General features: G+C 36.9%; 2 protein-coding genes and 1 long non-coding RNA gene across 3 annotated transcripts in view; 1 reads left to right on the top strand and 2 right to left on the bottom strand.

The window, feature by feature from the left end:
* Nucleotides 1–27,608: 27,608 nt before the first annotated feature.
* On the top strand, nt 27,609–32,094 carry LOC108810813 (uncharacterized). Its single transcript, XM_018582895.2, has 7 exons — nt 27,609–28,208; nt 28,302–28,883; nt 28,971–29,329; nt 29,911–30,122; nt 30,437–30,693; nt 31,060–31,238; nt 31,621–32,094. The coding sequence occupies exons 1-7, from the start codon at nt 27,914–27,916 to the stop codon at nt 31,705–31,707; spliced, it is 1,971 nt and encodes a 656-aa protein (XP_018438397.1). The 5' UTR covers nt 27,609–27,913; the 3' UTR covers nt 31,708–32,094.
* A 4,038-nt stretch (nt 32,095–36,132) lies between these two features.
* Nucleotides 36,133–37,461, bottom strand: LOC130502971 (uncharacterized). The gene is made up of 3 exons (XR_008940590.1): nt 37,262–37,461; nt 37,057–37,181; nt 36,133–36,397 (listed from the first exon to the last, which is right to left on the bottom strand). It is a non-coding gene; the product is annotated as an uncharacterized LOC130502971 (long non-coding RNA).
* Nucleotides 37,462–71,420: 33,959 nt separating this feature from the next.
* LOC108846914 (uncharacterized) overlaps nt 71,421–72,089 on the bottom strand; it is a 996-nt gene continuing 327 nt past the window's right edge. The window contains exons 3-5 of the mRNA XM_018620098.1: nt 71,919–72,076; nt 71,723–71,843; nt 71,421–71,654 (exon numbers count right to left, since the gene is read on the bottom strand). Coding sequence (XP_018475600.1) covers nt 71,421–71,654; nt 71,723–71,843; nt 71,919–72,076 — 513 coding nt within the window. The remainder of the gene's footprint in view (nt 71,655–71,722; nt 71,844–71,918; nt 72,077–72,089) is intronic.

Raw genomic sequence — 72,089 nt, 5'->3', positions numbered from 1 at the left:
CATATCACCGGTTAAAATTTTTATTTGAATATACATGCATGTATTCAATAGCTTACAAATTACAAAGTCAATAAAATTAATATTAATAATTTTGGTATGGATATGCATAAATCGATTACACATGTACATGAATTTTACATATTTAATTGGAATATGAATCCTTACGTCGGTGAACTTCCAATATTTCTTTAGAGATTTAAATTTTTCTTTTTTCACGAAAGGAAAAGAATAACTATGGAGAATATATGATTCTCACATGAATTTGATTCTATTATGCTATATATACAATCTTACTTATCTTTTCTGTAAACAAAATATAAATTTTACTATTTTCACTCAATTATTTATTTTGTGTATTTCTCATTAATAGATAAAACACAAAAGGAAAAAGATAACTATGGAGAATATATGATTCTCACGTCAATTTGACCTATTATGCTATATATATATCCCCCTAGACATTATTTGCGAAGTGATTTGCCACATGTCTTCTCTACAATCGTTTTCACAAAAAAAATTGTGACGTGTCTATTAAGATTGATGACATGTCATATGGTTAAATATGACATGGAAAATTACATTTAATGCTGATATATATTTTTTGGAAATCTTTGTAAAATATAGCAATAACTCATATATTACATTTAATATTGATTTATATTTTTTTCAATTTTGTAGAATATGGTAATAACTCATAAATCATCACTAAAATAAATATATTAAAAATATGACATTTAGAATTTCGAAATATTATATAAAGTTTACTTTTTAATTATAAAATTTTTTATTATCTAAAAGTTTCTAAATTTTCTAAATTTAAAAAAAAATTTAAATCGTAATATCATTAGTTTCTTTTTAGATATCTACAAATTATCGTAACTATACAATTTTATATGATTTTTTATTATTTAGTACAAGTTGATTAATACATTTAACCAAATGAAATAAATAATTTTTTATCTAAGATTTTAACTTTATATATACATATATATTCTTAAATATAATTTAAAATAAAAAATATTTTCTCTTAATTTTATGCTTAACTAATGATATTTTATTAATTATTGGAAAATAATAAAATATATAATATTAATAAATTACATTTGAAAATATAAAATTTAACTTTCAAAAATTCATCACTACACATGGTGGCAGGAAAACACCTAATTAATATTTGTGAAATGACTACTAAAATTGATGACATGTTTTAAAGATTAATATGACATGGAAAATTATATTTAATGTTAATTTATATTTTTGGTAAAATTTTAAAATATGGTAATAACTCATATATTACATTTATTGTCTATTTATATTTTTGGACTTTTTTAAAATATGGTAATAACTCATAAATCATCATTAAATAAATATATTCAATTATGGCATTCGGATTATCATTTAAATTAAAAATATTTCAAAAATATATACATTTTTTAGAAAAATTATAAAAAAAAATCATAAAATCAAATTAAATCGTAAATCATTAGTTTCTTATATATATCTACAGATTTTATAAATACTTTTTAATTTTAATTTTTGACAATAAAGTAATTTTACATATTGATTTAATATATTTAATTAAAATAAATAGATAAAATCTACCAAAGATTATAATTTTAAATATATACATGCACATTCTTAAATATAATTCAAAATAAACAAAACTGTTTTTATCTTAATTTTAATGTTCAGTTAAATCAAATTTGTACTCCCTCCGTTTCTTAAGAGTGTCGTTATGATATTTTCACACAGATTAAGAAAATTGTTGAAATATATGTAAGTTGTAATTAATTATACCTTTTTAACCAATAGTATTTTTAGATAAATAAATTATTTATAAAATCAATGCAGTTTGCAATTAATTTTCAGCTAAAAGTTAGTATAATTTACATTGGAATTGTAAAGTGACACTCTTTGTGTAACAAGAAAATGAGCTCAGAGTGACACTTATTATAAAACAGAGGGAGTATTAAACTATTTATAAGAAAAAGAAAATTTATAATATTAATAAAATAATTTAGATATTTTTCTATAAGATAATAATATTTCTAGAATATAAAAGATTGATTATACATAAACATATATAAATTATCTATCAAATTTTAAAAATATACTTATATATTTTATCAAAAACATATATAAATTATACATAATATATTTATGAACCTAAGGTAAACTAAAAATAATGTAATTAGCAAAATCGTTTTATTTTAATCTAATTATAACCAAAACATTATGATTAAAAAATGATATAGCCCAAATGCAAGTAATGATATCATTATCAATCAAAATATGAACAACTAAATCAACCAATTATTATGACGTATCTATTTTGCATATATTCATATACGTGAATAAATTTTCAATATTTTACAAGTTATGTTTAATAATGAATATCTGATTTACTTTTTTCTATTTTTCTAAAATAAGATATATCAAATTATACAAATTTTATGAAATATATTTACAAATATAAGAGGATAAACTGAATTACCTACTATACGATAATTTTAACCTAATGAGAAAAATCATCATTAATTTAACCGTCTATATACAACTCAAAAAAAAAGTTGAAATAATACAAAATATCATACTTAAAACATAAAGATATTTAATACAATTTTTTATACATACAAATAAAAGATTACTTAAAACATATAAACAAATAAAGTAAAGTACTTATTTGTAAATATTTATTCCCGTGCATGAACACGGGAGAATCACCTAGTGAATATGTAAACCAAAAAAAAAACAGAATGCATGAACTATACCTACTAAGGTGTTGTTCGTTTGCTCGTTTGGGTGAAGATGCAAGTTGATGTTCATTTTGTACATTAAAATGCTACATCCAGATGGATCACACAACTGCATTTATGAAAACTCATTTCAAATTCTCATCCATATGAAGGTGTGTTTTCACAGAGCATCTGGGTGAAGGTGAGTCTTCAACAAAAATTTAATAAATTTTTCGTCAAAACAAAAAAAAAATTCCTGCCAAAACCAAAAATGTAATTTTCCGTCAAAATTGGAAAACCACAATTTCTCGTCAGAAACCGGAAAAACAATTTTCCGCCAAAATCGAAAAACGTAATTTCCCGCCAAAACCGAAAACGCAATTTCTCGTGAAAACGGAAAAAACACAATTTCTGGCCAAAACCGGGAAAACACAACATCCCGCCAAAATTGGGAAACACAATTTCTCGTCAAAACCGGAAAATGCAATATCCTGCTAGAACCGAGAAAATGCAATATCCCGCCAAAACTAGAAAAATGCAATAACCCGCCAAAACCGGGAAAACACAACTTCTCGCTAAAACCGGAAAATAAAATTTTCCGCCAAAACCGAGAAAACGCAATATCCTGCCAAAACTTGAAAAATGCAATTTCTCGCCAAAGCTAGAAAACATAACTCTCCTGCCAAAACTGGAAAAAGGCAATTTCTCGTCAAAATCGGAAAAACGTACTTTCTCGCCAGAACCAAAAAAATGCAATTTTCCGCCAAAACGGAAAAGCGCAATTTCCCTCCAAACCGGAAAAGCACAGTTTCCCGAAAAAACTGAAAACGCAATTTCCCGCCAAAATTAAGAAAACATAAATTTTCGCCAAAACCGAGGAAAACACATTTTCCGCCAAAACTTACAAAATGCAATTTTCTGCCAGAAAAATTAAAACAAGTCTATTTTAATTATTTTAGTAACAAGTTCATCTCGATGTAGATGCAAGTTAAAAAATAAACATAGTTGCATTCAGATGATCCATCTGGATGGATAAACGAAATGCGAAAACGAACAACACCCAGATGGATCATTTGGATAAGGCATCCATATAGACCATATGAATGCATCTTTCAGATGTACAAACGAACATGGCATAACTTATGCAAGAGATGACACAAAGTTGATCAAAAGATGCTCTTTCAAAGAAGAAAAAAGCTGATCAAACGATTAGATGATTACCTTCATCTCTTTGGTCGTATCTTTTACTTTTTATTGTCTTCTAATATCTCTTCTTCCTCCTTTTTACTTATTAGCCAAAATTAACCAAAATTACAGTCATAACTAAATTTTACGATAACCTTAAATGATAAAACCTGTATAGAAAATCTGAGCGAGATGACCCAATAAAGAAACCAAAGTCAACATTATACTAATATAGATATATGTTATTATATTATCTTAAACAATTATAATATTAAATAAATTTAATCTAAATATTCATTAAATTTAACGTAGCTTTTAACCGCTTCAATTTTCTTCACAAATAATAATATAGATACCCAACCCAAAAATCATCATAACAAACATTGCTTGACTCGCGGCATTTCTTGGTCAAAGGTGCGGACTCTGATGTAGACTGGTCAAGATTCATCCAAGCGTCCAGGTGCATCCATGATGATCGGGTCCATCGCGGTAAGGAGAAGGACGCACGCAGGCTGGTCGGGCTGGTTGGCCGGGTGATCTTCATGAACGGAATGAGCTGATGGGTTGACATGGTCAGTAGATTCAGCACGATCTGATGGTAAAACCTCGGTTTGGTCGAGCTGGTAAACAAGAACGCCACCTTGGGTCGTGTCCATGAACCAAAAAGGACGGTGCTCGATTTTGTTTCTATCATACTCTCCCTCTTCAAAAGGATTTGTCCTCAAATTCATTTTACCTAAATCAAAAGAAAATGAATGAGATAAAAAGAATTTTAAAAACATGAAAAATTCAACGAAGGAAAAATTTGGAGAGAAACTTCCTTGGAGTTTTGAAGTCATTTTCTTCAAGTACTTTCATCTCCAAAGCCTAGGCTGATAAGCATGGTCACTGCTTTCATTTCTTTGAGACTGAACCTGTTTATCCTGAATACTCAAAGCAAACATTAAAATACCAGGATAATATGTGCAAGACATGTACTTGTTCAAATCACAAATCAAAATTTCTTTCCTTAGAACAAGTAGCACAAGTTTTCAACATTTCAAAGCTCACATCAAAATAAGAATTAATGACCACCAGGGTTTCAAGACACGTGATTACATGGTTCCTAAAGAGCAATTCCAAAACATGCACAAATTTCTCAGATTTAGAACACAAAAGATTAAGCCTAAACTGAGAATTACTTATCCAAGGCTCAACATGTTTATCAAAGAAGGTGTTCTAAATCAGAATGCTTTCAAGGCATGAAACACCATAGAACATTTTCAAAACGTGTCTAACATGATCAGAATCAGAACACACAAGATCAGGCTGCAAACCAGAATCACCAAAATCAAGATCACAAAAATTATTTTCAGTTCCAAGTGATTTATTTTCCAGCAGCTTCTCAATAAAGAATCCGTCCAAGGCACAATAAGATGCAAACAAATCATCAGTGATCAGTGCATGTCTAGAAGAACTGAGAGCAAAACTATTTTCTTTGAAAACAAACAAATCAAAAGATTTTCTAGCACAAAAGTCAGTTTGTTTCAAATCAATCTCAAAAGACTTTTCAAAATGATCAAAGCCTTTGCTATGCTTCAAGAACTGATCAAAGGTCAAAATAATTCCAGCAGTGATGCCATTGACATTTTGAAAACGTGATTGATCAAGAAATTCATCAGGTTCAAAGATTTTAAAAGAATTAATCATGTTTTCAAAAACAGATTTTGAAACATAAAATTCTTTCATCTTGTCAAGACCAAAACAAGTCACATCACGAGAACTGATCTTCACAAACATGTCAGGCAAAAGAATTAATTGAATCTGATTTCTCACAGTGCTTTTGAAGATCAGGAGACAAAAGGGCAGGAGACAAAGGACCGCGATCAAAACAAAGATGGCTCTCCATGGCAATGGAGGTGATGCTTGTTGCTTCCTCATCAAATACTGGACCAGGTTCGTCCTCCTCATCAAAGATAGGATCTGGACAATCATATAATGACATCCTAGTGTCAAGGTGTGGTTCTTGTTGTGGATAGTCCTGTTGGAACTATTTTTTTAGCAATGTATTCATATGCTAAAAATAAAGTTAGTGTGAATGAGAATTGGAGGCTAATGTGTGTGATTTGAGAAACTTGTATAGAGTTACAAATATACACATTAGATATTTGGATTTGGGTTTTGATTTGTTAGTTGGACTTCATGTTCATTAACTTAATCTTTTAAACCAAATATATGTGATCTTTTATATTGATAAAATATAAAAAAAAAATCCATTTAAAATATATTATTTTGTTTGAATGAGTCAAATAATAATAATTATACTCTTTAAAATGTGAAATGAATTCACATAATAATGACAAGAAATAAAGACTCCATTAGTGCACCATGGGAGGTTTCATTTTTATGTTGAAAATGAAACTTGTGTTTCTCATTATTTTTCTATATAAATGGCTTGTTAGCATGATAGAAATATACACACATCAATAGCAAAAGAAAAAACCACATTCTCCCATATTGAAAAGTTATGTTAGTATTTTTTATTTTGTGTCTGAGAGTACAACACAAAACTAGTTTTGCCAGGCTTCTGATAGAGTGACGCAAATTCAGAAGATTGTTTGCAGTTGTATCCTGGGACTCATTACGTTATCAAACCATCGCACTATGGAACGTATTTTGAGTTAAGGAAAGAGATAATATCTCGCCTCTGCAGTTGTATCATCATTTTCTTACTCTTTGGTATAGTTTTATCATTTTTATTATTTACAATATTCAGTAATCCGTAGTATATAAAATACGGTTCTATCAAGTCCAAGGGCTCTTCCTCAAACCTACGAAACTAGAACAAGACTACTCGGATGCTCCGGTTCAAAACAGGTTAGTCCATTAGTCTCTTCATTATCAATATCAAACACAAGATCAGGTTCAAGAGAAGGAAGATCACATTGATCCTCACAAGTGATCAAACCTTTCATCAGCTCTTCATCATACTCATCAAAAATTGGTAGAGAATTTGAAAAATCTTTAAACTCCTCAATATGGGTTTCAAATTTACCTTTGGATTTCTTGCTGATGAATAAGGATGGCTCAGCTACAGGTGCACGTGTGGATGTGCTCTTCTCATGGATCTTGATGACGTCTTTGAGGGCTTTCATCATTCCCTTCTCAAAGTTGTCACAAATCTCTTGGACATCAAACTGAAGGGATCACCTCTTTGGATCAGTCACATTTCTGGTCGTTTTTCTCCTTGTATCTGGCCGTTCCTGCACACTAACAAAATCATAAAATTTATTCAAAGGATATTTAAATGGAGTTTGAGAGACAGAATGTCGTGGGGGCTTCTTCTTGCTCTTCTCTTTTGAAGACCAAACATAATAACCTGAAAATCTTAACACAAAAGTTAGTAGATAAAATTCCTCACTCTTTCAAGTGTTTAATCTTACCCAGTCAATTGTTTTCTCTCAGATTTAAAGTGTTCACTCACAAGATTTATACTCAAAGTTCTAAAAGAACAGATCAAGAAATCACAATGGATAGGTCCAAGCAAGATCAAAGTGTTTAAGATAGAAAGATAAGAGATTTTTGGTTTGAAATATGTTTTAACCATCTCAAAGGCCGTATTTCTCCTCGGCCAACATACTTTCTCTTCCACCACCAATCCACAAAACAAACTTTGAAATCTTTGGAAACTTTGAAACTCTTTTTTTATCGGATCTGATTTTTTTTTTCTGTTTTCTTTTTCTTTTTTATAGAAAGTGGATGGTAATGACGGGCCCGGGTTTAAGAAATGTAAAAGAAGAAGTGTTTAAGAAATGGAAGATGAGAAAATATGGAATGAAATAGAGTTACCGGAAGAGTGGCATTGATACCAAATGATAGACCCAAGGGTTGAGAACTCAGATTCGGAAGGATTGAGAACTGATGGGATGAATGGTGACACAAAGGGTTGCGGAAGGCCCAATGATACTACTAGACTTCGATCGTTTCCGGATGTGACGCACCGGTCCAACAAAAGAAGGATCTAAACTTGGAGATAACCTCAACAAGAAACTAAGAAATGTTCTGACAAAGAACAAAGAGTGCAAACTCATAAAAAGGGGAAAATAATCTGATTTATTTCGCTGCAGAGATTACATATTTATAAGGTTTGTAGTCTAAGAGAAATAAAAGAATATGCGGAAAAGAATAGATAGAAAAAGATAACAATTGACTAGAAAATTATTAATGAGGCAGTTGTGCGGAAATTGATGGAAGACCAGTCAAAGTGGCGAATTTGAGACAGTCTTGATCAAGGGTGCAAACTCTGATGTAGACTGGTCAAGATTCATCCAAGCGTCCAGGTACATCCATGATGATCGGGTCCATCGCGGTAAGGAGAAGGACGCACGCGGGCTGGTCGGGTGATCTTCATGCACGGAAGGAGCTGATGGGTTGACATGGTCAGTAGATTCAGCATGATCTGATGGTAAAACCTTGGTTTGGTCGAGCTGGTAAACAAGAACGCCACCTTGGGCCGTGTCCATGAACCAAAAAGGACGGTGCTCGATTTTGGTTCTATCACGGGGTTACAGAGCTGGAGTTATGGACACATGTCTACTCATTTTAGACAACCCACAGTGTCCCGTTACTGGTCATAAGAGTCGCGGACACATAACCTTCTGTGAAATACCATCTCACCCCTATCCATATACTTCTACTTACAGTGGTGCGCACATGGGAATTGAAAGGGAGGGCCTGAGTAAATGGGTTACTCAGTGAAGTGACTCTAGATCAGCCTGCCCGCATGACACTCTACACTACTCTATGCGGGAACCAGGACTGACTATACACTACAATCAATCAAATGCAACTTAACATTTCATAACATCATCATTTCCAATCAACAACATTTATATACATTTTAACAACCTAACGATCACACAATACAATGAATTCAGTCATTGCTACACATCAACACAATAGACTCGACCGACTCCACAAACAAGACATACTCGACTCCAAGCACCTAGACATATGGACCTAGGGTCGTTTACGGATGTTCCTACGCGTTTCGGCCTAACATGGAAGGGGTCCCTTCGTTGGGCACCTTCCCCTCCAGCTTCCTAAATGGCTATCTGAGTTGCATCATGTTGGCCACACTGCACTGTCTGCTCCCCGGTCATCACTAACCATATTCATGCCACGACTCGGAATGACTAGATCTTAAGGCGTCCTTTCACATTTTATATCCCTCCTCTCGCGGTAGGAACATTTTCTATCCCGCATCTCGCGGTAGAAACATTTTCTATCCCGCGGTAGGAACTTCTTATATCCCGCATATCATGGTCACCGTCCGTTAACGGTCTTTCCACTTAACTCCCTGTGGGTACCTTTTATTAGGCTATTGTCATGTGGGTTCTCATCACAACGCTTCCCAGTGGGTATCTCTTGTTAGGCTATTGTCCCACGGGACATTACATTCTAGACTCTAGACGCCCACCCGTTCTCGGTGGTCCAAACAAGACATCAAACAATCAAACTTATTAACTCATTTTCATTCTCATTCTCAATCACTTTCTCATTCTCATTTCTCATTTACTTTCTCATTTCACAACACATTCTCACTAACTCAAACTTTAACCCTAACACATTCATTAGACGCCACTCGTTCTCGGTATCACACACAAGTCACTTAAAACCCGTACATTCATATTCTCATTCCACATTCATGATACCAATTGTAATGTTCATTTACATTCAACTTTCATTCACATCAGATCCCAATTGCAACTATATCACCTTAAGCATTCACTTCTTTCTAGAACCTAGCTTTCATGCATCATTCATCACAGAGAATCATAACAACCAATCACACAATCATCATTCATCCACATCAAGACAAGGCAGTCCATTAAGTTCTTTTAAATAGTGTGAGGGTTCTTATGCGACATGATCCGTTCATCTAGCAACATTGCAATCAAAATGATCTATCAACCTAACTCACAAACAGAGTCTACTCAATCCTATATCCAACATAAATGAGTATATAGGATCATGAGAACAAGATGGGTCTGAATCACCTCATCTTAGTCTAGATCTGGAAACAAGAGACAAGAGAAACGAGATCTGATCAATACCACACCACACGGCTACACCACCACGACCACTCGGCCGCCGGCAAGGATTGAGAGAGAGAGGAGAGGAGAGAGATGACACATGGAGAAGAGAGAGGCGACGACTAGGGTTTTAGACTTTGGGAATTCTCTCCAGAGCTCAGCTTCAGTTTTGTGATGTGACAAAAGAATGAGGCTGCATCTCTTTTTATAAGAAAAAAGGAGAGGGAACCTAGGTTTTACCCTAATAGGCCGTAGAGAAGTCAATCTCCCTTAAATAAATTTTGGGCCAAGTACCGCGATGTTACACAATAACTAATCCTTCCTCACCTAACTGCCTACAACCTCCAGTGACAGGTTTAGATATCAGTAGCTGTTTGGGCTGGTTACCTTATTCAAAAACTACTCTTTCATTAGTTTAATCACTTGGTAACTGCTCTAGTAATTGTTGGGCCCAAATATGACCCACTAGCTAGTAATAAACAACAAGAAATGATAACGGGCCGCGATAGGCCCATCATGGATTAAATCCTCAGAAGCAGCTAAGGCAGAGCCGGAGGCTGTGAGCTGGAGATGTTCATCAGAGAGGTCAAGGAAAAGAGGCAGCTCGTTGGCAAGTAAACAGGCGCAGGACCCGGTCAAAGAGGTAGCTCGTAGACAAATAAATAGGCGCAGGACCCGGTCAAAGGGGAGCTGTTACAAATCCCTCAAATCACGGAGAGGATCTCGGGAACCTGTTGGTAGCAACCGACGGAGCCTGAGGCTATTTAAAGAAGACATCAAACAATAATCAAAGGATCCGCATTCTCTACGATTCATACACATTAGCTCTTAAATACTATTATCTCTTTGTAAACGTTATAAACGTCTCTTGTAATCAATTCTTACAAATATATCAATAAAATCATTCATTCATTCTACAAGTTCTTACGGGATTCAGCCCACGTTTCCTTTCCTTTTAACCTTAACCTGATCTAAAAACCAGGTAGTGAGTTTAATCCCTCACAATTGGCGCCTCTGTGGAGAAGAAACAATAGAATCCCTTACTCCAACTTAAGGATGAATCCAGTCGATCAGACAACATATTCATCTAACCGATGAACAGTATCCCGATGAACAGTACTCGGATGAACAGTACTGGAAGAACAGTATCTCGATGAACAGTATCTCGGTGAACAGTATCTCGATGAACAGTATCCCGATGAACAGTATCCCGATGAACAGTATCCCGATGAACAGTACTGGAAGAACAGTATTTCGATGAACAGTATCTCGATGAACAGTATCTCGATGAACAGTGCTGGAGCAGCCAACACAAGAACCTCCAGTGGGATCGATCCAGGGCTCCCAGCCCTCGTTACCCCTCAGCACCAACCTGCTCCGAACCAGACGGAGGCTCAGCTCTCTGAGATCCGTCGCATGATGATGCAGCTGGTAGAAAAAGCTCAAGAAGGTGAGCGTACAATGCAACAGCTAGCCGCTCGGCAGCAACGATTCGAAGAGGTCACTAGATCTCTAACCGCAACAGCCCAACCACCGCAACGTCAGGGCTCGGGAGTGACCTTCCGAGATCGAATAACTGACCCCTCGTTCCCTCGAGGACGTCTCGACTTTTCCCTTGATAACACTGGATCGGGAGAACAGGGATCAGCTTTCCAAACGCCTCATGCTAGGACAGCTCCCATGCTCAGTCCACCCCTCACCAGTGCTATCGGAAGCAACATATCATCGACTAGCTCTAATCCCGATCAGGTTACTGTTCAAAGCGCTCGCTTACCTCCTCCACCACCTATTCTTAGGTCAGGAGAAGGAGTATCCGACCCATCCGGGGGCAGAACGTCAGCTCCGGTGTTTCGGGCCAGAAACCTAAACACGAATCCGGGCGAACATCAAAGGACGGATGCTGATCCTACAGCTCGCCCCACTAACCTAACTCGTCAAAATAACCCAATAGCCAGTGAGCAAATCAGCCCACTGAGCACTTGGAAAAATGATCGAACACGATTCCATCAGGGACCTGTTCGCCAGGTACATGTTCGTCAGGTACCTAACGATGACCCGACTGTCCTTCCTCTAGAGGGACCTGAGGCTATTCGTAGATATATGGAGCGGACTCACGCAGCTCTCCAAAAGCTGGGTGCTCAAGTCCACAAGGCAACGAGCTCAGCTCCCGAAATCGAGAGCTTGATCGAAGAGACCTGTGGAACTCCATTCACTGACAGAATTGCCAACTCTTACATAAGAGACACCCGAAAAATTAGGATCCCCGAATACGACGGGACCTCAGATCCAAAGGCTTACCTGAGAGCCTTCCGGTTAGCTATCGTGAAAGCTCACTTTACAAAAGAAGAATGCGAAGCAGGTTACTGCAGGACATTCGCCGAAAATCTAGTCGGAATAGCCCTCGAATGGTTCTCTGGTCTCGAACTAAATTCGATAGATAGCTTCGACCAGTTAAGCAACGCTTTCATGAAGCAATACTCGACTCATATCCTAAAGCAAGCATCCGAGGCTGACCTCTGGAAAATCAGACAGGGAGTGGGAGACTCACTACGAGCCAACATCGAAAAATCCGTTTTACCAGGTCGCCATCGAGGCTCTCAGAATAGGTCTCTGGTATAAATCAGAACTTTGGTCGGAGCTAACGCTCAATCCTCCCCCAACTATCGACGATGCTCTTCATAAAGCGTCTAGATACGTCACCTTGGAAGAGGAAACAACTGCATTGGATAAGCTCCACAAGAAACCCCAGAATCACCCGAAAGGTGAAGCCTCAGAAGCAAAAGAACCTCATAAAAAGGGGAACTCTCGAAACAATCAGACCCAGGGAGAACATTCCTATGCAATCGAGGAAGATAAGGAAGAAAAACCTATCGCCGCAGCAAACAAAACCCCCTGGTCAAAAGGATATGATGAGAACAAACACTGCTCTTATCACGATCGGAAAGGACACTCAACTGAGGAATGTTGGGACCTCCAACGACAACTGGCAGCTAAATTCGCAGCCGAAGAAATAAAGGGAGTGGACCTTAAAAAGCCACCACCTTATCAGAAAAGAGGTCCCAGAGACACCTCTCCAAAGCGCGATAGGTCACCTGAGAAGGAGACCGATTCGCCACCTCCAGCTCCCAAGAAAAGAGTCGATATGATTCTTGGAAAATTCCTCCAAGGAAAAAGTTTACAAGTCGAAGCTCTCTTGAGCAAACCGTCCCCTCAATCGAGCCCCGACTCGAGGGTGAACTGTATCCTTGGAGGATCAGATATATGTCAAGACTCCGTCAACTCCATTAAGAATCACGTACGGAAGGCTGTGTCTAACACTGGACCTAAGCTTCCTAACCCCGAGTCGAACACTAAGATCTCCTTTTGGGAAAGTGAGACGTCAAACCTCGACAGACCTCACGATGATGCGTTGATTGTCACCCTGAACATCGCAGGATACGAGGTCCCTAAACTCATGATAGACACAGGAAGCTCTGTCGACCTTATTTTCTACAACACCCTAAAAGGGATGGAAATAGACAACTACGAAATTATTGGCCAAAAAGCTAACCTCGTAGGCTTCTCCGGAGAAACAGCTACCTCATTGGGGACTATCAAGCTCCCAGTCATAGCTGGCGGAATAATGAAAATGACCAACTTAGTAGTCATCGACAGACCTTCCCAGTTCCATGCGATCCTGGGAAGACCCTGGATTCACAAAATGAAGGCAGTAGCCTCTACGTATCATCAATGTGTAAAATTCCCAACACCTGAAGGGATATCTACCGTGCATGGTAACCAAAAGATCTCCAGGATCTGTTACCTGGGAGGATTCGAAATTCTCAAAGAATCACCCCAATAGCAATTACAGATCCAGGAGGGTCGTGAGATACAACAGAATATTCGAGGTCCTCCTAAGAACCTCACCGAGCAAGTTAGTATCGACGACTCAAATCCTGAAAAGCAAGTGAGTATCAGATCCGAGCTACCTCTCGAGACTAAGAAGGAGCTCATCGACTTTCTAAAAAGCAACGTCGGAACCTTTGCATGGACCACCAGAGACATGAAGGGTATAAACGCCGACGTCACTACTCACAAGCTTAATGTAGACCCTACTTTCAAACCGATCAAACAAAAACGTCGCAGGCTAGGCCTAGAAAAGGCTCAAGCTGTTAACGACGAGGTTGACCGACTTATGAAAGCTGGGTCCATTCGTGAGGTACATTACCCAGACTGGCTAGCTAATCAAGTAGTTGTAAAAAAGAAGAACGGGAAATGGAAAATCTGCGTAGATTTCACCGACCTAAATAAAGCTTGTCCCAAAGACAGCTTCCCGTTACCTCACATCGATCGTTTGGTCGAGGCCACTGCTGGCCACCAGCTCCTGTCCTTCATGGATGCCTTTTCAGGGTACAATCAAATCATGATGGATCCCGACGATCAAGAGAAAACCGCATTCATAACTGAATGAGGGACCTATTGCTATAAGGTCATTCCATTCGGTTTAAAAAATGCAGGAGCTATCTATCAAAGGCTAGTGAATAAAATGTTCGCTATCCAGCTCGGGAAAACCATGGAGGTCTATATTGATGATATGCTAGTCAAATCCTCAATTGGAGAAAACCACATTTCCCACCTAAGGGAATGATTCGATATCCTCAACAAATACGATATGAAGCTCAACCCTGCTAAGTGCATCTTCGGGGTACCTTCAAGCGAGTTCCTTGGCTACCTCGTAACCGAAAGAGGCATCGAAGCCAACCCGAAACAAATAGCTACCTTTCTGGAAATGCCGTCACCTAAGACAACCAGAGAGGTACAGAGATTGACTGGACGAATCGCAGCATTAAATCGATTCATATCCAGGTCCACCGATAAGTGCCTCCCATTCTACAAACTTCTAAAAATAATAAGAAGTTCTTATGGGACGAGAAGTGCGAGGAAGCCTTCAAGCAATTGAAAGCTTACCTCTCCGAACCTCCCATCTTGGCCAAAACCAGTAATGGAAGAACCACTGTATATGTACCTCGCTGTGTCAACCGCTGCAGTAGGTGGTGTGCTGGTACGAGAAGAGAAAAACGAGTAAAGACCTGTCTATTATACCAGCAAGAGTCTGATAGACGCCGAAACTAGATACCCTACTATGGAAAAACTAGCTCTAGCTGTCGTAAAAGCTGCCAGGAAATTGCGACCTTATTTCCAATCGCACTCAATCGTCGTAATAACTTCACAACCATTCCGAACAATTTTGCACAGCCCTAGCTAATCATGACGATTTGCTAAATGGGAAATAGAGCTCAGTAAATACGATATCGAGTATAGACCTCGAGCAGCAGCAAAAGCTCAGGTCCTTGCCGATTTCATAATCGAGCTAGCTTCCGAACAACTAGACTTGGAAACGGAAGCTCCGAAGTGGAGTCTGTACATTGACGAGCCTCGCCAAGACAAGGTTCCGGCATCGGTCTAAGGCTGACCTCCTCAGCTGGAGAAACCATCCAACAATCCTACATGCTCGGATTCAGCGCTTCTAACAACGAGGCTGAATACGAAGCATTAATTGCAGGATTAAAACTCGCCCTAAACCTCGGAATTCGAGAGCTGAACGCTTATAGTGATTCACAGCTAGTAGCTAGCCAGTTCCACGGCGAATATGAAACAAGGGACGAAAGAATGGGGGCATACCTAGAAGTTGTCCGGAACCTCACTAAGCAGTTCAACAGATTTGAACTAACGAGGATCCCACGAGGAGGGAACTCCTCAGCAGACGCGCTGGCTGCTTTAGCGTCAACATCAGACCCCCTCGTAAAACAGATCATACCCGTAAAGAAAATCGAAAAGCCAAGTATCGACATAGCTACCAAAGCTGAGATCGATAGCAAGCCGAAAGAGCAAACAGAAGGTAGCTACCCCCAGACGGTAGCAACCCAAGTTCTTACAACGTACTGGTTCCCAAAAACCAGAATTCGTAGCTTTAAAAAGCATACCTCCGGGGGCAAGATCCAGACCTCGGATTCACCTGTCCACGCAGCCAGGACCAGGAGTCGTTCTGCTTTTGAAAGCGCATCCGAAGAAACGACCCAGACTCCGGAGAACAACACCAGAACTGGAGATATTCCTCAGAATTCAGACTCCTTCGAGCCTAACCCGACTAATATCTCCGGGGGCAATAAAACATCAAGTCACGACACTCAGGGACCTGAACAAGACACATCAGGTCACGACACTCAGGGACCTGAACAAAACCCGCCCTCATCTCTTCATGACAAAATCATTGGGAGAGAGGATTGGAGAATACCGATCATGCAGTACATCTTGGAAGGTAAGACCCCCCCTCCCCAATAAGTGGGAGGCCCGAAAACTCAAAGCATTAAGCGCAAGATACTGCATAATCGAGTCAGCCCTCCATAAACAAAGCATTTCCAGACCTTACCTAAAATGCGTCCATGGCCTCGATGCTATCAATCTTATGAAAGAAATGCACGCATGCTCCTGAGGAAACCACTCTGGGGGCAGAGCTCTACCTATCCGAATCAAAAGACATGGCTATTTCTGGCCCACCATTATCGGTGACTGCGAGGTTTACTCCTCTTCATGTGATAAATGCCAAAAGCATGCACCGATTATACATCAGCATGCGGAAAAATTATCCTCAATATCCGCTCAGTACCCGTTCATGAGGTGGTCCATGGACATCGTAGAACCACTCATAACATCAGGAAGAGGAAGGCAGAAGCTACGCTTCCTCTTGGTCTTGACAGACTGCTTCACGAAGTGGATAGAAGCTGAAGCTTTCCAACAGATAACTAGATTCGAAGTCGAAGATTTGTGTGGAAAGACATTGTCTGCCGCCACGGCGTCCCGTATGAGATCGTAACCGATAATGGAGGACAATTCATTTCTCGCGACTTCAAAGCATTTTGCGACAAGTGGAATATCCGCCTTACCTTCTCAACACCTCGACGACCTCAAGGTAACGGTCAGGCCGAGGCTGTTAATAAGTCAATATTAGCAAACCTCAAGAAACGCCTCGGAACCAACAAGAAAACCTGGTATGAAAAGATACCTGAAGTACTTTGGGCATGACGAACCACCCCGAGAAAGGCTACAGAGGAAACCCTTTTCTCTTTAGCCTACGAAATGGAAGCTGTCGTTCCGGCGGAAACCTCCACTGGGAGCCTCTGTCGAGAGCTCTGTACGTCTGATCCCGAAGCTAACGACCAGCTCTTATCAGACAGCTTCGATTTAATCGAGGAACGACAAGACCAAGTTTTGCTTCAGATTCAAAATTATCAGCAAGCAATGGCCCGACATTACAATTCCAAAGTCAGGCCCCAACAATTCGTTGTAGGTGACCTAGTACTTAGGAAAGTTTTCGAAGGAACCAAGGAACCAGATGCTGGGAAGTTAGGAACCAATTGGGAAGGTCCCTACCGGATTATCCACGTGGTACGACCTGGCGTCTATAAGCTCCTGAAGGTGCGAACTAGAGTACCTGAAATCAGATCGTGGAATGCCACAAATCTGAAGAAATACTATCATTATGTACTTAAATTCCTCGAATTATGTTAGGCTTGACCCCTTGACTGGGTACGTAGGCAATTGTGTTATGAGTGCAACCCCAATCTCATTTTAACACTCTTTCCACCATGACGAAAGGGGGCATATGTTTGAGAACATATAGCCCAAACAGCGATTGTATGATTATTGTGATACCATGTATCCTATTATCAATAAAGCAATTATCTTCGATAACTTGACCTTCGAACAAATTCAGGTCTCTACGAACCTGAACCCAAGGTCTTAAAACCCTTTGAACAAATTCAGGTCTCTACGAACCTGAACCTAAGGTCTTAAAATCCTTCGAACAAACTCAGGTCTCAATGAACCTGAACCTAAGGTAAAATCCTTCGAACAAATTCAAGTCTCAATGAAGCTGAAGCTAAGGTCTTAAAACCCTTCGAACAAATTCAGGTCTCAATGAACCTGAACCTAAGGTCTTAAAATCCTTCGAATAAATTCAGGTCTCCGTGAACCTGAACCTAAGGTCTTAAAATCCTTCGAATAAATTCAGGTCTCCGTGAACCTGAACCTAAGGTCTTAAAACCCTTCGAACAAATTCAGGTCTCCGTCAACCTGAACCTAAGATCCTCAGTAATCTCGAAGGTCTTAAAATCCTTCCAACAAACTCAGGTCTCCACGAACCTGGACCTAAGGTCTTAAAATCCTTAGTAACCTCGAAGGTCTTAAAATCCTTCAGGCGAAATCAAACTTCGACAAACCTAAATCTAAGGTCTTAAAAATCCTTAGAAACCAGTAAAGGTCTTAAAAATCCTTATCAAATTCCAAAAGGTCTTAAAATCCTTATCAAATCTCAAAAGGTCTTAAAATCCTTATCAAATCTCAAAAGGTCTTAAAATCCTAAGCAAACTTCAATGGGTCTTAAAATCCCACAAACGAATTCAGGTTCCCATGAACCTCCTCCTAAGGTCTTCAGGGTAGCTCAGGTTCTTAAAAACCCGGAGCTAATCTCAATATTTCAGGAACTCCTTCTAAGGATCCTCATAATCGAATACACTCGAAATCTTCGAGACCTGATAATTCATTAGACATTGTATATAATAATCACGATACATGTCCTAACCGAAACTTCCACTTGACAAAAGTCAATCTCATCCAAGAAACAATCAAACCAAGTCAAATGACTTAATACGAAAAACAAAACCGAAATTTGAATAAAAGGATTTAAAAGCCTTCCCAGGCTAACGAGGGTTCAGAAGACCCTAAGGTTTAAAAGCCTCCTCAGGCTATAATTCTGAAACGTAAACAAAGCCCATTGGGCAAAAGTCATGAAAAGCAACATTACAATTCAAAAAGAGCCGCAGCTCTTAGACATCATTATCACGGGAGCTCATCCCGACATCCTTGTCTCCCTCGACTGGATCACTTTCTTTGGCTGGATCTCCCTCATCTGCCTCCTTGTCATCGCCCATCTGGGACGTCTCGACTGGAGCTGAATCAGGGCCCACAAAACCTAAGGTAGAACCATACTCTCCGGAAAAGGATATATTAAACATGTTAATCTCGAAAGTACCTGAACTCTCTGAGAATTGAGGAATGGGAAGCTTGCTGGCCGAGAAGTCGGATACTTGCGCCTTTTCATACGCAATCGTAGCCATCAGATTAAGCAAAGGAAATCTTCAATAAAGATAACTGTTGCTCGAGATCTCAACAAAAAGATTGATGCTCGGCGGCTAGGTCTAGCTTCCGAGATAAGGAATCTTATCTCGAAAGCTGGGGGCAACTGTTGGGCCCAAATATGACCCTCTAGCTAGTAATAAACAACAAGAAAGGATAACGGGCCGCGATAGGCCCATCATGGATTAAATCCTCAGAAGCAGCTAAGGCAGAGAGGTCAAGGAAAAGAGGCAGCTCGTTGACAAGTAAACAAGCGCAGGACCCGGTCAAAGAGGTAGCTCGTAGACAAATAAATAGGCGCAGGACCCGGTCAAAGGGGAGCTGTTACGAATCCCTCAAATCACGGAGAGGATCTCGGGAACTTGTTGGTAGCAACCGACGGAGCCTGAGGCTATTTAAAGAAGACATCAAACAATAATCAAATGATCCGCATTCTCTACGATTCATACACATTAGCTCTTAAATACTATTATCTCTTTGTAAACGTTATAAACGTCTCTTGTAATCAATTCTTACAAAAATATCAATAAAATCATTTATTCATTCTACAAGTTTTTACGGGATTCAGCCCACATTTCCTTTCCTTTTAACCTTAACCTGAATTAAAAATCAGGTAGTGAGTTTAATCCCTCACAGTAATTACTCATGTGCCCTTCATAAACACATAACTACCTTCCTTCATTGATATATTACTTGTCTACGTGATATGACTTATTCATTAATTGTATTTCACTAATTTAGAAATCTAATAATCGTCAAGTAACTATTGCTGCTCATTCTCTTTGGCCATTAGTACACATTTGGCCCAGTAAATGTTGCTGCCAAAATACATATTAGTCTTTCCTTGCATTGAACTAGCTGATCGCGAATGACAAGCTCAATTGTCTTTCTTGATTCTGATCAGCATGTTCTGAACCGACAAGCCCAACTGCTACGTTGAATTTGACAATACTTTTTCTGAATTTGACTGTCACTATCCGGTCAACAAATTCAACCGTTCTAACTGAATTGGACAGTTGATGTCTACTTGGCTAGTTGAACTGTAACGACCCGGTATCAGATAAACCAGTATGGTTTAATATTAAATTACTATGTGCGAAAACCAAAGCCAATCTCATGAATAAAAACGTGGAAGTATATATAAGAGTTTGTGTAGCCCTAATACTGTCAAGCCGTCAACCCATTTTTTGATTATTTGTTCTTCTCTCCACCCCCACTCATGTTGTCTTGCGATCAAAGCCACCATTGTTGGTGGTACGCCAGATCTGGGAGCTTAAGAGATGAGTCACTGGATCCATTACCATGCCATCTCATGCGTTGAATACGTGAGAAAAGACGAGAGGGAGTAAGGACGTACAAACGGAGCAGTTGCATATCTTCACCATGTTCACTTGCATCATTGGATCCATGGCTGAGGTGTGGTTTTGGCTGAGGTGTCTAGTACGACTCAAGGGATTCTAGGATGCGAGCCATGGCTCTTTGGATAGATGTCGTTTCAAGGAATCTGTAGCAGCAAACGGAAGCGAGATCGGAGTTGTACAGCAAAAGTTATGGACGTTGCTTCTTGGCCAAGGATAATCTTAAGCTGTAGCGAGACACATACAGTTCCGACCAGTCTCAGAATAAAGATGAAAAGGTCGACCTAAACGAAAGCTTTCAATCTGGAAATTTGTCAGTAAGTAGTTCAGTCTTTTATCTATCGTCTCCAACAAGCGGATCGTCATTTCGAGTTATTTTCTGAGAATTATACTTGTTTTCGTGAGAGGTGTTGGTGCAGTCTGCGTTTGTGACCAGCCTAGGTGTGAAGCCATTTTGGTTGATCAAATCGTGTTCGATCGGAGTAAACTCGGTTGCTACGGACAGAGGACATCCAGGAATACATTCTGATCGGAGGGATTGAAAAGTTAACGGTCGGTTATTGAGATATTCGTCTGTTTTATTTAGAGTTCAGTTCTGCCAGAATCATTACATTCATCTATTTTCAGAGAGCTCCGGAGTTGTTGTTTTAGAACCGACAAAGTCATTTGGTGTTTTCTCAGTCTTCTTCAGAATTTGTGGCAAAGGTGAGGATCTACTCCGTAAATTCCGTACCAGTGTAGAATTCCTTCTATGATAGGTTTAGACTTCGAAACATGAAATGTGTTTGCTTGAGTCCTTGCTTGGTAGTTAGTTTATTTACTGCAAACCGGAATTAGGGGTCTAGAGGATTCAACCATTGATTGGATTGTGTGATGATGAGATATGAGATATATATATATATATGTATATACATAATTATAGTAGGGGCTATGTGCGAGGGCGGGGGTTCAGGGAAGCCTGGACTAGCGACGCCACTGTGGAAGGGCGGGGGCTCAGAGACGTCTGGGCTAGCGAAGCAATTTGTGTGGTGCGTGGTGCAGAGACGTTTGCATCTGACGCAGCGATCGAGGGCGGGGGTACAGAGACAGACTGTACTAGCGACGCCACGTATGTATATCCATATGCGGAGATGCGGGGTGTGTGGTATATCTATGCACTATCAGCGCAGTGTTTGTTGTGTGTGATGCTTTAGGCGTCTTGCTTGTTCATGTTAGAGCTAAACTTCCATAGCGTGAGTTCTGTTTACTTAAATCAGTGGTTTGTGGATTAGCATCCCATACCTCACTGAGTGACTCCCCTGTTACTCACCCTCTTTTTCCCCCTTTCAGGTGAGATAGCCGAGCAGGAGTGATTGCTTTCGGATTGGTGCTTTGGGAGTTTTATTCTTATTTTCAGACTTTGGTTTTATGCTTTTATCGATATTTTCCAGGATTTATTTTATTTATGCTATTATTAGATTATGGTATTGAGTTTGACTTTTGAGAATTAATAAATGGAGACTTTTATGAGATTATTATTTATTATATTATTTTAGAAAATCGGGGTATTACAATTTGGTATCAAAGCGGGGTTCCGTCCCGGCTCTGACCCGGGATGGCGATTTGTGGGACTGGATTTTAATCGGTTTTAGAAGATTTTTGAAACATTTTGGGAATTGGGCGATTTTAAAAATAAAAGTAACTAGCACCTTTTTGTTCGGTAACTTCTAACCCAATTTTCTTTTTATGACGATGAGTTTACTCATCGTTATCCGTTCTCTAGCTAACCGGATTTCAGCCAGATGCTTAATAGTTGGAAGATGTCACAGTTTGTCAGATTGCTCAGTTGTTTATCAGTTTCGTCAACCATGTCCGGAGAGTCCGAATGAATTTGTGATGAATCTGCCACCACCTAACTTTAAGCTGTCACTCTGCGAGTTTTTGGTTAATGGAGCTTATTTGGTCTGAGAAGTGAGCCATTGGTGGGCATGTGTTATTCTTGTGTATGAGTAAATTGACTATTTGGAGGTATGTTCAGTTTGTAAACTCGTGTGGATCGCTTTTGGATTGGGGGTGCAGCATCTTGCATTGTATATACTGGAGTTAGCTTGGTTTGGTTTGCCAGATTTTGGTGGTGTTGACCGTTTCAGATTGTGTTTAAGATATGAAGATTCAGACAACCGGCACAGAGAGATTGGAACCACTGGCGTTAATCGAGATATACCAGTCCTACTTGGAGGGGTCAACTTTATCAGAGACTTAGCGTAGATGGAGCTGTATTACTACGATGTTATGCTTGGGATGGATTGGCTGTCACGTCATTGAGTGGTACAAGATTTCCCAAGAGCAAGATTTCATATCTCTAGAGGAGATGGGAAGATCACATTCCAGTGTATTCAGGCTTACCGAGGAATTTCAGTTATTTCCATGTTCCATGCTTAGGATCTACTTGAGAGAGGAACAGAGAGATTTATGGCGACTATTTTGATGGTTAAGGACGATGGACATATGAGTTGCATGACGTTTCAATGGATGCAAAGTATGAGGATGTATTTGAGGCTTTTTGAAGAATCACCACCGGAAAGAGGAGATGTTTTTGTTATTGATCTGGAACCAAAGACAGCACCGGTTTCACGAGTCCCATACTGATTAGCGCCATCAGATTTAGCCGAGCTGAAAAGCAGATGGAAAATTTATCAGATAAGGGTTTTATGAGGACAAGTACTTCACCTTGAGCATTAGTTTTGCTGCAGCAAAGAAAGATGGGAGTTTCAGACTTTGTTTCGACTACATAGACTTGGACATGGTAACCATCGTATTGATGAGGTTTTTGGATTAACTGCATGGAGGTTCATAGTTATCGAAGATTGACTTGGCATCGGAATACCATTAGAATGCTATAGCTGAGGAGTATTTACAGAATGCGTGGACATTATGAGTTTGTGGTGTATCTTTTTGATTTTTAATGCACTGGTAGCATTCAAGAATCTTATGAATAATGTATTTTGTGAACACTTGGATAAGTGCACAATTGTCTTTATCGACGACATCCTGATTTATTCTTAGAGAGGAGAGGAGCATGTTGAGCAGTTACAATTTGTTATGTGAGTTTGGGGAGCATTTTGATATCTCTGTAGGTAGTTTTTGGAAAGAAAAGAAATGGATTTTTAGGTCAAATGGTTTCAGAATCAGAAATTTTTGAATATTTCAAAAAAAAATAAAGAGAAGAGATTACTACAATTTTAGAGTGGCTGACATCTAAGAGGTACAGAAATCTGAAGTGTTATTAACCTTAGCTTGGTATGAAGAAAGATGTTGCCACAGTTGCGCGAGATTGTCACACATGTCAGATTTGTATTAGCTGTCTCAAGTATTTAGTAGTTATATCAGACACTGATTTTGTCAGAGTGGGAATGGGGCATGAGACTATGAATTCTGTTACTGGACGACCGACCAGCTCAGGTGGGAAGAATGATATATAGGTGATCATGCATAGACTCATCAAGTTTAGTCATATCCTAGAGATTAAGAAAACAGATGGAGCTGATCAGTTGACACAAATTTGCATTAGAGAGATTGTGAGGTTGCATGGAGTTCTCGTCAGTATTGTATCAGATCATGATGCAAAAGTTAACACCGACATTTTGGAGAGCCTTTCAGAAGACACTTGGGACAAAGGTTCACATGAGTACAACTTATCATTCGTAGACCGATGGGCAGTCAGTGAGGACTATTCAGACTTTAGAAGATATCTTCAGGACTTGTGTTTTGAATTGAGAAGGGAGCTACGAGAAGTATTGACCTCTAGCAGAGTTTGCCTACAACAACAGTTATCATTCGAGTATTGGGATGACACCATACGAGGCACTTTATGGTAAGCCTTGTCGTACACCACTTTGTTGGACATAAGTGGGGGAGTGACGAGACTTAGAAGCTACAATTGTTCAGCAGATGGTAGAGAAAGTTGAGACGCTCAAAATTTTGATTTAAGGAAGCCCACGGCCGTCAAAAGAGTTATGCGGATCAGTTCCGTAAAGATTTGGAGTTTCAGGTGGGAGACTTAATATACCTGGAAATGAGGACATCCCAGAGAAGATCTAAAACACGAAAGCTAAAGAAGTTTAAACCTTGATATATGAGACCATACTCCATTGTAGAGCGGATTTGAGCAGTGGCTTATAGTTTAAAGTTATCAGCAGGGTTGTCAGGGTTTCAAGACGTGTGTCAGTTTTGAGAGAGATCAGGAGGAAAAAAAAAACCCATTTTGCAGGAACCACCAAGTGATCATGGTTAAAAAAAATAATAATAATTTGTAACCAGTTTGTCAGCCAGTTGAGATTATAGATCAGCAAGTGAAAGTTGTTCAAGGGATGAGGATCAGTTTGGTTAGGGAGAAATCTGGGAGACCACGACTCAGATAAGAATCGACTATCCAAAGATTTTTCAGTGGTATTGGACAGCTGGTTCATGATTTGAATTCGAGGACGAATTCTTTATTAGTGGGGGAGAATTGTAACGACCCGGTATCAGATAAACCAGTATGGTTTAATATTAAATTACTATGTGCAAAAACCAAAGCCAATCTCATTAATAAAAACGTGGAAGATTATATAAGAGTTTGTGTAGCCCTAATACTGTCAAGCCGTCAACCCACTTTTTGATTATTTGTTCTTCTCTCCACCCCCACTCATGTTGTCTTGCGATCAAAGCCACCATTGTTGGTGGTACGCCAGATCTGGGAGCTTAAGAGATGAGTCACTGGATCCATTACCATGCCATCTCATGCGTTGAATACGTGAGCAAAGACGAGAGGGAGTAAGGACGTACAAACGGAGCAGTTGCATATCTTCACCATGTTCACTTGCATCATTGGATCCATGGCTGAGGTGTGGTTTTGGCTGAGGTGTCTAGTACGACTCAAGGGATTCTAGGATGCGAGCCATGGCTCTTTGGATATATGTCAGTTCAAGGAATCTGTAGCAGCAAACGGAAGCGAGATCGGAGTTGTACAGCAAAAGTTATGGACGTTGCTTCTTGGCCAAGGATAATCTTAAGCTGTAGCGAGACACATACAGTTCCGACCAGTCTCAGAATAAAGATGAAACGGTCGACCTAAACGAAAGCTTTCAATCTGGAAATTTGTCAGTAAGTAGTTCAGTCTTTTATCTATCGTCTCCAACAAGCGGATCGTCATTTCGAGTTATTTTCTGAGAATTATACTTGTTTTCGTGAGAGGTGTTGGTGCAGTCTGCGTTTGTGACCAGCCTAGGTGTGAAGCCATTTTGGTTGATCAAATCGTGTCCGATCGGAGTAAACTCGGTGGCTACGGGCAGAGGACATCCATGAATACATTCGGATCGGAGGGATTGAAAAGTACGGTCAGTTCTTGAGATATTCGTCTGTTTTATTTAGAGTTCAGTTCTGCCAGAATCATCATATTCATCTATTTTCAGAGAGCTCCGGAGTTGTTGTTTTAGAACCGACAAAGTCATGTGGTGTTTTCTCAGTCTTCTTCAGAATTTGTGGCAAAGGTGAGGGTCTACTCCGTAAATTCCGTACCAGTGTAGAATTCCTTCTATGATAGATTTAGACTTCGAAACATGAAATGTGTCTGCTTGAGTCCTTGCTTGGTAGTTAGTTTATTTATTGCAAACCGGAATGAGGGGTCTAGAGGATTCAACCATTGATTGGATTGTGTGATGATGAGATATGAGATATATATATATATATATATGTATATACATAATTATAGTAGGGGCTATGTGCGAGGGCGGGGGTTCATGGATGCCTGGACTAGCGACGCCACTATGGAGGGGCGGGGGCTCAGAGACGTCTGGGCTAGCGACGCAATTTGTGTGGTGCGTGGTGCAGAGACGTTTGCATCTGACGCAGCGATCGAGGGCGGGGGTACAAAGACAGACTGTACTAGCGACGCCACGTATGTATATCCATATGCGGAGATGCGGGGTGTGTGGTATATCTATGCACTATCAGCGCAGTGTTTGTTGTGTGTGATGCTTTAGGCGTCTTGCTTGTTCATGTTAGAGCTAAACTTCCATAGCGTGAGTTCTGTTTACTTAAATCAGTGGTTTGTGGATTAGCATCCCATACCTCACTGAGTGACTCCCCTGTTACTCACCCTCTTTTTCCCCTTTCAGGTGAGGTAGCCGAGCAGGAGTGATTGCTTTCGGATTGGTGCTTTGGGAGTTTTATTCTTATTTTCAGACTTCGGTTTTATGCTTTTATCGATATTTTCCGGGATTTATTTTATTTATGCTATTATTGGATTATGGTATTGAGTTTGACTTTTGAGAATTAATAAATGAAGACTTTTATGAGATTATTATTTATTATATTATTTTAGAAAATCGGGGTATTACATGAACCGTCCTGTTTGAATATGAACACACTTTTTTCTGAATTTGACCATCAATGTCTGAAAATTCCGGATTATCTGAATAACCAAACAAACTCTTTCGAAATTCACAATCTTGACTGATCAAACTTGATATGAGCATAAAATCGATTGACCGAGCTTGTATGGCTCTAAGCCCTTACCTATTCAGAACCATTGGTTCATCTAGGTTGATCCTATCAGACATAGATCCATATCAGTTTTCACTTATGGTCAGTTCATCGAACATTAACCAACTTTTTCAGTATTTTCTAGTACGTACCTACTCGTTTGAATAGTCCAAACCAAACCATCCTTATACTATTCAAGTTCAGTCTGTGGAGCGCAGACACTATTGTACATGTTACAAAGTTTGAGGACTGACATTGAAAAATAGTGTTCATCGCAACAATGATGACGATTTGACAATAACAAAAATAACCGAGTTTGGGTACTCATAATCATTGTTTTTTTTTTTTTTTTCTTTTTTTTTTTCATCTAGGATCTTTTCTGTTTGCTTAAATATACTTTTTCTGTCAATTTTGTCAAATTCTTGGTCTTATTTCAACATTATTTTTTTTTGTACATTTAGTTTTTCTACCACTTTTTTTTTTGTTTTTTTTTAACTGCGTATCATCAGAAAATTATTCAAAATTCACCACCATAGACCCGAATTTTTTTTTTCTTTCTGAAACACCCAAAATCTATGAACCCAAAAGTGGAGAATAGCAAAAATCCACAAATGACCGGGTCGGGGCAGATCTAGCGGCTTGATTCCCCGCATACAGATCTAAAGCACACACCGCATTATATAAATAACTGGGCGGAAGCGCGTCGGCGATCACGCGCAATCATCTGAAACCTGCCAATGTTTCTCCTTTCTCTCTCTCATCTAATAATGTTGTAAATCAATCTTTATTCGTCCGTGAAGTAAGTCAAACCTAAGTTTGCTTCATTCATACTTCAAATCTCCTTCTCAACAACCAAGTCCCCTTTCTCGTCGACAATGCTAGTATGGCTCAATATAGACAATCCGGAACGGAGAGATTCAACGGTCGCAGTTACCCTCACTATGCCAACAACGGCGCATCTTCTTCCGATCACGTAGCGATCGGGATCCGGAACGGCGTCGGAGGAGGAGCGACTCAGCACGGGAAGACTAATCGGTGGAGGCGATCCGTACGACCTGAGAGGATTCGTCGCCTTGGAATCGGCTCCGTTGTCTTTGTTATCTGCCTTGTGCTCGTCCTCACTGTTCTAGCTTACTATTACATCTCTGGCTTTACTAACAAAGGCTACGACGATAAAGGTTCGCTCGCTCGCTCGCTTCCTATTATATATCTATCTCTAAGATTGTTTCTTGTAACCAACCAGCTACGTTTTTTTTTAACTGTGGATTTAGATTCTTACGACGGTGATTTTCTGGCGAATGTGACGAGAATCGACCCTGAGAAGGTGCTTGAGTTTGGTCACGGCTCAGTGGTTCATGGACGAGACTCGAGGTATTGGGATAAGGATGACAGACGACGAGATGATGACTATAATGAAGGTGAAGTAGAGCATCAATCTGAAGATAATAAATCTGTTGAAGTGAAAAAGGTTCCTCCTGTGAAAGGTTTAGATTTTAAGGGGAATGGTGGTTTCTACAATGAAGCGGGACGGAACGAATTAAACAAGTATGAAGCTGAGTATCAAGCTTCCCTTGTTAAGGGTGGTGGGGATCACGAGGCTGTTGATGTGGACCCTAATGATGATGATGATGCCATTGATTCTCATGATAGTCAAGGGGATGAATACGTTGATTCTGGCCATGACGAGGATGACAATGAAGATACGCACAAAGAGAAGCCTCTGCGTATTGAGGAAAAGGATACTTCAAAAAGGTCACTTGAGGATTCTTCTCTTGTTAGTAAGGGTGGTGGTAAGTCCGGGAAAAAATCACGATCTGATACAAAAAGAAGAGGTCGAGGCCGCAGATCTTCAGGTGATAACTTTGTAATCAGCTGCCTTGAGAACCTTCAGTTTCTCAGTATTCTCTGCTCATCCTTCTTTTCTTGTTCAAAACTTTCAGGTTCATCTTGTGAGATGAAGCTGTTGAATTCTAGTCAACCAATAGTGGAGCCCTTGAATACTCGAAAATCTGCTAGATTCTCCTTACAGTACATCGAGAATGAAGATAAACCTGATGGAGGAGAAGAACAGTGGGAGCCTAGGTTTGCAGGTCATCAGAGTTTACAGGAGCGGGAAGCTTCCTTTTTGGTTCAAGACAAGAAAATTCATTGTGGTTTTGTCAAAGCTCCCAAAGGATCTCCAACCACTGGGTTTGACTTGACAGAAGATGATACTAATTATATCAGTAGATGCCACATTGCTGTCATCTCATGCATCTTTGGCAATTCTGATCGCTTAAGGCCTCCTGCCAATAAAATGGTATTATTCTGTTCCTCGTTGATATGTGTTTATGTTGTTTGGCCTTCTAATTTTCTGCGTCGAAAATTTGTTAACTGTGAGCAGTGAGTTGTGTTTCATAATAGTATTCTGCCTCGCATCCATTGAGCCTATGTTTTAATGACACATACACAGTCACTGGCAAAGACTTGCGAACCGAGTTATCTTAGAGTTCAAGTGGCAAGTGTTGACCTGTTGGTGCAGTTTAACTAATTGTTGTAGAGTAGTGGCAATAGATGAAAATTAGCGGTTTTTGAGCTAGGTACACAGATAGTGAGTTATGAATGCTTAAATAGCTGGCATCAAGAAGTTGGTTTTGTGAGTGTTTTCATCATCCATGGACAGACATCTGTTAAGATCTCTTCTCATGGCCTTATTAAGGTTTACCAGGACCTGGGAGTAGCTCCTCTAGCAAAACTATCTTGCTTTAAGGAGCAACCTCGTTTTCCCTCAAGAATCTTAGCAAACATATTGGCTCCCTTTTGTTCCTTATTTCCTTTTTTTATTGGTTTTTGTAGTTTGTTACTTGTGCTAACCTGAGTTTTTTCTTTCTATTCATTTAGATAGGTCGGTTGTCAAGAAAAAATGTCTGCTTCATTGTGTTCGTGGACGAGATTACCATGCAAACGCTTTCTGCTGAAGGCAATGCTCCAGACCGAGCAGGATTCATTGGTTTGTGGAAGTTGGTTGTTGTGAAGAATCTTCCTTTCTCAGATATGCGGAGGGTAGGAAAAATACCAAAACTGTTGCCACACCGACTTTTTCCATCAGCAAGGTAAGTCCTATGTCATAACGATAACTCTCATTTTTTATGGGTGATGGGTCTGACTAGCACATATCTTTCCAGCAGTTGCAGTTAGAAAACAGATAAGTGACCCATGGTTGAGTAGGTTTAAGGAACCTAAAAGAACATGAGTTATAATTTGTAAAGCATATGCATAATTGTCATTCTGAGCCACAAAGACAAAAGCCATGTGTAGAATACGCATGATTCTGGATGCAATATGCAATACCGACCAAAAAGCTTCTCAAGTCAGACCAAATCTACATTAGTACACAAAGAAACTCATCAGCTGTTTATTCTTCCAGGTACTCAATCTGGTTAGACAGCAAGTTGCGACTTCAGCTGGATCCCCTACTCATTCTGGAGTACTTCCTGTGGCGTAAAGGTCACGAGTATGCTATATCCAATCACTATGACCGCCATTGTTTATGGGAAGAGGTTGCACAAAACAAGAAGCTGAACAAGTACAACCATACTGTTATCGATCAACAGTTTGAGTTTTACAAGGCTGACGGGGTGACCAGATTCAATGCTTCAGATCCCTTCAAGCTTCTTCCAAGCAGTAAGATTTTGTTGGATAACTGATACAAACCAAAATTTGAAACTTTTTTTTGGGGTGGGGGAAGCGTTTTGCACTAGTAGTTAGTGGCCATAACTGGGTAGATGCACACTGAGTGTTTAAATTTCCTTAGTAATTATTATTGTTCATGATCAATCGAGGTTTTAGATTTTTCGCATGCTACAACTACATCCTTGGTCGTGGTATGCTGCAGCCAGCCATTACTCCAACATTTAGGCTGTATGCTCTTTGATGGTCAAACCCTTATTGCCATCATGCAAGGGTCAATCAATACCTGGCATTGGTCATATGTACAATACATTTGTGCGTTTTGCTTTCTTACAATCCTCTTGTTTATCTTGTTCGCAGATGTTCCAGAGGGGTCTTTCATTGTACGTGCCCATACTCCCATGTCGAACCTATTTTCTTGTCTTTGGTTCAACGAAGTGGAACGCTTCACTCCCCGTGACCAGCTGAGTTTTGCCTATACTTACCAGAAACTAAGAAGGATGAATCCTGACAAACCATTTAATCTTCACATGTTCAAGGTAAAGATCTTGGTTTGAAAAAGTATATAATAACAATAAGCTGTTTGATGCTCATCTAAAGCATTGGATTGCATTGCCTCCATTTGTAAGCTGGGTTTAGGGTTATAAACTCGAAAGTGCTTTCGACACGAGGTTGAGTAAAGTCCTATGAACTAGGAGTATCAGAGCCAAACCCTAAATGCAGTGGCTTGTCTAATCGTGGAAGCCATAGCCCATAGGGTAGTATGTAAAGGTGTCCCATTTTATGGATGTTTTTATTTTGGTGTCCGTAAAACGATTGAATTGTGGATTAGGTTTCATACCATAAGTCTGCGTACCAAAGAGTGTCTAGAACTAAATTTCTAAGTTTCCACGTGTTTTGCTCCCTCGTCTGAATTTTCAGGACTGCGAGAGAAGAAAGATTGCAAAGTTGTTCCGACACAGATCAGAGGAGAAGCGAAACCTTATACAAGCAGCACTGCAACAATAAACGACCTGAACAACTCTTTTCTTTAATCTGTCCTGTAGATTACTTGTTGGTTCTGTACTTCTATATTTCACAGTGTCACTTGGAGAAAAGCCACGTTCCTTTGCTCCTGAAGACTTCAAAACTGCTTACGTTGGATCGAGTATGTTGCTTGTAGGAGAGAACCAGATGAGGTATACGAAAACAATGTGAGGTGATTTGTAGATGTAGCGCGACGCTTTAAGAGTTGAAACTTTGAAAGAAGAAGAAGAAGCTTTGATTAGATTCGATTTCATGAGAAGAGGGCCCTCGATTTTTATTCAATTCATTGCTTTGTTTTTTTTCTGTATCACTATCATGCAACCAATTTATCCTTTAAAAAAAATATCAATTCTATTAAAACTAATATCATACCGGTTTATAGAAGTTTAGTCCAACTATTTATTTATTGTTATAAATATATTGTATGGTTGAAGTCCATCTTGTTCAAGATGTGATCCAGCCCATCAACTGATCCAGCTCATATCCATTGGCGTTCCACTTCTTATTTATATTAGTAATAGTTATGGCTAGGGATGTTGTATAGGGTAACCCAACCCAATCCAACCCTATTTAGCTTAAACCCAATCCTAAATGATTCTAACCCTTTTAAACCCATTAAACTATGTAAAATAGAGCTGAACTAGTATTGACCCCATGCTCCGCATGGGAACATTTTTTCTTGCAAATAAACACATTTCAGTTACTATTTTTTTTACTACTTAATGTATAGTACTATAACTTTTGAGTATATATATGACACAAATTATAAGTTCATTTCAGAAATAACTAAACCATCGACAAAAAAACCTAACTATGGAAAGTGGATTTAATATTTTTATTGACATGTTAGTTTGAAAGTACGGTAAAAAGAATTATAAATATATAAGTGGATAACCATCCATTATTTTGAAGAACACGTAATTATAATGGTTTTTCCAGGTTTCAGTTTCTTTTAACAGTTCTCTAAGACTCTAATGTTATATTATATACGTGTGTGTATATATATAAGTATACACACGAAGAGCATTTACCTTCTTTATAAAAGAGTCGTTCTTCTGAGTTTACAAACAGTTGCATACATTTGGAATGCTTTCAAATTATTTTAGTGGTTGAATGTACATAACTGACGATAAGTATCCAAATTAATTACAGAAACTATTGGAACTTTTAAAACTATTTTAACACATGATGATCTTGGCTAAGACAACCTAAATGATCAAACAATAATTTAGAGCATTGAAGAGTTAAGCACCTAACTATTTCTGTGTAAAAACTAAAAAGCAAACAAAACTATTTTTACCTGAATTCTGACTGGTTAAACGTTTTGCATCTCATTTTATCTAACCCACTCGTCTTCAACCTTCGCCAAATTTACTCTGGAATAGATCTCACCTAATTTTCAACCAGCTTTGATGTCTCATGCATGTCTGCAGCAAATAAAGATAATTAAAAAACTGGACAATACAAAATATTTATGCTTTTCTGTTTACTCAGATTTTAAAGAATTAGTTTCTTATGAATTGGTTATGCATGAATATACCTGCATATTCTGGAAACCATGCAACAAAATCCTTAGGTTAGATGAATCTCTCCATAATCGCCATACCAATCTCTTCTGAGGCGATGATTTAAAACTCGATGCTTTGAAAGAGAACACATTTATCAAAATAGCATGATTTAGATAAACTTGTCCATGATAAAAGATAGAAGTTTCGTATTAAAGGAAGAAGATTTGATGAATAAACCCGTCAATCAATATTGAAAATTTAGGAAAGGTACAGGATAAGTTGTTTCTTTACGCAACTGAAGATAGTAGAAGAACGGTTTTGCCGCAGGTTTTTTTTAATGAAACTTGTAAATAAGTTTGTTGATGATCGAACTGATTTCAAGGTTTATTTATTTATGTTATAAACAGTTTATGTGAAAGAGGTGGGAATCGTGTTTTCGAAACGCAAAACGGTGGAGATGAAACTTGTTGATGAAATAATTTTTAAGTTTTCAAAATTAGTACTAAGCAGTTTACTTGAAAACAGTGAAGATCGTGGCCTGAAAAGTGGCTATGAAATTTTCCTTTCTAATCCGAGGATACCAATGATGCATTTTAATTCTTTTTTTCTCAATTAATCTTGAAACACAAAACATATGTAACGGAAAGTAAAACTGGTCAAGTTTTTTCTCTTTATTTTCTTTATCTATTTTTATTTTTTTTGTTTTTCTTTGCCACGTGTCAAATTTCTATTCGATAGGCGACTTGTGCTTTAGTATATAGAGATCCTTTAAACCCTTTATATTTTTTTTCTTATATAAACACATAGTTTCTGATTGAAATAAACAAGTTGCTCTCTACCTTCATATCAAAGTATAGTTTCTGATTGAAATAAACAAGTACAAAAGATCAACGAATTAAAAATGTCAAGCAAAGTATACTTTTATTACAGTCAAACCGCAAAATAAACAAGATGGTCACTACAATAAAAATTGGTTTTATTAGCGGACGAAAAACGCTATCTAACGATACGGTAGCGGTTTTAGAAACACTGTATCATCGCCTGTCATAATAGGTCAGACACATTAGATAGTGGTTTTTTGTAGTGCTATCGTATTGTTATATATTATAGCGTTTTTGGTATGCAATTAAATGTTCTTTAATAACGTATATTTTCTGTTATTATGCAACAAAAAAAAATTTAAAAAAAATAAATAAAAAATTAAAAAATCAAAAATAAAATAAAATAACATAAAAATTAACAATAAATTTTATTTATAATCAAAATTGGTTTACAAAATAATATTGGTTTAAACTAAAACCGGTTTATATCTAAACCAACCCTAACCTAAAACCTAGAAATAAAAAAACTTGCAGCCGTCATCAACAACATCTAAACCTAATTAAACCACTGTGTCTTCCACAGAGCCGCTGCAGTCTCGTCACCACAGAGCTCCGGCGTCACCGTCTTCCTCCAAACTTGACGCTTCAGCCACGCCCTAAGCCATAATCTCCGTTGTCCTCGTTCTCTGTCAATTATCAACAGCTTCCAAATCATTATATTACAACAAACGAAACTAAATCTGAGTGACAGACATACCTTTGGAGTGACCCAATCTCAGATTTTTCTTGGAGACCTTACTTGCTGTTACAAACAATCTGAGAGAGAGACAAAACGAATCTGTCAGTAGAGATAGACAAAGAGATTCAACGGACAAAGAGAGATCAAAATAAAAAGGAATCACCTTTGGTAAAGCCATAGACTTTTTGGTTCTTCTTTGCCAAACCTTGGATCTGCTCGCGCCGTCGTCATCGTCTTCCAGATCCGCCATTGATGTGCACCTCCGGTGTTCCGGTACTCGTGCAGATAGACCATGACCTTTGCCTCTTCCTTTTCTACTTCATTATCTCACCACAATAACATGAGTCTTTTCCACACCAATCCTCGCCGTTAACAAATTTCGAAGAAGGAGATGGTGTTGGCTTGAGAAGAAGAAAAGAGAGAGAGAGAGAAGGCGTACAGAGTAGAGTACGAGAAGTGAAAAAAGATTGTCCAATAGGAAAGAAGGAGGTGGATAGATCGAAGTGTGATTTTGGACCCTTGATAAAATTCAATCGATGGTTCAAAAAGAACAACACAATTACAATACAAATTGTTTTTTCATTTCTCTATAGGTATTATAAAAATTATCTAACTTTAAATAATTTGATAACATAATTTATAATATAAATTTTATATTCGAATTTTGTGGTTGTGTTTTTCATTAATACATTAGAAAACTGTTTTATATTTTGGTGTCAATGTTTCAAATAATAGAATGAAAATTTTTAAATTATTTGTAAGTTATGATTTACTTTAAATGTAAAATGAAATTAGTTTAAAGGTTTAAAATAGAAGAGTGTAGTAAATGAAATTAGTTTGAAGGTTGGAAATTTGAATATATTAAATTTTTAAAAATGTATGCTTAAAGTTTGGTGTTTAACTTTGAGAATATTAGATTTGTGTTTTATGATTTAGTTTAATAATTAAATGTGTAAATTGAAGGTTTGAGGTTTATTATGATATAAGATTTAAGTATATAAGGTTTAGAGTTCACGGTTAAGATTTTAAGTTAAAATTCGAAAATAAATTTGAATTTATTTGAAGAATTAGATTTAAGTTTGATTTCTTTTTTTGATTTAGATTTTAGATTTAAAGTTATGAGTTTAGAATAAAGGTTTGAGTATAGGGTTTGAGGGTTAAAGGTTTAGGGTATTGGGATTTAAGATTAATTATAGAAAAAACAATAGTTTTTGAGTTTATACTTAATATTTGAGGTTAAATTTAAGATTTGATATTAAAATAGTTAGGTTTTGAAGTTATGTTTACGGTTTAGGGTTTAAACACTTGTTTAGGGTTTAGAGATTTAAAAAGCCAAAGATAGCGTTTTTAATAATGTGCTATTAATAATATGCTACTATAGCGGTTTTAAATATACAATTCTATCATAGCGTTTCTAAATATACAAACGCTATCTAAAACTAACGGGTATATCAACCATAGTAGAAACGCAAAAAACGTTATCCTCCACTGCTATCAAAACCCATTTTTCTTGTAGTGGGATATCATGACGTGGTTGCAGCTTGTAACTGTCTAACAATAGCCTGCAAGACCATCCCCACCACACTTTTCTTCTTCGCCAACACCTGCATTGAATTAAATATTCTCGAAGTTTATAACTAAAAATCTCGGTTAAGACTTAAGCTACAGCTGCAGACAACTAGAAATAGGTTTGCAAACAAAAGGGTATTGAAAAAAAAAATTAGCACTAATGCAGCATTAATGTCAATAATATACTCCACGAAGCTGTGACAAATACAGTGAAGTAATTAAAGACACTACTTTGTGTATATGCATATGCATGGCTCAAATGCAGCGTAAAGCAAAGGGCTTTCTAATTATATATGTCAATTCCCCACTCTTCATCGTGGAAAGCAATGTAACATTGGTCTATTAACATGAAACAAACAACATCAGTCAAATTATAGCAGAGCAAAACGATTCAAGGCGAGATAAAAGTTTAAGGCCTAAGCCTGTTTACAGAGGAAAGTGTAGAGAAATGACAAAAGAAACTAATCCTGTTTTCGTGGTAGCTGTTCAATAGAGATCTACGTGATCACAATTCACAAAACAATAGTCAAGACTTGAGTTCAACATTCAAACACTAACTCCCAAATTCAATACCAAAAATCTTTTTAAAACTAGTCAAAGCTCATAACAAGTAGCTAAAGATGTAAAGATGTAAAGATGAACCCAAAATCCATTCTCAAAAACTTGAAACAAATCAAACACACATGATTGTTACCTCAATCAGAGGAGATAAGAGAGCTCGTGATAACCCAAATCGGATGAAAGAGCTCGAGGTTTGCGTCTCAGATGAGAAAAGGAAGAGATGGGTTTGGCCCGTTTGGAGAAGAGAGCTTTGAGATGCTATGGAGAAACAAATCAAACACACAAACGCCAGTAAGGATCTAAAACAAATCAAACACACATGAATACATGATTGTTACCTCAACAATGCTTGAAACCCAAATCTGAGGAGATAAGAATCAAATCGAAGAGAGAGATCGGAGAGAGAGGCTGAGATGATGAAACCCACGGCGTCGTTGAGATCGGAGAAAGAGGCTGAGATGATGAAACCCAGAAGGGAGAGAGAGATCAGAGATGAAATGTTGATCGAAAATGAAGAAGAAGCTTTGACGTCGAGAAGTTCTCGACGAGAACGAAGAACGAAGAAGAAGCTGAAATCAAAATGGGCTCAACCCTGTTAAAACCCTTTATTTTCGAATACAAACCCAAATAAACCCAATATGATTTAGAGTTACAACTTTTGGGTTAGGGCTTTTAAAATTTTTGATGGGTTGGTACTACCCTAAATATTAGAACCCAATACAACATCCCTAGTTATGGCCCATTTATATATTGGCCCAATCTTATGACGATCTAACCTACTTTTACAACACGTTATAAGCACGAGACTCTGAAATCCCGAGCTACCTCAAAAACCCTAATTGACGGCGCCACTTCAAACAGCTCGTTCTCTCCAACCGTAAGGATACAGACGACGGGCCACATACCAAATTGAAGCTCTTAACGAGAAGAATCCAACAACGCCGGCCTCGCCTCTATTTGACTTCGGACGCTCCCTCACGCTTTATTTTAAGACGCGCCGTCAAGTGACCTAAAACTCTGAAATTCTAAAACTCATCCGACGACTTCAAACCGCCGTTTCTCTCAAACCGTACGGACTCAGACGACGATCAACATATCAATTTGAAGCTCTCGATGAGAAGAATCCAGCGCCGCAAACCTCATATCAATCCAATCTCAGACGCTCTCTCACCTATCCGTTCCAATCCGCGCCGTCAGCTGCCCTACCTAAAACTAGTAGCAGTTCATCCGCAAGCTCTCTGTCCTTAGGTGGTCCGTTTCAGAACTCCAAAACTAAAGGTAAATAAATCTGAAACTCACATAGAACACTGAAACGAATTTGATTTGTTGTTAAAGGATATGACATTTTAAAATTTGCAAAACCCCTTAACAACCATAGATTAATAAGTCCTAAACCCCATCAATGAGTAAATCAAAACTCTTTCACCAAAGTTTGATTCAGAGATTGTTTTACAATTAAAATCACAGTCTCAATGGCTTGTTGAATCTCTAAAACCTTTCTGATCTAAAGATCAGAATCAAATCCAAAACCTGAAATCGATCATAGAAAGTTTTCATTTCTAGAAAGTCTTGTTTTCTTGAATTTTTCATATGGAAATTGTTGCATGAACTTGATGCATCATATAGATTGTTCATATGACTGAAATTGCATTATAACTCTGATCATATAGCGTGCATTATATACTTGTTAGAAATTTTTGTTAATAGTCCGTGTGACATATATCAAGTATTAAAATTTCTAAAAGTATATATATATATACTAGATTTCAAAAAATATATATGATTTCTAAATGGTATAATGCATTACTTCAGATGTCAGACTTGGATTATAATACCCTAGATATCTCTAGAGAGAATTATCTAGGATGGGCAATGAATATCTCGGTTATACTAATGGGACAAAGTCTCAGTGATTGTATCATCAAGGATGATCATGGAACCGAGAATGAAAAGTATATGGCATTATCAGTAATGCCTCATCACCTCACTGATGAACTGAGAAATCAGTACCGAGAGATTAAAGATCTTCGATGCCTTTGGACAGAATTAAAGTCCAGATACACTAAAGTGTTATTGCCAAAGGCAAGACATAAGTGGATGAGCCTCAGATTCGGGGACTTTGAGTCCGTGGAAGAATATAATTATGCTCTATCCAAAATAGCTCATACATTGATGCTATGTGGTGAAAAGTTAACAGAGGAGATGTTACTGGAAAAGACATTCTCCACAGCAGATCCAAGAGATCTATTTTTGCAATATACCTTAAGAGAAAAAGGTTTCACCATCTACAGTGAGCTGCATTCATACCTATTAAACAATGAGATAGTGATGAAGGAGATGATTATGAATCCAAGGGAGCCACGTCCAAAGTGACAAAAGGAGTGGCCGGCTTGACCATTGTCTAAAAGCCTTTGACATTCTGTTTTTCTGATTTTATGTGTTTCATGTTTTGATTTTGATTTGCTTGTCATTTATAAATTTCTACAGCAATAATAAAAGTTGTTTTTAGCTTTATATTATATTGACTGAATTGCTTAATGTTTTTTTATTGATAAATGACAAATGAGAACTTGATAAAAGTATAGGCATACCACGGCCAAGGCATTTTGCCTAAAGGGGCACGATTATATAAACCCAAAATTTATGACCCATTGACTTCTAATGATCAATAAGAAAACATCACGTCCAATCAATCCGGCAATGGCCGTGGGAAGTGACATGGACGTAGTTATGGCACCAGTAAGACATAAGGCCAATGACAGGCCATGGTCGACTCATTTTAGCCGCAGTACAGGCCGTGGTCGACCCAGTCTTAGCCGCGCTACAGGCCGTGGTCAATGTGAGTTTTCCAAACCACAATACAAACCTAATGCGTGCCATTGATGATCATCTTGACAATCCCTACAAAGAGAGTTAGAAAATAAGAATGGTTTCCAAAAATAGAAACAATGGGCAAAAGAAGGAAACAAAAGTTCCTACAGATTTTGAAAGAAAAATCGCCTAAGGCATAAGAGAAAGAGGTTATGGCTATATACTACTGATCTAGATGATATCACTCAAATTACCCTAAGGAGTGATTTTTACTCTCATCAAAAGAGGTCAAGTTATAGTACTTAGGGATCGAATCCACAAGGAGCTAAGGCACACACTAGATCTAATAGTTATGATTAAGTTAGGCTAACAGTAAATAGATTATAAAGCAGTAAATAAAATAGTAAATATATTAAATAGTAAGGGCGAACAAGGTAGTTGTTCTTATGAAACCAAGGTAGTTGATGGAAGGATGGTTGCTAGATCTAGGGCTTCTATTCAGGTATTGGGGATTATAATATCTATAAATGCCTAACACGTTGCTTGCATGATACTATAGATCTCAGCCGCTTAACATATGTGATAAATCACTGGTTAAATCATCTAGATCTCTGGCCACACCTTTCGCATGATGACACAGAAAAAGAGTCGGTCGATATCCTTTTGAGATATCGAGCGATACAACTTTCGCAGCGCCGATCGATTCACCTGTCGGGATATCGATCGACGGCTTCTAGATCTGCCTAGGCGCGAGCCGAATATGAACACAAGGTCTCAAGGAGGAGCTGTCGCTCTTCTCAACGGGAGACAAGCAAGTTCAAATGGATAATTCAAGATATCAAAGATCCTAGTGATCTATGTTCTAGTTAGCTAATCTAGAACAAGCATAGAGTTCAATCCATTTGATGAATATCACAACTTAGCAAGTATAGTTTGGGGCTAATCTCACAAACCTATCTGAACCATAGATCTAACAGATGGATCTATTCAGACATGATAGTTGTCACAGAAATCATAGATGAATAGATGAAAATGCAATAGATAATATAAAACCAAAAGCAAAGGAGTTCCAGGAGGACTCTCAAGGAGTTTCTCCCTTCTCTCCTAAGAGAAACAATGAAAGCGTAAAGAGCGTAGCCGTCAACAATGGCTTAAAAATAACATAAATAGGATTTATGGTCGTCAAGGGTATTTTGGTATCTTTGTGGTGACTCCTGGGCTTCAGTCAGTCATGAAATAAACTAGGCCCACATTCTGATGTCCCTGTCGATCGACATGCAGTGTGCTGTGTCGATCGACATACAATCCTCTTCTCGACAGCCTTTTCTCGCGAGGCAGACTGACCACGCTTCAGTAAACTAGGCATAACTTCCGATCTAACCGTTGGATTGACCTCAAACCGGTGGCATTGGAAAGCTAACTCAAAGCTCTATTTCGTGTCAAAAGATGGGATAAATCCAACGGAGGAAAGGTCTCCATCGAGAGCTTAACATCTAAAGCGTCTGTGCAGTCCTGCACTGCGAAAGACTCCAAAAGGCACCAAAATCACCATATATCTCTAAATCGTCCCTGAACCTGTAAATACTCTAAATAGACTCCAATACATAATAAATAGTGTATAAAACACTTATATTCCATGGGTAAAAATGGGTAAAATCCATGGTATATCAACTTCCCCAGACTTACCCTTTTGCTTGTTCCCAAGCAAAACAAACAGACAGTCTCTCTGAAAGAGGTTTGAAAATAGCAGGGACTCAAAAGATTTTAAAAACTCAGTTCATCATCTCTTTAGTAGTGCAAACCAAATCATTAAACATCCTAACCTTAGAAGCACATTATACAATATCCTAGTATAGCAACCAAATTCCACTAGTTCCACAACCTAACAGAAGATCCTGTCTGACAATCCCCTCTACTAACCTCATTTCTTGCATAAAAATAAAAGTGTAGGCTTTACCTTGGGAGTATTGATCAAAGGACACATGGACTCAACTCCAGCAAGTTTCTGAACACACAGGTAGTCTTCTCTGATCCCTTTCTCCCCTCATCTCTCTTTTCTGAATCTCTTATTAGATTCAATTTCAATAGGTTTCGATGCCACAAAGGTCATCTAGTCTATCTCATTGACATTTGCATTTGTAACTCATACATTTTGACAAAGTGTAGCGAATAATGGGGTCACGGGTAATTTACCTATCCCTTGTTTCCACAATGTGTGATCATCCTTGAGATTTAGAATAATGGGATCGCAGGAGACACTCCTACCCCTCTGCCTCTCAAGAAGTCATATCAATCTTTTATAACTTTAACCTTAGATCTTTGAGATGCCGAAGAGAGAGAAGGAAGGGAACCAGAAACACATAGACTTTTTACCTTCCAGACTTGCCGGAGGATTCCGATCCAATGTATACCAAGCCCCAAGACAAGCAAATCAAGTCAATATTAGGTTAGAGGTCAGCTTTGGTTCCTTCAAACAATTTCAGCAAGTGCAAACATAGTTGACAGGTTGATCCAGTTTAGTATCTATATTACTTCTGCAGTCAATAAGTATAAGACTGGTCTAAAGAGTGGTTAGATGACAAGTAATAAATCGATTAAGATTATATTCCCTTCTTGACTCAATAAAAACTTTTTTGAAAACGTTTTAAATAAGACTCATAAAGTAGATAATCATTAGTAATCCCCCCAGACTTAAATTACAATGTCCCCAGTGTAAAACAGTCGGTGGTAAGGTGAAAATCATAAAGCAATAGCAAAAAATTAACAAGTAAGAACGATATACCAGCTCGCTGATGTCTGTGTTGATCGACACAATGAAGTATCAATCGATCGTTGAAGATGAAGCGCTATCGAACGATATCGATATGATCCCATCAGTCGATGGCGAGAGAAATCGTTTGACACAATGAAGAGACAATCGATCGTTTGATATGAAGTGCTTGCAATCGATATCGAGCTGGTCTCATCGGGCGATGTGCTGAGCAATCGTTTACCTAGATCTTTTTTTTTTCACTAACTAAAACACAATATCAGTAGAACCTCCCCCAGACTTAAATAACACTATAATGGTGTTATCAAGTCAGAGATTGGTGAGAAATAAACCATAAGTACTCAATTTAACAAGTTAGAACGAAATACCTGACCGGAATAGATGTTGATCGATGTAAATGTGTTATCATCGGTCGTGGCAGATTTGGTTATGTCGATCAATATCGACTTCTTCTCGTCGGTTGATATTATGGCAATCGTTTACTCGGGTCCCTATTCTAAATAGCTAATCTAAGATATAATATTAGTACTACCTCCCCCAGACTTAAACAACACTGTTACCAGTGTTATACAGTCTAAGATTGGTGGAAGAATAAATCATAAGGACAATAATTAACAAGGAAAAACAGTATACCTAACTTTGATGTGAATATTGACCAACACAGTTAAGTGGCGATCGATACTCTTGATGCTCTATCGATCAACACAATTAAGTGGCGATCGATCGATGCTATTAATGCTCTTTCGACCGATGCTGCGCAGTCATTAGCCGATATTGGTATATCAATGCTTCTTCCATGAATCTTCTCCTGTAACCTAACATAGATAAAACACTAAAAAAAAGATTAAATGTTAGTAACAGAAAAATATAAAACCAATAATTTTTTTCTGGATGAACAGTGACTATGCTACAGTAACGTTGCTACAGTAACGTTGCTACAGTGATTCTGCTACAGTAACTCTGCTACAGTGTCGATCGATTTTCTTGCTACAGTATCGCTCGGCACTGTTGCTATAGTGTCGTGCGTACTGTTCATCTTTTTTTTTTTAACCTGCAAAATTTAAAAACAAAAATCAGTAATTTATGAAAATAAAGCCGAATTTAAAACAAACCTAACAGTGGGTTGCCTCCCACTCAGCGCTTATTTTTAGTCATGAGCTTGACTTTTGGAGATCTGATTTAGTCCGGATGAGAATGAGAATATGCTCCAAAACAAATCTCAATGTCCAATCTTTGAGGCTTTATCATTCTTGTGTGAAAGCCTCCTCCATAGACTTTTCTCCTTTGTCTATCATCTCAGCAATAAGGAGTGCTTGAATCTTTGCAAACGGCTGTGAGAAGCTTCTTCTGCGCACTCTGGATGTCCTAACACAATCTGAAAAATAAAGAGTCAATGGTAACGGAGAACCTCCCTTGGTTCGTTTCCGCTTCTTCCAATTTATCCTCTTTTTTTCCACAGACTTGTGTAGTCTCCCTCCAAATTTCCTGACATCATCGGAGAAGTGAGGAGTCAATGATAACTGGGAATCCCTTTTGGTTCTTTTCCTCTTCCTCCAATTCATCATCATCTTTCCCCCAGACTTATCTGAACGCGTGGTGGTATCTCCATCAAAAATATTTCCACACACTTCATACTCATTCTGCTCTGATTCGCGTCTGGTATCGATCGATGAACCAGTGGTAGTGTCAATCAATGACAGATTAATGATGTCGATCGGTGGTATCCGGTAGATGTCGATCGATGGTGGAGTGATATTATCGATCAATGTTTTCTGAACAGTGTCGATCAAGGCTTCTTCTCTGAGGCCTTTGTCGACTTCAGTTCTACACCTCATCTCCCTCGGAGAAGCTACTACATGCTGATGATCATTAAATATTCCATTGAAGGAATCTAGATGCACACCTCTATCTGGTGGTATAGGAGATTCAGCTTCAACCACGGTACATGGAACCACAATGTTCACAGGGTCATGTATCCTCTTCACTCTTTTGCAAATCCCATCAGCTTCTTCTGCGCATATGGGTCTTAGGTGTTCAGGGACAGCAAGGTATGAGGTCTCAGACTCGTGCATCCTCACTTTAATCGGTTCCGACTCAACTGTGTATCCTGGTAGCTCGTCCAACCATGTGTGTCGATCGATGCACTCGGGCGGGTGTCGATCGATCTTATCAGGTCGGTATCGATCGATTCTAGTCTTGACGAAGTCTCCAAATTTTTTCTCATAGTGTTCCGCTCGTCATCAAGCTTCTGTTCTGACTCAAGCCATTCCTCCAGCTCTATGAAGTCTCCCATAGTGACTTCTACACTCGAATCCAAGTCTCCAAGTTGTTCTTCATCCTCCAACTCCAAAAATTCTTCTAGCTCCAAGAAATCTTCCATGGTGATCTCTTTTTCTACATCTTGGTTGGGATAACAACTTGATACATCAATGCTCTTCTGTGTCGAGTCTGCAATGTCCTGAGGACAACTCGATCTTTTAGGGATTTCGGGTGGTGTCGATCTGTGACAAATGTCTTTGTCGATCGATGTTGAGATGCTGGTGTCGATTGATGCTGAAGTGATAGTGTCGATCGATGTTGGGGTCGCGGGGTCGATCGATGCTGAGCTTGTGTCACTAATATCGGTTTCTTCTACTCTACTCAGCTCTCCAGATATATGTTGTTCATCATCTTCTACCATATAATGGTTGACCAGCTGTCCTCTGTTCAGTTTGTCTCTCTGTGTATCCTCATAAGCATGTTGAACCTGAATGTCCGGCTGCTTGACATGAGTTGTTGGGGTTTCAAAATCTTCATTCTGCTCGCTGTAGACATAATCAATAATTTGGCTTATACTAGTCATTATTCCTTTCTATTGATCTTCAGTCATCTTCTTTATCATGTAATCAAACCTTTTACTTCGAATTGCTACAGCTTCACTAAAAAAATTACCTAGGAATGCGCTTTTGATGTCTTCCCAACAAGTTAGAGATCTTGGCTGCAACTTACTGAACAAGCTAAAAGCATCTCCAGATAAAAAATATGAGAAAATCTTGCAGATAATGTGATCTACATGTACCTCATTCTGCTTGTTTGCTGATGAGAGGGCTGACGAGGCTAACTCCTCGAGTGTCTTGATAAGATATTTGGGATTTTCAAAAGGAAGACCTTTTAAAGGGTCCTCGCTTCCAAAATCATACCATTGGCTTGTCAAAGTAAAGTCGTTTGTCGCAGCAACATCAATCACATCAGGGATTACATCACCATCTGCATTAATCAATTGTCCTCTGGTGTTGCAAGGGCGACCTTCTTCGTCTCGCCAGATACCTCTCTTATCAATCTTAAGTATGAGTGCTCTGACTTCCTTTGTCTCCTCGCAAGTGGTGTCGGTCGACTCTTGATGAACAGAATTTTTTGGCGTCGGATGAACAGTGTCCGGATGAACAGTACCCAAATAAACAGTGTCGCGGTGAACAGTGTTTTGATGAACAGTACTGCGATGAACAGTGTCGCGATGAATAGTACCCCGATGAACAGTGTCGCGATGAACAGTACCGCGATGAACATTGTTTCGGTGAACAGTGTCGATCGACGTCGGATGAACAGTGTCGATCGTCGGATGAACAGTATCGATCGATACGGGATGAACAATATTCGGATGAACAGTGTTTCCGTGAATAGTGCCTTGATGAACAGTGTTTCGGTGAACAGTGCTGAAGTGAACAGTATCGATCGACACGGGATGAACAGTGTCGATCGACGTCGGATGAATAGTGTCGCGATGAACAGTGTCGATCGACACGGAATGAATAGTGTCGATCGATTTCGGATGAACAGTGTTCGGATGAACAGTGTTTTCGTGAACAACACTCTGATGAATAGTACCGGGATGAACAGTAATCGGATGAATAGTACCACGATGAACAGTACCCATGTGAACAGTGTTTGCGTGAACAGTGTCGTTTGACGATTTGTGTACTATGTCGATCACCGGTTCTTGTAGGATGTCGATCGATTCGTGATGGATGATGTCGATCGATTTATGCTGTATGCTATCGATCGGTGCTGCTTGGAGGGTGTCGATCGTTACATCCATCGTAGACTTACGGATCGTGCATAAACCAGCAGGTTGCTTCTTTGAATAAGCTAGAAATCCTCTCTTCATTGTTGTTCCTGGTATGAACCTGAAACAGAAGAAAAAAAAAATTTGTGAGATTTTTGAACAATGATAAAACCTAAACAAAATCTAACTAAATAAGATCTAATGGCGATCGAAGCTCCCCGACAACGGCGCCAAATTTGATATCACTCAAATTACCCTAAGGAGTGATTTTTACTCTCATCAAAAGAGGTCAAGTTATAGTACTTAGGGATCGAATCCACAAGGAGCTAAGGCACACACTAGATCTAATAGTTATGATTAAGCTACGCTAACAGTAAATAGATTATAAAGCAGTAAATAAAATAGTAAATATATTAAATAGCAAGGGCGAACAAGGTAGTTGTTCTTATGAAACCAAGGTAGTTGATGGAAGGATGGTTGCTAGATCTAGAGCTTCTATTCAGGTATTGGGGATTATAATATCTATAAATGCCTAACAAGTTGCTTGCATGATACTATAGATCTCAGCCGCTTAACATATGTGATAAATCACTGGTTAAATCATCTAGATCTCTGGCCACACCTTTCGCATGATGACACAGAAAAAGAGTCGGTCGATATCCTTTTGAGATATCGAGCGATACACCTTTCGCAGCGCCGATCGATTCATCTGTCGGGATATCGATCGATGGCTTCTAGATCTGCCTAGGCGCGAGCCGAATATGAACACAAGGTCTCAAGGAGGAGCTGTCGTTCTTCTCAACGGGAGACAAGCAAGTTCAAATGGATAATTGAAGATATCAAAGATCCTAGTGATCTATGTTCTAGTTAGCTAATCTAGAACAAGCATAGAGTTCAATCCATTTGATGAATATCACAACTTAGCAAGTATAGTTTGGGGCTAATCCCACAAACCTATCTGAACCATAGATCTAACAGGTGGATCTATTCAGACATGATAGTTGTCACAGAAATCATAGATGAATAGATGAAAATGCAATAGATAATATAAAACCAAAAGCAAAGGAGTTCCAGGAGGACTCTCAAGGAGTTCCTCCCTTCTCTCCTAAGAGAAACAATGAAAGCGTAAAGAGCGTAGCCGTCAACAATGGCTTATAAATAACATAAATAGGGTTTCTGGTCGTCAAGGGTATTTTGGTAACTTTGTGGTGACTTCTGGGCTTCAGTCGGTCATGAAATATACTAGGCCCACATTCTGATGTCCCTGTCGATCGACATGCAGTGTGTTGTGTCGATCGACATACAATCCTCTTCTCGACAGCCTTCTCTCGCAAGGCAGACTGACCACTCTAACCGTTGGATTGACCTCAAACCGGTGGCATTGAAAAGCTAACTCAAAGCTCTATCTCGTGTCAAAAGATGGGATAAATCCAACGGTGTAAAGGTCTCCATCGAGAGCTTAACATTTGAAGCGTCTGTGCCGTCCTGCACTGCGAAAGACTCCAAAAGGCACCAAAATCACTATATATCTCCAAATCGTCCCTGAACCTGTAAATCCTCTAAATAGACTCCAATACATAATAAATAGTATATAAAACACTTATATACCATGGGTTAAAATGGGTAAAATTCATGGTATATCACTAGACTATGCCAAGGATCAGTATGAGTGATAAAGACACAAAGCCTAGGTAACCAGCATGGTTGACCATGAAATTATATACTTAATGGCATGACCGGATTAGCCATCCTGATACAATACATGATGCATAATTGATATTTGAAAAGGTACAAAGAGTTATCCCTTAAGAATCTCACGTGTGTAGTATGAACACGAAGGGAAAACTCATTTCAGGCTATGATGTCCCAAGCATTTTCAAAGATTATAGTATGTCCATGAGGGGGCAGTGAGGACAAATCCGCACATGTCCATACTATAGATCTACTCGGATTATATTCTTAATGAATCTAGATGAGCCATTGGCCATAGATCCGAACCATTAGCCAAAGACTTGGGGACACAACGGATATCCAAAATATTTGTCCAAGACTTGGGGACACAAACGGATTGACATACATATTAAAGTATAAGCATCAGGCCATTAAAGTAAAGCATAGATATTCCCATCTCAATGTGATTACGGGTCATTGATCCAGACGCCATATTTGAGATATTTGGATAAATCCACCACAAATTTATGTGCCATATGAAATGGATCCTTAGAAGAGGATGAGGATGGGAATATATGTTGGATAGAAATGCTTTCTCCTACGATTTTAAAAGAATCTTGAGCCAAACATGGGTGATCTAATTAGTGGCCAAGAACACAGATTGTAAGAGATATGTAAATCTGATTATCCAACATTTAAAGGAGAAAGTTATAAGCTGGTTAAAGAGTTAAAGTGTATAAGAGAAATGAAATGGTATTTACCACCATAGTCTTGGCAAGATCCTCGGACTAGATAATATGATCTAAGACGTCCAAAGAAAGAAAGAGTTTATTCAAAGCTAGCTAATTGAATGCCAGACAGATTAGACCCGAAAAGAAAAGAAAAGAATGACTAAGTCATGAAACCAGCTTGCACCAACGATTTTGATGTCCTAGAGAGACACAATCAAGTTGCTACAGAGTCTATACAAGATAGACCAATAAGTTCCAAATGATATAGAATCATCGGATAAGAAAGGTGCATAGAATGATCCGAGTTTTGAGGAAACCATCCAGACATAAACAATGGCCGGCCAAGGTACCAGTAAATGGGTTTGGGACGCCAAACTCTATCAGTACTAATGGTCATGAAAGCTATAAGGTTGCAACCGATTATGTTATGTCTGGAAGTGTATGGAACATATAAATGTCGACATATAAGATGATATAAGAAAGCGCGTAAAAGGTAGCACTTGCACTTGAACATATGAATATATGCGAGGATCATGAACCCACGATAATATAAGAGTGTACACTCGTAGGTCAGAATGGACCAAAGTAAACGTGGGATATATATATAAGTTAAGAAATGGAGGCGTGAATGGCCATAAGATAAAGACGCTCCATTATTAAAGCCAGTGAATGGATCCTGTGAGGAATATAAATCATGAGATATAATCCTGTTATTGCACAAGGAACCTCACAGTGATCATGGATATATTATGAGAAATATAATCCAATGTGGTGAATACTACTGCAGATTTTCGGAATTTATAAGTCTGGATACAAAAGATGTAGTAAGCAGTAAAAGATTCACTGGATATAAAGAGATAGAAGTATCAGAGGTTATTGAGCTCAAAGGATCAAAGAATCAAAGATCGAAGATCAAAGATGAGATTAATTCTCGAGAACAAGAGTGTTCTAAGTTGATGATCTAGGAACCTCTGGATACATGTCCCAAACAGTTGAAAATCTTAAAGAAAGATTTGAGGCCTAGGCAAAGGATTTAATTCTGTTTTGGGTTTACAGCTTGAGTACATTAATACTTGTGCATCAAATGGCATATACAGAAAGTACTCAAGAGATTTAATATGGATCAGTATCATCACATTGTTTTGAGAAATGTGGAACCAGAAAGAGATTTAGACAAATCTCGGATTTGATATAGACTGTATGATCCAAAGAAAGAACATAGAAGTTCTCAGTCCTGAAATGTGATATCTCAGTGCCATCAAAGCCTTAATGTATTTGGCAACACATACGATCTAAAATATATGTTTGACAGGAACATAATGTCCGGTTTTAGTTCTTGATCGACCAAAAGGGGCACTGGGACGGGATATGACATGTCCCAAGATATTTAAGGAACAAAAGGGATATGTAATTATTTTATACTAACCATAACAAAGTTGGTTTAGTTAATTTTGTTGATGCAGGTTATATGTATGATAAACATCATGTCCGACCTAAGACTGATCCTGTCTTACCCATGGTGGTACAGTCATTACCTGGTGGTCCATGAAGCAGTCCACGACAGTCACTTCATCCAACCACGCAGGAGTTTTTAGACATGATCCAGCTTGTTCGTTTGGTTTGTGTGACAGCCAAAGATGAAGAATCCATCGACCATCCTGTTCGAGGAAGAACACGACCTGCATTATGCAAGCTCAAGGATGGCTACATCAAAGGAGACAGTAAAAAGCACATCCATTACCAAGTCATTACCAGCCGCCATTCTCAAGACAGCAGATCATAATGCATCATCTACAGGACATTCAGTGATGCATTCATCAGGGGAGTAATATCATTCATCAGGGGAGTAATATGGTTGTACTCTTTTTCCTTATCCATGGTTTTGTCCCACTGGGTTTTCCTGGAAAAGTTTTAACGAGGCAACATTAACATATTACGAACCTAGATGATATGTCTCGACCAAAGGGGAGTGTTATGAATATATTGTATGGTCGAAGCCCATCTCGTCCAAGGTGTGATCCAGCCCATCAGACTGATCCATCCCATATCCATTGGCGCCCTATCTTCTTATTTATATTAGTAATAGTTATGGCCCATTTATATATTGGCCCAATCTTATGACGGTCTAACCTACTTATATATATAAAAGTCTCTGCATATCAATAATAATAAGATTTACTTTTACAACATTTATGGTATATTAGCCATAGAATCCACCTATCAAAATATATATTCTATTTGTACATTTGTTCACCTTTTAATAATATAGGTGATTTTATTTCCTCAATAAACGGAATTCACCCCCAGTAGCGAAGGTACGACTTGGTGAAGGTGGTCATAGGACCCATATGGATTTGTATAAATATAAATCTTTCTTTGTATTTTACAGAATAGCTATTGAATAATTAATTTACTGATCCATATGATATATGTTTATTATGCCGGCTCTACCAATGCCCACTCCCATTACTTTGAATACATGGTGACAGTTATAATATATAAACTAGATTTTGATCCGTCCATGCGGATGTTTATTTTTATTTTTGTAAAGTAAATATTTGTCTTTCATAATTATTGATATATATTTTTAACATTTACCATATAACTAATTATATTATTATTTTTCTTTAAAATGTATCGTGTGAATATGATAACTTAATTTATTATTTAAAATTGTCATTTTATAATAGAGTTATATAAGCATGGATTTTGACGTTCTTAAAAAGATACACTTAAAAATATTATTATGTAAAAAAGTTGGTACTTGCATTTTCATCTGCTAAGACAATTTAATAGATTTTTCTTCGTAGTTTGTGTTTTGTTTCCATAAATGAAGCAATTTGAGCTCTTCATTCAGTTTAAAGTGGTTTTTACCTTCTTAAAAAAACTGAAGTTGGTGGACATGTTTTATATTTTTGATGAATATGAATATGATCTGAAGGTAACTTTGCATATTCATAGTTAGGCGAGATAAGAATTGTGAGTTTATTTTTCGGGATGAGAGGCGTTGCCTTTCCCGACTGATCGTTAAGATAAGCTAGGCCTTCACGATCAGAGAAACACGTGGTAGGTTTTACCTCCGTGAATAAAAAGTCAAAAATAGAAGGCTAAGCCTCCTCAGACCTTGATTAAAATAAAAAGGTTAATATGGTCGACTATGTCGCCTCAAACCTTTGAAAATGATCAATATGGAAGTCTAAGACTCCTGGATCATATGGTGGGCTGGACCCCCAATTTTATTTATGCGATTTAAATTTCTGCAATTTAAGTTTACGCAATTTAATTTTTTGCATTTATTTTATTCTTTTAATTTCTGCAAATAAATTATGCATTTATTCTCGTCTATATTTATATTATTTTATGAATTCAGTAATCATGTCGAATTTAACAAAGCTCGAAATTAATGCCCTAGATATTACGAAAAATAATTATATGATCTGGGCACTGGGTGTAAATATACACCTGAGAGAAAATGAGCTTTGAGAAATCATCGATAAATTAATCAGATGAGAAAGGAAAAGCCATGATATCTTACACCAATTTGATGGTTTATAAGATGAGGTGTATCATGAAAAGATCTAGAAGATCTTTGAAAAACTAAATCCTTGAAAGAAAGGATTCACTAAATAGTTGGAATTGATGTAAATCCTCCATGAAAACTGAAAAGTTAGAAATCATGATACTAAACCATCAAGTGGGTCCTACTAGAAAAGGACGAGGGTGTAGATGCGGTTGAAACCGCTATCGTGGTTGTGGAAGAGGGCGAAGAAGAATATACCGTCCCAATGAAATAATAAGAACTTCCACGTAAATGAAAATGGTCGGGTGATAAAAGGCAAACAGAAAAGGTTTGCTACAGATGTGGCAAGAAAGAACGTTGGGTACGTATTTGTTGTACGCCAAAATATTAGCCTATATGTATTGATGGTCAATAAGAAAAGAGAAAGGAAGTGAGATATACTTCATCTCTTATGAACCCGGACCATCTTTCATGGATTGAATACTCATCTTGATGTTTTAAGATTTTCTGAAATGATTCATAAAATAAAAATGGAAATATCGATGCGGCATGAAAATTATTCTCCTAAATAATATTTTGAGATTCATGATGGAGATAGATATACTTGACAGATATTGGGTCATCATACATGGCTATTAAAGGTAACAAATATCTATCCTCTCTCGAAATAAATAAGTATAGTATCTAGTAATATATATAAAAAATTACTATTGGTTCTATAAGAGCTTATGATGAAAAGACATGCATAAGAGAAGGATGGCAAAAAATTATAAATGAGTAGTAAACCTGAAGTTTACTAATATATAGCCATCCCCAATAATGTTATCGACATTATTGTGAAATGTTGAAAAACTAAAGGTTTTTCACATATAGCATGTCTTAAGAAAACAAAGAAGCCATCATGAGTGTTGAATCATCAAACAAGTTCAATGGATGTGATTTCTTTAAACAGTCCCAAATCAGGATCTCACTCTAAAGGATTTGAAACATAATTCATCCCAAATGGGAAATCTGAATATGTTATTGGTTCTAGAGTGGGATTTAGTACGAGATTTTAGACATGGAGTGTCACCATCTCGAGGGGGAGAATTAAAGAATCCTAGTGACTGGAACAATGAGAATATTCTGTTCACTCGAAAAAGTACTTGACAAAGTAAAATCAAGTAAGATGATTCCCATGATCGGGTGTAAACATGCAGTTATGCATGTAATAGAGTCATATACAATCCAAAAGGGATGAAGTATATGGACTAATCAGAAATATGCTCGCAAGGTTGCTGGAAGCATATAAGCAGCTGATGGAATGAGATATGAGAAATGGATTATCATGAAAGTTATATAAGACAATCCATTTATAAAATGCCTGCCAGACATTTTGATAAAATAATGATCTCATAATCCAGCTGAAAAGGCTCCAATAAGAAAATGTGTCCTAAAAGAATGATATATGAGTCTATGGCACGCTAGAGACGTGATAGACCACTTTGGTTCCAAAATGTCCTCAAAATGGAGCAAAAATATGAATAGATGACGAATATCTTAAAGAGACCGTTGATATGGGTTAATGTGTAGTCAGGTACCTGGGTAAATCATCGATGATGATAAAGAGATCTCGATTAACCATATCAGTACGGATAAAAAGATGGAACCAAAGAGAAAATAGATTGTCGACAATAAATAAATGAAAAAGCGCTATATAAATGATGATCATGATCATGAATATACCTCTATGTATGAGGTTAGAGTGAATTGATTAGCCAAAGAGTGAATGAGGCAATCAATTCGATATAAAGCTCGTTAGAAAAACGAGAGATTCTTGGACAAAAAGTCCAAGGTATATATTTCTCTAGAAAATGAAATAAAAGATAACCTTGAGTATGAAAAACGGCTTGTTCCGAGGTTACTGGAGAAAATTTATAGTAGATCCAATATTGATATGTTTGGCATGACACAAATGACTTGAGATGCATCTTAATAGTCCCTGGAGAATTAATGATATTCTCGGGAATGATAAAACTCTGAAAGAGTTAGAACAAGCCGTAAATGAGATATTTGGAACCAGTAACTGGTGATATGTTTACGGCACGGTTTGCTGATTGCCATTTTAATAAGAATGAATTCCAGCGTTAGGGGGAGGAATTAGAGGAATTCCTAAAAGAGATTACATGGTGTACACAGTTGTTGTTACACCTTAATCCCCCTAAATTAAAGAGAGCTGGAAGTTTAGAAAATTGTGCATTTGCATAATTTGGCAAACCAGTAACCAGATGCGTTCACAAATACGAAAAGGGTGACAAAATCATATATATACCCGCTGAAAATATTCCATCAAGAGTGGTTGTTCTTGGGGAACAAACTGATGGAAACAAAACGAATGAACCTAGAGTTCAGTTAAAGAGGGGGAGACCAGCGGGTTCGAAAGATAAAAATCCCCGAAAGAAAAAGAAATTGGTTGAGGAAAGTGGAAAGGTTCCAGAAGAACCTGATATTGAAAAATGTCCGAAAGAAGGCATAAGTAAAAAGGTTCAAGAAGAACCAAATAAAGATAAGGATCCAGATGACAAGGAGGGAACAGAAAAGTATGAGATTTCCATCAACTACGCCATTGATCAAAAGTTATTGATCAGAAATAAAATAAAATATGTTGATGCAATGTTCTCCTTTTCTGTGTCCAAAAAAATCGATCACGAAAGTGATGATCCCGATCCAAGGTCCATTTTAGAATGTCAGAAAAGACATGATTGGGAGGAGTGGAAGAAGGCCATTCAAATTGAATTACTCTCCCTGAATAAAAGAAATATCTTTGGACCTATTGTCATAACGCCTGAGAATATAAATCATGTTGGATACAAGTGGGTATTCGTGAGAAAAAGAAATGAAAAGAATGAAGTAACATGATATAAAGCCCGATTAGTAGCCCAACGTTTTTCTCAGAGACCGGGAGTTGATTTTGTGGAAACGTATTCCCCAATAATGGATGCAATTACGTTTAGATTTTTGATGAGCCTTACGGCGTCAAAAACTCTTGAAATGCATCTCATGGACGTTGTGACAGCTTATTTGTATGGATCGTTGGGTAATGATATATATATATATATATATGAGACTCCCTGAAGGATTGAAAATGCCAGGGGCATTAAAAGAAAAATCCAGGGAGGTTTGTTCGGTCAAGTTACAGCGATCACTTACGGATTAAAACAATCCGGACGCATGTGGTACAATCGCTTAAGTGACTATCTCTTGAGTAAAGGATATGTGAACAATGCGATATGTCCCTGCGTTTTTGTTAAGAAATCGTCATCTGGCTTTGTGATCATTACTGTATATGTAGATGACCTGAACATGATTGGAACTCAAAAGGAGGTTGATGATGCTCGAACTCATATGAAAGAAGAGTTCGAAATGAAAGATCTCGGCAAGACAAAGTTTTGTCTTGGGCTCTAAATAGAGCATCTCCGAGAAGGAATATTTGTGCATCAATCAAACTATACGAAAAGGTTATTGAAACGCTTTCGTATGAACCAAGCGACTCCTTTGAGTACTCCAATGGTTGGTAGACCTCTCAATGTTGAGAGTGATCCTTTTAGGCCCTGCGAAGATAGCGAGAAGATATTAGGTCCTGAAGTACCTTATATGAGTGCTATCGGTGGGCTTTTATACTTAGCAAACTGTACCAGGTCTGATATTGCTTTTGCAACTAACCTCCTAGCAAGATATAACTCTGCTCCTACTCACAGGCATTGGAACAGAATAAAGCATTTATTCCGTTATTTACAAGATGCCGGATACTTATCATATCCTCATAAGGCTCGATCGCAAACCGGCTATGTTTTTACAATTGGTGGAACTGCGATCTCTTGGCGGTCCCAAAAACAAACTCTGGTTGTAACATCTTCGAATCATGCAGAGACTATTGCGCTTCACGAAGCATGTCGAGAATGTGTGTGGCTAAGGTCAATGAGTCACCACATACAAGATTCAAGCGGAATAGTTAATAAGAAAGAACTGACGAAAGTTTTTGAAGATAATTCGGCTTGCGTCGCTCAACTCAAAGAAGGCTATATTAAGAGCGACAGAACGAAGCACATCCCTCCAAGATTTTTCTCATACATTCGGGAGCTCGAGAAAAATAAAGAAGTGAACATCGAATATGTACGGCCATGCGACAATCCGGCTGACTTGTTCACCAAGTCTCTTCCGACTACAACATTCCGGAAACACGTCGATGGTATCGGGATGCGGCGTTTGCGTGACTTATGAAGAAAAATCTATGTCCATTACTCTCAGGGGGAGATTACGTCAGTGTACTCTTTTTCCCTTGTCATGGTTTTTATCCCACTGAATTTTTCCATGATTAAATTTTTAACGAGGCACTACGTAATATAAGATTAGATAATCAAGGGGGAGTATTAAGAATTGTGATTATCTAAACAAGACACCTAGTGGACAGTTGTCTCAATTATAGAAAAGGTCATAACATTGTCATCAAACACACGTTAGTGTGCATGTAATTTCTTTCTCCTATAAATAGTCTTGTATGTGACACAAAGAAAGTTGAATGATAATTATAAAAGTTGAATCTCATATTCTCTCTCTCGTTTGCTCACCAAACAAGAAAACACATATAATAAATATATATATTCTCTATGATATATATGTGTTAGGGGGGGGGGGGCGGGTAGGAGTAAGTAGTTATAGTCAATTTTTCGTTTATGAATTATTTAGCGGGCCAAAGAATATTCGTTATGTAAAAAGATTAAATTTAATTGAACGATTGATATTTTTCATTTATGTGGTAGTATTGTAAAAGGGAATATTCAATATAATTTATTAATATTTGGTATTTTTAGTTTACTTTATCGAATGACCTATAGTTAAATATAAATCATATATGGTTAGTAAAGAACAGAGAATTTAATGTGAAGTCTATTTTTCTAAACAACGGTAGTATTAAAGAAGTAATATTCGTTTTGTTCATTTCCTATTATAGATTATAACATAATTTAATGTATATCAAATATGGTTTGTAAATATTCTATAATTTAAAGGAAATTTTCAATATTTTATTTTTATCTGGTATTATTAGCCTATTAGAAATTAAATATTCATTTATTTCATTTTTATTATTGATTATCTTATAATTTAATGTATATTGTATATGATATGTAAAAATTAAACAATTTAATTAATTGACCATAATCTCTTTTAGTTTATGTTTCTGTATTAAAATCTGAATATTCAGATTTTTATTTTTATATTCTTTTTTTAAGAACTTAAACAACTATAATATATAATTAGTTAAGGAAAATAGAGATTGTGTTCGTAACACTGATATAATTTGATTAATTTCATACCAAAAAAAATAGGAACTGTATTTCAAATATACTTGATTATAGGTATCTATAAATTGGTTGACTATGACATTCTAAATAATGTATTTTTGTTATATTTTGTTAAGATTATTAATATAATAATCATGGTTATACAAACAATGGTTTTTGTCTATAGTTTGACATGAAATTTTTGCACAGAAAACCAAATTGATATTCAAGATTTGAAATCTATACAAATCAGACATTTTATTTAGTGATATACATAAAAATTAACATAATAAAGAGTTCTTTGTTAGATTTTTATATTATTATCTAGAGTGTAGAATAAGCATATGATTTTTGCAAACTTAAGAATTTTTTTTAACCGAGTACAATGAGATATGCTCGATTTCTGTTGACTTTTTGTTGACTAAGTTTATGCTAATGGTTTAAGTTTGCTATGCATACATAGAACTAAGGGATATTCGACAGAAAGGATAGGTTGGTTTCTTTTTTTGTGTTTCCAAATTTAAAAAAAGAGTTACAATTGGTTAAGGAAAGTGGTGATGAATAATAAAATAATTAAATTGAATTAAGGTGGTTTGGTTATGCTATTAACTATGGTTTAAACCAGTGGCATAAGATTGTAATTTTTTGAGGAAAACCAGGACTATTTCAAATTTGTACTTCTGTTTTAATAGATTAGATTAATATAGGTAACAAAATGGTGTATGAGGTCTATAAATTATAGGAAGAATTAGCGAGATAACCAAAATCTGAAGTGTAATAAGAAAATTGACTATGATTTTGACGTAATTGAATCGATGACATTTAACCCTCATATGATCTGGTTCTGCTCTTTATTGCAACAAATTGCCGGTAAAATATGATAAATATATTACGTCAAATATGATGTATACGGCTAAAAAAGAAGTGAATTAGTGGTAACTTAAGAAAGAGAGGATAATCACATTTATTAAATATTTACCGCATATGTAGTTATTGTACGCAGTAAATTTATGGATGAACTCCTTTCAATATATATTGTCTTTTATTCCAATCAATATCAAACAATAATTAAAAGCTCGATACGAGCAACAGAGAGACCCTCCACATCCGCAATTAAAATCATCCAATAAAAAGTCTGCATTCGGACACGTCAACATGGCTTTAGATAATGTTGGGCTTAATTTTTCTTTAATCCGGTTTGTTTGATGAGACAGCCCGTTAAGTCCAATAAACCAAACGATGAAAGTTCTTCATCGTCATTCTTCGTCGTTTCCTCTCTTCTTCTTCTCCTCTAACTGAAAGTCGATATTTCTCTCAAGCGCCTATTGCGATGAATAAAACGAAGCCAAGATATGGCAGCTGATCCTGGATTCCTTATTCAAGCTCATTAATGCCTCGCCTGTAAAGCATCATAGAGCTCATCTTCCCAATCCCGACTCTTAAGCTTCATCTTCACCGGTTTCGTTAGTAACCCCGTTCCTCCTCTTCATCAATCAATAACGCTATTAAATCTCATCTTTATTGTTTCGTTCTACATTACTCTCTTTCTCCTCATATATCAAAATTCTCCTATATCTTCATAGATATTTATTTCGAACCAAACTCAGAAACCTCAAGCTATGGCGATTGTTAGGTAGCGATTGTTAGCTCTTTACCTTTGTGAGTTTACAACTGCCGCAGAGTCTTTTGTGATCCGAACGGAAGATTTTCGTGCCACTTTTAATGCCAAGATCGAATGTGTTTTTTGTGAGTAAATTTCAGACAAATCTATGGATATTAATTTGTTTTTGGTCGAAAGATCATTCTCAAAGTCTTATTAAGTTTAATGATTTGTGCCTGCAATTCTTATTTTCAGATTTAGCGTAAGCTGGATAGCTTTCACGGATCTCTCGCCTATCTGCCTAACGCAAAGCTTGGATATGTATTGCAGGTCTAATTCCTTAAAACTGATACTATCGAAAACTTAAAAATTTGTTCCTTAGTCTCTGTCTAATGATTGTGAAACAATTATAAGCTCTTTACCCGTACTCTCTAGAATTCAATAGCTAAATCATTATCACTACAATCTGATTTGGTCAATGGTTTGACTTTTAACATCTTTCTCATAGGACTTTTAATGATTTCAGGTTTAGTTTGTTTAAACTAGGTCTATTTATATTATTGTGTCTTCATAAGTTAAAGCTTCAAACTTATTTGATTTATTTTGTTTTTTCGTTCTTTTCAGTTGGTGTATATAAGATGATGAGAATTTTATTCTTGAGCTTGAGGTTGGAATGAAAAATGGCTGCACTGACCTTGGTGTTGAGGATCAACCCGACACTATCATATTCTCTATATGTTATCAAGATATCAGTGGGAGAGGCTTCACAAAGGAGGGCTATGAATCTGAAGTTTGGCACTATAATATAGGATGCTACCAAGTGTGACAGCCACCATGATCATGATTTATGAGTCCCAAGGCCACTATAAAGTCTCGCCTGAAGGACAGATGTGTTCTGTTACCACATAGAGCACCAAGTATGCCCAGATTGCTGCCGGTAAAGGGCCAAACAGTCTTTACTACCTTGGTGTTGGTCTCACCACCTACACTCAAAGATCAGCAAAGAAGCTACGATGTGGTTCCCAACCTCACATATAACAATCTCTGTCTCTTCTCTAATAACATTGTTGCTACTTCAGTTTGTGGTCAATTCCACTGCCACCGTTCAGTTTCTGTCGGAAAATTCACACCTTTACATTTTATACATTTTACAGAGGATCAGATTTTGTTGCTCAGACTTGTATCGTGATCTATTTCGGTATTCAGTGGCTACGCGAGAGTTGTTTCTTCGTAGAGTCTAGAGTCTGCAACGAGTGTACGATAGGTGAAGACGGACCCGTTGTTTTCTTATGCGAGGAAGATGGGAATGATTCCATCTCCATCAGTATAGCTTAACTCTCTTCACATTTAAAATAGTGTGGTTACAGTTCTCTGTTCTCTCAACTATACCCTGTTAGTTGTTTATCTAATGATTAAGTATATACTTTTTACATACAGGGAAGAGGATGCTACCTTTATCATTGATAATACAGTTTTTTTTGGTAAAATTGATACTACAGTTTTATTTTAATTGTCATCATAATAAAAACATCAAAGATTTATGAAGAAATAAAATTCAAGTTTAATGAATGAGTTTGAGCCAAATAACGCAAATACAATTCGGAGAATGATCTTTAAGAAAAGAAAAACCCAACTAAAAGCCGTATTCTAACGTCTTCCAAACTGTCTATGTATTTTATACTCGGTTTTGTTTTTTTTTTGGAAAATTATAACACAATCTTATTACAATTTAGAAAAAATCAAAATCGATTTACATATAACATTTTAAACAACCAAAATCAACGCATGGCATCCTCCTTAAAATGTTATATGTAAATCGATTTTGATTTTTTCTAAATTGTAATAAGATTGTGGGTGAGAGAGTCTAGATCCGAAGTCCGCACGATGCGCGGAAAATGTTTGATGTTCAATTGATATATAGTATATTGTTTGTTTATTTTTTTTACTTGATTTTTTGTTCGCCTTTTGAAATGCTTGATGGACTCGATTGATTTGCTGAAGTAGAATTTCGTTGCTTGTGATGAATTGAGCTGTATTGCCTCCAAAATATTGTATATTATTTTTTTGGTTGAGGAAAAATTGTTTAAAATTTTTATTTGCTTTTTAAAAATTACTAGATCCGTGTCCGCGCTACGCGCAGATAATGTGGTTATATATTTCTCTTTTTAAATTTATATAGATATATAATATCATTTGATAAATTTGTCCTAAAGAACCTATAAAGTTTGAGCTTTGGAAAGTAAATTGAGATCTTGTTATCCCTTTATTAATGTTTTGTTGAGCATCTCCTTTGACCTAAAGAAATATATACGATACATCTTTTATGTAAATTCACTATCTGGACAAAAGTTTGGAGGGGAAGAATTTGAATATATGTAGATAAAGTGAAAAAAAGACTCATACATATCGATCTGAAGGGTTTGTGGTTTTATTTAGAGAAGCAAAACAAACTATATGAAGCATGCCGGCATTATAACTTTAAAAATAGCATTTTCTATGAAACTAACATGAAGAAATCTAAAAAGCCTTCAGCTTAATACTACACCTAGCAATTGAGCATTTTGTTATTTTTTTAAGTTAATAGTAATGCACGTAAAGGTATGTCTGCTTCTTGAGTGTAGAAGATCATACCCATGAAATACTTTGTAGACGTAGAAAAGGAAAATTGTGAGATGATGGTTCGAGTTAAGCGAGTGTTTTTTTTGACATCAAACGGATGTTCTGTTGTTCAAGCTTGAGGTGAGTACTTGATATATGAGGTTTGATGTTTATGAGAGGGCAAGGGAGAAATCTGAAACAAATATCTTGAGAATTGCTTACTACGTGAGGAGGTTTTAATATTTATTCTAGTAAGCACTACATGTCTAATATTTTGTAAAGACGTATTAAAATAAAAATAGATTAAAAGACATATTAAAATTAGAATAAATTATATTAAATATAGAAAAATGAATATGTGAAAGATACATTTTATGAGAACATAAATATTTTGAGCTACTTATGCGTTTTTCTTTCTCGTGTTGATTGATAACCAGATGGAATTATTGTATATTGTAGGATATGTTCCACTAAATTAGTTATGATTTTACATATGTTTGAATAAACGTTTCATGTAGACCATGATGCTTAGAAGCAGTCATCGTGGTAGCCCAAAGAAATAAAAACTTAACTATCTAGGCCAACATCCAGTAAATGGTTTAATAATGATGATTAAAACTTCAGACACGTTCCCAGAACCACCAAATGGAAAAGTAGAAAGTTAGAGCCATCTAATACCATTAGTTAAGATCTGGTCTGGATCTATGTTAATTTTATAATTATTTAAAAGAAATGAATATAAAAAAGAACAATGAGTACGCAAACAGGACTGTAAACAATGATCTCCTGGCTGTGTAAATTAAAATTTTAGCTTAGTATTACAAACTCCTGTTAATTCCTATTTTTTATCAGCTGCGCAGATTCTTTGCCTCCTAACCAGGTGAGGTACTGAATGAATTCTCAGTTTCCGTAGCAGGAGCAGTACCAGCTTGGTGTCTGCATCATGCATGCCACAGAGAGCTAGCACCATGTATACAATAAGCTGGTGAAAACTCATTTGTTACATTATACATATTTATAAAACCCAATGAGAGAATAAAGTTCTAGTGTATGTCACTTCCAAGTTTCCACCTTCAGTGGCAGCCCATATCTACAACAGGGGATACTGACATATTCATGATTGCTAAGAAGTTAATGAAAGTGAATTAAAACTAATCATTCACAATAATGTTCAAAAACATGACATAAGTAATTGATCTGTACAAATGAGAGAATCGACAACTCAAGTATGTTCTGGAAGCTTTTGGACACACTGCAAATTATATAGGATCCAAAACCTATTAAAAACTTATGGAGTAGAAAACTATTAGCTCAAACTTAATACAAACAGAGATTTTAATTCACACATGATAAGCACAACTTACAGTAATATAATTTCTATGGACCGAGATAGAGTCTCCAACATATAAAGAAACAACTCCAAATGTTAGGTTCGTGACGCAGCCAGATGAAAACAGCTAGTGGTAGTGTTGTATCTCTAAACCAAAGTAAGCCAATCCTGCACACAGAGAGTGTGATATATTCCTAAGAACTTGTCACTTACCTTAAACCCAATATAGATGTACAATTCTATAACAGAAATGAGTCCTTGCAATTAAAAAGCTACTGTATGATAATATTTCAAGAGGAAAACAAATGTGAAGCATACAGATGATGACTCTAAAGGACAATTCTTCTCGGGCTAAGAAAGATACATCAAGTCAAAAAAAAATTGTACTCATTCACCTGAAAATTAGCAAGCCTTAGATCATCAGTCACATAGATTTGGTGAAGAGTAGGTTTGAGAAGAGAGATATTTACCAGCTTGGAAAGAAGGAGACTTTTCCCATTTCGACATGAAGACCTAAGAATCATATTTTAGAGATAAGAGTCACTCTTTAACAATATTGTCTTTTCGTTTCACTGATCTGTTCTTATCTACTATCTTCAACGCGTCGGCTAAGATGTTCCTCTCGGTGAGGCTCGTGCATGGAATAAAACTCTGATAAGATAGAGATTACAATTTGGTTAATATACTACTCAAGACAGAGAGTGAGTGAGAGCAAGAGGTTAGAATAAAAGGTATGATCGGAGGCATCAGAGGGAGTACCAATGTCGAAAATCATATTTGAGATGTACCACCAAACACTGCAGTGGTAGCAGCCAAATTCGGTTTGCCTATCGAGCTTTTCTCCTCTACGAAGTTCTGAACCGTCTTCGCTTAACATATAAAAATCGGCTCGAACTCCGTCATATCGTGGAACGGTTTCTCGGAGATTGAACAACTCAACACATTAGTAAAAGGACCATGATCAAATAGACGCTTGAGGCAAGATTTGAGCACTGGTTGCATGTTGACTCCAGCTGGATCTTCATCCTGAAAGTGACGATGACAAAGATCTGACTTCTCTTGCTCTTCACCAATCATGATCCAGTAAAATTTGTAGTTGAAAGTAACTTAGACGCACGACTAAAAAATGAAAACAAACTCACCATCGGATCATTAGGTTGGGAGAAAGCAAAAGCTGAATTATTACGTTTGTTTGGAAGACATTCTCTGCAAAACAAATAAAATAGACATTAAACGAACCTAGAGAAAGACGTAATACCTTTTTTAATTGGATTGCTGAGGAAATTATTCTGAAAAAGGAAGAAGTTCTAATTAATATAGACCACGCTTGGCCAAAAAAAGAAGAGATTTATAGAAAATACGTTTTGCAGAGCAAGAAAGAGGAACCGTTTGAGTTATCATCGCACAAAAAAAACAAATACAGCAATGAAACTAAAAACGTTTTTGTTTAAATCACTTAAATGACATGGCTGATTTGAAAGATATAATTGGTTGATTTTTTAATCCTATGTGGCATAGCTCAATGGAGCTCTTATTCCCCTTTTAATATTGTTAGATTTACCTTTAAAAAGTTTAGGAATTATGATTGTGAAGATGACAACTTTTAATTTCCTATTTTCTTGTTTTGTAGTTTGCTTGTCCCATAATATGAGTTTAACCACTGTCGGCTTGAAATAGAATTGTATGTATTAAGAAAAGTATGATTTGATTTATTTCTCTTGAGTTAGGATTACCTGTTCAGCAATAGACCAATTGTGATATCTGTATTTGTTCCAGGATGGTATGGATTTGTTTTTTGCATCAGGAGTATTTGACCGACGACATCTGCGCATAGTTTTTGATTTATTAAAAGCAGATGATGTTTGTTTAATCCAAATTTTGCTGAGTGATTTACCTGGTAGGTAGGTGGGTCTAGTGGCTAAGCGCAGTAGACTTTCGTAATTCATAGGAGAGAAATTGTGAACTGGAAAGATTGTACCTATGTCCGTTACTTATGAGATTGTTGTCACTTGGTCGATCAGAATGTAATACGGGAGTTGGGTGAGTTTTCGTTCTCGTGAATTGTAAAGGACGGAATATCCTGAGAATTCATATATATCTCCTTCGGTTAAATATTGTGTGTCATTTGGTGGAATGGTTCGAGTGAGTCGACCTTCAAATAGTTGTCCCTGAATGCGAACAAAAGTTTAATGCTGAACCAATTAAATGAATATTATTGATTATTTTAAATCAAATATGCAAATTAGAAAAATATCTATATATGTTAAAGTTTTAATATAATGCTTACGTGGTGGTCGTAGCACATGAAGCCAATGCAAATTTGAGTATTGTCTGTTTGGTGATTTTTGATGTCCCAAATACTCTTAATACATACCGATATAGGGCACACTGAAATCTCTTTTCCAAATTGGTAGATCCTTTGAAGAATTTGATGCACGCGAGATGTCACTATAAAACATGAAATATTATATATCTTAAATATGTATGAATTTATTTTTTTAGCTGACCCGGTTTAAACCAGTTTCGACTTTTCGAAATTTCTAAAACAAAATATAAATTTTAATAAGATACATATTGTAATATGAGATGATTGAGTAGTATGTTCTTATCATTTTTTTTCCAAGACGCAGAATTTTCAACCATGAAAATTAAACTATGAATAAATCTTACCATTACAATTAATATATATATATATATATATAATCTACGTATGATCAGAACTATGAAATATAACTACATATCATCCCTAATCTAATACTCCTCTCACAGCAAAACCAAAATGGATTATAGGAGTGACTCGTCCACTCTCTCTGCTTTTAGTAAAAGGATGAGCAAAAAAAGAAAGATAAGAAGCAAAGTACAATACTCTAACCACACCATTCGAAGATTAGCAACCAAACAATAACAATATAATGATCTATCCAATGGTTTATGCAGACTGAGAAACGAAATTAACAAAATTACCTGCAGGTTGAACGGACTGGGCGGAGGATGGCGTAACCATTATGCTTAAGACAGTTTGTTCCTGGCGTCTATGCGAGAGGAAGATGCGTTTTTGGGAGAAATGGGGTTTGCTATATGTATTTATTTTCCTTTGTAAGAGTATAGAGAAAGATTGTTAATGATGATACAATGAATTATACTTATTTCCTTTTCATACTAAATATTTCTGTAATTATGAGATTCTCTGTAATTATGCCTATTTCCAATCTGCTCTTGCTTTGTTTGATTGTGTAATATACATATCACGCCATGATCGATTGATAATACGTTTCACTGATTCTCCGTTTGAAACAGATTTGAGTATAGTTTGGTTTCTATGCTTTAGGTTTTATTCTTTTTTATTAGGAGACTAGAATTTGACCCGCCCTTTAAAAGGCGGGTATATATTTTGTTTTTACATTTTCTTAGAAATTTAATTTTCATATTTGTATTTTTAAACCATATTTATATTTTTTATAATCATATTTGTGTAAAATATATTTTAAATGATTAGTAAGAGGTTTTAGTAATCGTATTAAAATAGTTTGGACTAAATCTATATCTAATTTAATAGAATAAATATTTTTTTGGTAACTATATTAAATATGTCAAGTTGCATAACTATACACTTGTACCATATGCATTTTAAAAATTATATTTAACCTTTATTTTGAAAAGTTACAACATATTATATTTTTCTTAATAGTTACCAAACATAATTAATCAAGAATATTTGTACCCAAAAAAACCCGACTCAAAATTGACCCAAAAATCAAAGTCTCATACTCTATTAGAATGACCTATATACTCGAACGGTTCTTAAAGTGTTAATACGGAAACCAATATCAAATCCTATCTGCACCAAAAATCGAACAAAACTTTTGAAAAATGTTTGAATAAATAATTTTTAATATGTTCTGTTATATATATGGGCTAATATGGTCTTCATTAATTTTAAGTAAATCAAATTTCATAAATATTTTTAATCGAATAACCTATTTAAAATCCGTTAAACTAAATAAATTTATATGAAAATCTATTTCTATTAAAAGTTCACACGAACCCCATTAAACCCCATTTTAACAGTGTTTTGTTAACCCCATTAAACCCTGTAATAGTCGGTGAAAATATTATATATATTCTATGTAAAAAAAAAAAAAATATTATATATATTCTTTTGTAATATTATAAAACGTAAAACTACTATAAGTGTTTTGTTTTGTATTTCTTAACAAATATAAAGTGTCTATATTATAATAATTATATTTTACACTTCTTAACCCATATTATGAGGAACAATTAACATATCATTAGATATGTCAATAATGTAATTGTATTCATAATTATATAAAATAACATGTTGTATTTATCAAATAAAAGATTAAAATTCTAAAAAAGGTTGAAAAGAATAACACAAAAACTAAAAAATTTGGGTAGAATACTGTCGAAAGAAGTAAACGTAATTTTGTTATTTACTAAAAAGAAAATAATAATTGTTATATAATATATAACTGTGTGCTAATCAAATATTAGAAAGAAGTGGCCACCTGTAATAATGAACATGCAGTTGCAAAATATGTATTCACCAATAGAAAATAGTTACAGAGATACAAATTGTTTAATTCCGATGTAGTTATAAAATATTTGGTTTATTTTTTAAATTGGTCACGTGGGAAAAAAATATTTGGACTAATCATTTATCAATTGGTCATACGTGTATATTTTCAGTGACTATTTTGAATTTTTTAATCATTTATAGTTTGATTTGAAAATACCTATTTAAAAATTTATATCATAGTGTTTGAGTCTAAAATGTAAATCATTTATTTTAGTTGTTTTTGTATGTGGTTGTTTAAACAATTCTGAAAGGAATTGACATAATTTGAAATTTAAAATGTGCCTTTAAATATATACTTTTTTGAAAATAATACAATGATATTGTCAATATTGATTATTCAAAAATATATTTTATAGCTAAAATAAATTATATTTTAGTTACAATACATAAACGGTTAGACCCGAAAGCTATAGTTGTATTTTAGAATGTCATAGATTAGAATCCCAGAATTTTTATATTGGTATTATACATACATACTTATATTATTCTCTAGGTGTTATTTTATATATATATAGTATAGTGGTATCGGGCATGAAGAAAAAACAATGATGCTAATAGTGAAAATTCGCTTGTTGTCAATGATTTTGCCGTGAATAATTTTAGATGTAGTTGTGAATAATTTTAAATGTAGTTTTAATATTTGTTTTAGTGGAACAATGGTCGTACAATTTACAAAAAAAACAGTTAATGGTTGTATTTTTTCTTTGCTCATGTATAATAGAATAGATGTTAATTTAATTCAGTATTAGAGTAAGAGAAATATTTGGGTTCACTCCTAGAGTGAACTTTTAAGTTCATCCAACCAATAGAATTTCTTTATTTCATATTCAGTATCTTTTAGAATAGGAAACAAAATATTGTCAAGTTTTTTTTAACGTCTGGATCGATTATTATCGATTAATTATGCTATTACAACGATGAGAATATTACAAAGACGATTCTACAGCCGACAATTCTACCACCCTGTGAGAATACACGCCTGACTGCACCACTCTGAGCCGTCATATGAGATCCATGTTCGATGGTACGCCCTGCACCAAGCTGAAGATCTCCTGTAACCCGTTTCTCCATAATCTGCATAATTTGGTATTTTCTGGGGTTTGAACCCCAGACCTCCGTGTGTAGAAGCAATTGAACCCTTAGTCAAACCACTGGACCAAGGGGGCTTCCACAATTGTCAAGTTTTATTATGTTTTTAAAATAAAAAATAAATAGAAAATAATAGTAGTCGTAGAAAAGATTTTAAATTTAAAATACCGTCATCAAAACACTAAACCCTAAACTCTAAATCATAAACCTTAAATCCATGGTAAGCCCTTGGATAAATCCTAAATCTTTAGAATTTTTTTTTAAATATTTTTAACACAATCAGCAAAACACTAAACCCTAAACCCTAAATACTAAACCCTAAACCCTTGGGTAAATCATAAACCCTTGGATAAATCTTAAACCGTAGGATTTAGAATTTATCCAAGCATTTTGGATTTACCAAGGGTTTAGGGTTTATCCATAAGTTTAGGATTTAGGATTTAGTGTTTAGTGTTTGGCTGACGGTATTAAAAATATATTTTTCTAAAACGTATTTTTGTTTGCAATTAATATTAATTTTTATTTTTTAGTTTGAAAATATTAATATAATTTAACAATATTTTTTTTCCTTTTTTAGAAGATACTGAATATGAAATAGCGAAATTCTATTGGTTGGGTGAACCCAAAAATTTCTCTTAGAGTAATTTATGAAAGTTAATGTTCAAAGGGAAAAGAGTAATGGGCTCCTAGATTATAGGAAGTAAAGGAAAGTTATTATAATAATAACTGAAAGTCACGTAATAGTTGTATTAAAATGTGACTAAAGGCAGTTAATTAGTAAAATGTTAAAAATATAATTGCACCAAATGTTTATCAATAGGTCAAACTGCAGAATTAATAGAATAGATGAAAGTGACATGGAAGTTTGTTTTTTTTTCCTCAGTTTAGATAGAGATGGATCACGTATACAAAAGCCAAGTCATATGCATTGAAACAATAAGGCTATTTCTATTGTAGAAGAAATATACATTAGATGTAGAAGAAGAATGATCACGTTCAATTTTCTTCAGTCTCCTTGAAATAATACATATTATAGATGTTGTGGTCACTCAAGCTGAGGTTCCCCAAGTGCATAAAGGTCCGACTACAAGATCAGGTTCAGCAAGGTTAAGTAATGGGTTCACCAAGGCGGTTCAAGAACTGATTGATCAAGGTTTCAAACAGCTATTGATTCAAGAGATGTCTGGTTTGAAGATTGAAGACCCAACCGGCTCCATAGAAGCTCAAGATCAGCCCGGTCCAATTCAGTTCTCTTCCATTGTACATAACCGAACCGGCCTCATCCTCTCCACATTCAATCTCGGTTCAGAATCAACTCTCAATCCATCCAACCAGCCTATTTCCGGTTAAGAGATTCAGCCAGCCATCAGAGTGAGTAACATGTGCTGTACTCTTTTTCCTCACCAAGTTTTTGTCCCAATTGGGTTTTTCTTGGTAAGGTTTTAATGAGGCAGCATGCAAGCATGTTATTAGCTTTGGTCAAGGCAATCTCTACCGAGCCGGTTTACCTTCTTTTTTAATTTAATTTCGGTTCAAAGACTTGGGCAATTGTTGGCCTTGTTTTATTTTATTTCTTGCTTAAGCCTTTTATGTTTTTGAGTCCATTAGGGAGTTCCCTATATAACTCTTGTGCCTGGCCGATTTTTGGCACTTAGTATTTTATGAAATTTCTTTGCTGAAGCAAAACAAAAACCCTTAAGTCTTTCTAGTTTGTGAGAAGCAGCCAGAGAGCATTTCAAGATCTTATCAAGCGTTCCCCCATCAAAGTTTGTGGCGATCTACACTCCATCATCATCCATTGATTTGCCTTGAGAGAGACTTCAGTCCAGCAAGCAAATCCCACATCTATCCATCTCCATCCACTGTTCTTGTTGAGAGAGACTTCAGTCCAGCAACTTGAATCCATCCTCCATCTCTCTATCCTTGTTCTTGATTTTTATTTCTTTTTGTTTCTGTTTGCATATCATTTATTCTGCATCTTAAAATCCCATAAAAATCATATTTGCTTTTGTTCTTAGTTTTCTTATTAGTTTACTTTCTGTTCTTCATTTTTAAACCCATAAGAAAACTTATAAAAATCTCCCTTTGTTTCAGGCACAAAACCAGCACCATCCTTTCCATACCATCCAGCCGCCCACTCTCTCTCTCTAGATCAACCATCCGGCCAGTTTGGGTTCTTGCCCACAACAATAGACTATTCCATAATCCAGACGTGACAAAAAGAAAGAAAACAAAGCATAGTCTTTAATAAAAACCAAGGTTACTCAAATGCTGAAAAAACAAAGTCAGAAAGGAAGAGGACAAAGCATAGTCTTTATTAAAACAAAGAACAAAACCAGAACAAATTTTTTATCAGCCACTTTTGGCACGCTTAGTCTCTCCCGACTCAATCCCATCAGAGCTTATTTTCACAGTCACACCTGCAGCTTCATCCCTTTCATCAGCAGGTCCATCATCAACGTCTCTTCTATGGTGCCTTCAAGTGCTGGAACTCTGAGAGGGAGAACTTTGGTGACAGTCAAAGCTTGAGTCTTCCCATCCAGGTTGTGCTTTGATACCTTAATAACGAACGTGCGAGTCTGTCCAATGGTAGCAATCAGGGCTTGTGGCACCGGGACCATGTGACCATCTTCCACGCTTTCATTGGCCTGATATCAATTTATACACTTGTAAGAACACAATATAAAAACTGTATGATGAACAGTTTTATAACTACCTCAAAGTAGCTCTCAACCAATTCTAAGGCTTTCTTCCCACTCAACTCATGCCCAGCATCCCCGAGTAGCACAAAGCTTGCATGATCAGTGTTATCATAGACAGAGATCTTGGTGAGATACCTGTGACACAGGAACATTAATAATGGATGCTGAGAGTATATCTTACACACAAAAAAACTTAAGTATAAATCTTACTCTGCAACACCGACAATCTCAGTCTTTCCACACTTTTTACACATAAGTGTGGTAGGCCCTTTGGTTGCTTTAGTCTTGCACTCACCACAAGAAATATAATACCATGCACAACCACGCACAACATCATCAATAGCGGCTGTACACTCGAACCAAGCAACCTGAGAATTGCAT

Source organism: Raphanus sativus, chromosome 1 (assembly GCF_000801105.2).
Source record: "Raphanus sativus cultivar WK10039 chromosome 1, ASM80110v3, whole genome shotgun sequence".
Classification (NCBI taxonomy): domain Eukaryota; kingdom Viridiplantae; phylum Streptophyta; class Magnoliopsida; order Brassicales; family Brassicaceae; genus Raphanus; species Raphanus sativus.
Note: the sequence above shows the minus strand (reverse complement) of the source record. Positions and strands in the feature narration are given on the sequence as shown.

Excerpts from the sequence above, each read along its gene's own strand:
- LOC108810813 (XM_018582895.2), top strand. The coding sequence starts at position 27,914 with ATGGCTCAATATAGACAATCCGGAACGGAGAGATTCAACGGTCGCAGT. Across the intron at positions 29,330-29,910 it reads GGCCTCCTGCCAATAAAATG|ATAGGTCGGTTGTCAAGAAA; the intron begins GTATTATTCTGT and ends CTATTCATTTAG. Across the intron at positions 31,239-31,620 it reads TTAATCTTCACATGTTCAAG|GACTGCGAGAGAAGAAAGAT; the intron begins GTAAAGATCTTG and ends CTGAATTTTCAG.